At 54.8% G+C, this 59,397-nt stretch overlaps 21 protein-coding genes across 21 annotated transcripts; 10 read left to right on the top strand and 11 right to left on the bottom strand.

Moving 5' to 3' along the window:
- Window positions 1-406: 406 nt before the first annotated feature.
- On the bottom strand, window positions 407-1,126 carry JN550_013545 (uncharacterized protein; the record flags this gene model as incomplete). The annotated part of the gene is made up of 2 exons (XM_049312144.1): window positions 407-621; window positions 745-1,126. 2 exons carry the CDS (start codon window positions 1,124-1,126, stop codon window positions 407-409), a joined length of 597 nt encoding a protein of 198 aa, XP_049164506.1.
- A 673-nt stretch (window positions 1,127-1,799) lies between these two features.
- Window positions 1,800-3,585, top strand: JN550_013544 (uncharacterized protein; the record flags this gene model as incomplete). The annotated part of the gene is made up of 3 exons (XM_049312143.1): window positions 1,800-2,327; window positions 2,435-2,624; window positions 2,798-3,585. 3 exons carry the CDS (start codon window positions 1,800-1,802, stop codon window positions 3,583-3,585), a joined length of 1,506 nt encoding a protein of 501 aa, XP_049164505.1.
- A 725-nt stretch (window positions 3,586-4,310) lies between these two features.
- Window positions 4,311-6,521, top strand: JN550_013543 (uncharacterized protein; the record flags this gene model as incomplete). The annotated part of the gene is made up of 1 exon (XM_049312142.1): window positions 4,311-6,521. One exon carries the CDS (start codon window positions 4,311-4,313, stop codon window positions 6,519-6,521), a length of 2,211 nt encoding a protein of 736 aa, XP_049164504.1.
- An 864-nt stretch (window positions 6,522-7,385) lies between these two features.
- Window positions 7,386-9,317, bottom strand: JN550_013542 (uncharacterized protein; the record flags this gene model as incomplete). Its single annotated transcript, XM_049312141.1, has 1 exon — window positions 7,386-9,317. One exon carries the CDS (start codon window positions 9,315-9,317, stop codon window positions 7,386-7,388), a length of 1,932 nt encoding a protein of 643 aa, XP_049164503.1.
- Window positions 9,318-10,674: 1,357 nt separating this feature from the next.
- JN550_013541 (uncharacterized protein) lies at window positions 10,675-11,583 on the bottom strand (the record flags this gene model as incomplete). Its single annotated transcript, XM_049312140.1, has 2 exons — window positions 10,675-11,161; window positions 11,237-11,583. 2 exons carry the CDS (start codon window positions 11,581-11,583, stop codon window positions 10,675-10,677), a joined length of 834 nt encoding a protein of 277 aa, XP_049164502.1.
- A 1,665-nt stretch (window positions 11,584-13,248) lies between these two features.
- Window positions 13,249-14,809, bottom strand: JN550_013540 (uncharacterized protein; the record flags this gene model as incomplete). The annotated part of the gene is made up of 3 exons (XM_049312139.1): window positions 13,249-13,595; window positions 13,652-14,632; window positions 14,686-14,809. The coding sequence occupies 3 exons, from the start codon at window positions 14,807-14,809 to the stop codon at window positions 13,249-13,251; spliced, it is 1,452 nt and encodes a 483-aa protein (XP_049164501.1).
- A 7,934-nt stretch (window positions 14,810-22,743) lies between these two features.
- JN550_013539 (uncharacterized protein) lies at window positions 22,744-23,902 on the top strand (the record flags this gene model as incomplete). Its single annotated transcript, XM_049312138.1, has 4 exons — window positions 22,744-22,866; window positions 22,926-23,185; window positions 23,256-23,666; window positions 23,737-23,902. 4 exons carry the CDS (start codon window positions 22,744-22,746, stop codon window positions 23,900-23,902), a joined length of 960 nt encoding a protein of 319 aa, XP_049164500.1.
- Window positions 23,903-24,402: 500 nt separating this feature from the next.
- On the bottom strand, window positions 24,403-25,993 carry JN550_013538 (uncharacterized protein; the record flags this gene model as incomplete). The annotated part of the gene is made up of 4 exons (XM_049312137.1): window positions 24,403-24,741; window positions 24,796-25,339; window positions 25,406-25,596; window positions 25,658-25,993. The coding sequence occupies 4 exons, from the start codon at window positions 25,991-25,993 to the stop codon at window positions 24,403-24,405; spliced, it is 1,410 nt and encodes a 469-aa protein (XP_049164499.1).
- A 1,689-nt stretch (window positions 25,994-27,682) lies between these two features.
- Window positions 27,683-29,352, bottom strand: JN550_013537 (uncharacterized protein; the record flags this gene model as incomplete). The annotated part of the gene is made up of 4 exons (XM_049312135.1): window positions 27,683-27,772; window positions 27,840-27,913; window positions 27,973-29,259; window positions 29,322-29,352. The coding sequence occupies 4 exons, from the start codon at window positions 29,350-29,352 to the stop codon at window positions 27,683-27,685; spliced, it is 1,482 nt and encodes a 493-aa protein (XP_049164498.1).
- Window positions 29,353-30,145: 793 nt separating this feature from the next.
- JN550_013536 (uncharacterized protein) lies at window positions 30,146-32,860 on the bottom strand (the record flags this gene model as incomplete). The annotated part of the gene is made up of 2 exons (XM_049312134.1): window positions 30,146-32,755; window positions 32,813-32,860. The coding sequence occupies 2 exons, from the start codon at window positions 32,858-32,860 to the stop codon at window positions 30,146-30,148; spliced, it is 2,658 nt and encodes an 885-aa protein (XP_049164497.1).
- An 819-nt stretch (window positions 32,861-33,679) lies between these two features.
- Window positions 33,680-34,722, top strand: JN550_013535 (uncharacterized protein; the record flags this gene model as incomplete). The annotated part of the gene is made up of 3 exons (XM_049312133.1): window positions 33,680-33,799; window positions 33,852-33,900; window positions 33,962-34,722. 3 exons carry the CDS (start codon window positions 33,680-33,682, stop codon window positions 34,720-34,722), a joined length of 930 nt encoding a protein of 309 aa, XP_049164496.1.
- Window positions 34,723-35,023: 301 nt separating this feature from the next.
- Window positions 35,024-36,867, top strand: JN550_013534 (uncharacterized protein; the record flags this gene model as incomplete). The annotated part of the gene is made up of 4 exons (XM_049312132.1): window positions 35,024-35,192; window positions 35,243-35,624; window positions 35,682-36,348; window positions 36,532-36,867. 4 exons carry the CDS (start codon window positions 35,024-35,026, stop codon window positions 36,865-36,867), a joined length of 1,554 nt encoding a protein of 517 aa, XP_049164495.1.
- A 592-nt stretch (window positions 36,868-37,459) lies between these two features.
- Window positions 37,460-39,256, top strand: JN550_013533 (uncharacterized protein; the record flags this gene model as incomplete). The annotated part of the gene is made up of 1 exon (XM_049312131.1): window positions 37,460-39,256. The coding sequence occupies one exon, from the start codon at window positions 37,460-37,462 to the stop codon at window positions 39,254-39,256; it is 1,797 nt and encodes a 598-aa protein (XP_049164494.1).
- A 402-nt stretch (window positions 39,257-39,658) lies between these two features.
- On the bottom strand, window positions 39,659-40,588 carry JN550_013532 (uncharacterized protein; the record flags this gene model as incomplete). The annotated part of the gene is made up of 2 exons (XM_049312130.1): window positions 39,659-39,979; window positions 40,061-40,588. 2 exons carry the CDS (start codon window positions 40,586-40,588, stop codon window positions 39,659-39,661), a joined length of 849 nt encoding a protein of 282 aa, XP_049164493.1.
- A 1,206-nt stretch (window positions 40,589-41,794) lies between these two features.
- Window positions 41,795-42,979, top strand: JN550_013531 (uncharacterized protein; the record flags this gene model as incomplete). The annotated part of the gene is made up of 1 exon (XM_049312129.1): window positions 41,795-42,979. The coding sequence occupies one exon, from the start codon at window positions 41,795-41,797 to the stop codon at window positions 42,977-42,979; it is 1,185 nt and encodes a 394-aa protein (XP_049164492.1).
- Window positions 42,980-44,420: 1,441 nt separating this feature from the next.
- JN550_013530 (uncharacterized protein) lies at window positions 44,421-45,145 on the top strand (the record flags this gene model as incomplete). Its single annotated transcript, XM_049312128.1, has 3 exons — window positions 44,421-44,589; window positions 44,742-44,942; window positions 45,024-45,145. The coding sequence occupies 3 exons, from the start codon at window positions 44,421-44,423 to the stop codon at window positions 45,143-45,145; spliced, it is 492 nt and encodes a 163-aa protein (XP_049164491.1).
- Window positions 45,146-46,214: 1,069 nt separating this feature from the next.
- JN550_013529 (uncharacterized protein) lies at window positions 46,215-46,947 on the bottom strand (the record flags this gene model as incomplete). The annotated part of the gene is made up of 3 exons (XM_049312127.1): window positions 46,215-46,345; window positions 46,402-46,695; window positions 46,749-46,947. 3 exons carry the CDS (start codon window positions 46,945-46,947, stop codon window positions 46,215-46,217), a joined length of 624 nt encoding a protein of 207 aa, XP_049164490.1.
- Window positions 46,948-49,333: 2,386 nt separating this feature from the next.
- On the bottom strand, window positions 49,334-51,866 carry JN550_013528 (uncharacterized protein; the record flags this gene model as incomplete). Its single annotated transcript, XM_049312126.1, has 6 exons — window positions 49,334-49,767; window positions 49,818-50,220; window positions 50,278-50,507; window positions 50,565-50,722; window positions 50,772-51,389; window positions 51,739-51,866. The coding sequence occupies 6 exons, from the start codon at window positions 51,864-51,866 to the stop codon at window positions 49,334-49,336; spliced, it is 1,971 nt and encodes a 656-aa protein (XP_049164489.1).
- Window positions 51,867-52,335: 469 nt separating this feature from the next.
- JN550_013527 (uncharacterized protein) lies at window positions 52,336-53,484 on the top strand (the record flags this gene model as incomplete). Its single annotated transcript, XM_049312123.1, has 2 exons — window positions 52,336-52,788; window positions 52,852-53,484. The coding sequence occupies 2 exons, from the start codon at window positions 52,336-52,338 to the stop codon at window positions 53,482-53,484; spliced, it is 1,086 nt and encodes a 361-aa protein (XP_049164488.1).
- A 545-nt stretch (window positions 53,485-54,029) lies between these two features.
- Window positions 54,030-56,321, top strand: JN550_013526 (uncharacterized protein; the record flags this gene model as incomplete). The annotated part of the gene is made up of 1 exon (XM_049312122.1): window positions 54,030-56,321. The coding sequence occupies one exon, from the start codon at window positions 54,030-54,032 to the stop codon at window positions 56,319-56,321; it is 2,292 nt and encodes a 763-aa protein (XP_049164487.1).
- Window positions 56,322-56,711: 390 nt separating this feature from the next.
- JN550_013525 (uncharacterized protein) lies at window positions 56,712-59,104 on the bottom strand (the record flags this gene model as incomplete). Its single annotated transcript, XM_049312121.1, has 7 exons — window positions 56,712-56,788; window positions 56,925-57,024; window positions 57,112-57,330; window positions 57,398-57,487; window positions 57,550-57,575; window positions 57,720-57,768; window positions 57,818-59,104. The coding sequence occupies 7 exons, from the start codon at window positions 59,102-59,104 to the stop codon at window positions 56,712-56,714; spliced, it is 1,848 nt and encodes a 615-aa protein (XP_049164486.1).
- Window positions 59,105-59,397: the final 293 nt, after the last annotated feature.

Raw genomic sequence — 59,397 nt, 5'->3', positions numbered from 1 at the left:
GGGGGTGTTTGATTTGGATACGGTGATGTTTGGGTTTGGTATTTGAATAGCGCTGCGAACCTAGGTCGGCGTTCTTTTCCAGGCCCCGCAGGTATTGAACGTGAATCTATTACCTACCTACCAGGCATCCACATTTCCTTCATAGCTGCACTAGATCTGCGACACAGGTTTCGAGGGCGAATTTGCGCTGCGGATTGCGAAACTAAGGAGCAAGTTGTGTTTTCACTTAGAGGCAGGGTGAATTCTAACTTTGTACAAAGCAGGTCTAAGCTTCTCAGTAGCGTTGGTTACTCAATGTCAGTCTCATCCTCAAGAGGCAGCCAATCTGCAATGTATGTGTATCAGACAGGCAATGAGAGCGGTCTCTACGGTATATGACTTCCCATTCGAGACTCTCACGATCAGTCTACTTCTGCTCGGGTTTCCAGTCCATGGCCCAAGTTTTGTGAGTTTCTGTAGCACCCCATTTACTCATATCGACCTCGTGCAGCTCGACGTCTTTGAAACCACACCCAGTGTATAAAGAGTGGCCAGCCTCAGACGATTCCAGGTAGGCCATCAAGTTTCGTCTCTGTGCTTCCTCCAAGACCTGCTTGATCAATAGTGTCCCGGCACCCCGACCTTTGTGGTCTGGATCAGTATGCAGCATATGTAGGTCTGAGCTCGTATCAGTCTCCTTGGTAGCAGCCATCTACCACCACCAATCTTGTTTCCTGCATTCGCAAGACAAGGGGTGCAACTTACAAACATATGGCCTGTCCCCCAGAATTCTGAATCTCTGCTGTTGTATTCCCCCAAAGAGCTTCTGGCAAGCCTCGACGTTGCACTCTGGCCCAAACTCCCGTGGCGTAAGTTGAGGTTTCTCAGTGTAGACGTGCCATTTCGAGAATGCGATCATTTGCTCATCCTGCGGCAGGTCCGTATCGATGACCTTGGACCAACGCGTAGTGGCATCCCCTTTGCGCTGCATGGTGAGGTACTCAGCCCTGGTCCCAATCGTATCGCCATCAGGCTTAGGACCAGGGAACAAGATTGCACTGAACGGGTTTGGGCCGTAGGCCTTGAATTCAAGTTCCACAGCCCGACGAATGTCGGCTTCGGTTGCCGGCTGAATTTCCAATGGCATAGCTTTAGGTGGTGGCCGGAGGTGAGTCAATCGAGCTTGATGATCTATACCAGCAAAGCTCCTGCAAACGTGTCTCCGCGTTGTATTCATATCCATGGGCGGATGCTCAACCTTGCCGCGCGCCTACGTGCCACACGCCGTGGTGAGTCACCGGCCTCGAGGCAGCACTGTTTTGGGCATACCCCGCCTACTATAATCAACTGTAATGGCCTGTGTTCCTGTGCCCGGTCTCAGCTATACCGACATGGCTAGGACACTACCGGAAAAGGCAGGTGGGATAGAGAAGGATTTCACGGAGCCCCAAGCCACTGGGGCTTGGTACTGAGAAGAGGCTACTGACATCCGTAAGTTGCGACCGCCTCCGGCTTGTGCATAGCACATCGCCGGTAATTATATACTTAGGACGATAAGACCTTGCAAAGATCAGCCAGCTCTTGATTATATGCGTGTATGTCTCCTTCGCTTGACAGATCGTATTGTTGTGTTGCCACTAAACAGCGATCTAAATCTGCCCTTGCAGTTCCCCGTTGCGCATTAGGCCACCCAAAAAAAAATCATAGCAGCCATGCTTTTCATCTTCGCCATAATCAACGTCCGCCCGGGAAAGACGAAAATTTCTTCTCCGTTGTATATGGCTTTGATGACATCGAATAGTTGAGAACCAATCGCAATCATGAAATTACCACCTGGACTTATGCTGGCTGGCTCAGCTAGCACTCCGCGGGGCCGCTCGCTCACCACACAGCGCGCGATTGGCCCCGGCGGGGTGATAGCCGTCTTTGACGAGCCCAGCATCACGATTCCGAGTTCGCCATGCCTCCATCTGACATGCAACTACTGTTTGGCCGGACCCGAAGTCCCCGTTCGTGCCTGCACTGGCTGCCGCACGGCGACTTATTGTAGCCCGGTATGCCAGAAAGCAGACTGGAAACTCGTGCACAAGGGTGAATGCAAGGTCTTCAAGCGCGTAAAGGCAGAGGGCCACGACTTTCTTCCCACTGGAGTACGAGCTCTGGTACACATGCTCTTGAGGACAGATATGGCGGCTGCAGTTCAGGAGATGGAGGCACACACTGAAGGGTTTCGCGCCCAGAAAGAGGAGTGGCGGGACATGGAACTCCAAGCCCTGGCGGCGATGCACTACCTCGGACGGGAAGCGAGCCCACAGAGCGTCAACGAGGCAATAGATTTGCTTTGCAAGGTATGTCTGTTTGATACCTGGCGCATTGATTCAGATGGTGGACGAGTGAAGAGTGTGGGTGTTGTTGAAAGATTGAAAGATAGCCACTGACTGAGAAGCGGGAATAGCTCCAAGTCAACTCGTTCAACAGAGAAGACGAAGACACTGGGGATTCAGGGATCTTCGTCAACCCGGCGCTAGCTATGGTGAACCACTCATGTGTACCGAACGCTTTCGTTAAGTTCGCAGGCAGAAAAGCTTCTCTTCATGCCTACAGAGCTATCAAGGAGGGCGAAGAGGTCGAAATCTCTTATATAGGTAAGCTCCCAATATAAACCTAACTCAACTTACTCATATATGGTATCCAGACTGTAACTTGCATAGATCACACAGACATTTCACTCTCGGGGAGCGGTGGCACTTTGATTGTGCATGCCCGAGATGTAAGGATGATCTGGATGTCTATCAAGTGTGTCGGTCTTACCCTGTAGAACTCAACCTCTGCAGTCTTAACTCGGATCTAAGCACACTTCGCAACAACCCTAGTCAAGGACTACTCTCATCCAACAAGGATTTGGCAAGGCTTCTCGAGGAGATCTACCCCCTCTGTTCTACACGCCTCAGCAGCTCAGAAACTTCCGAAAACCCGACTGCAGTCATCCGGAAAAAGTGGCAACTTTGCGAACCGCTCCGCGCTGCGCAGCTTTTCGCGATAGAACCTCTGCCCCAAGTCATGGGAGAAGCGAGCATAGTTCTCGGCGAGCGCGAAGATCACCCCTTTGCATTGGCTATCTGTTGCTTCTTGGCTATAACCAGCGATGCGTTCAAATACCCATTGCCCTTCAGCCCCTCAAGGCTAACGGGGCTGCTCATGATAGCCAACCTTTTGAGCAACACAGCACCGATTTCTGGCTCGAAAGTGCCAGCCGCGACCGGCTCACTGAGGGAAAGAATCGTGCAGGCTCTCAGTGAGATGGATCAGGCCACCATGACACAGGCTATCCTGGCCATTTTCGTGCGATGGGCGCCAATGTTTCACACGGAGGATTCGCAGGCCTTCCAAGAAGGCAGCTTTCAGCTCAGGGATATAGAAAGCCTTCGTGGACGTCAGAAAGAGAGGGAGCTCATCAGACGATGGGCGCGTGATCATAATGATGCGGAGGCGCAGATGTTCTTCGAGTATGCTGTTCAGAAGCCAGTCGACAAGTTGGCCAGCTTCGCTCTAGAGATCATGGACGCGGAGTTTGGGCCCGGACAGGCCCTTCTGACGAGCAGATAAATGCAATAGATTGAGAGAAATCTCGGCGGGTCGGACTTGCGTGCAGATTTGTTGAGGCGGATCAAATGATGCGGTTGAATCTCTTGTGTACAGCACCATAGCCGTTGTTTTACAGTTCCCATGGCTTTAGGTGAGAGCTGGCACATCGTCAAAGAGACATATCACCGCATGCCATGAACTTTGTAAAGTAGTCTCGCGACGATGCATGACAGTGCTCTTCTGCAATCCGGAGTGGGTGAAAGGGCTGGACGTTGATAGAGTATAGAGTGTTAGTTTGGCGGTACTACTTATCAGAACCAGGCGTAAATAACATTCGTCGATGCCGGTCCATAATCACAATCCTGCCCGTGTATCTCGATTAGGTCACTGTAGAAAAATACATGTCTATGTATCTACTTATGTAGGGATGTAGACCGCAGTGCGGTCACCACGCCAACTGATGGCGGCCGCTGGTGTATGGATTGAAGGAAACTCGCGGCACTGGGCGTCTTGGTTGTTCGGTTGAGCCTCAGCGTGCACCCCCCAGCCTTCCCCCACATAAGGTTGCGGCTCGCAGTGGGGGGTTCCCTACGGTTGCCAGCCAGCCAGCCAGCCAGCCAACCCGCTAACTTACAGTAGACGTGATCTGCTGGAGCTAATCCCTGTCACGTAAATCTTTACTTCGCAGCCGATTTTCTTTGCATTCGTCGTCGCGTGCTCCAGCTCTCAACTACGACAGGCCCGCGATGGACGAACCCACCGCCGCCAGCATTGCCAATGCGCTCGCTGCTGTCCAGGAAGCGGTCGCGAGCAACCCAGAGGCTGCCATCCCCAAGAGCTACCATCTCAACCCCGAACTGTCCGCCGAGCCGTCCGTGGCCGTCCAGCCAGATCTTCTCGTCGGCGCAATAGCGACGACGGCCAATCCAGCAGCCGGCGCAGACGACATCGGCAACAACAACCTCAAGCGTGCCAGGCCCCATGATGAAGAAGAAGCAGGCAATGACGAAGGTTGGCAGAAGGTGGAAACCCGGAGGTCCAAGAAGAAGGCCAAGAAGATCCCCAAGAGCGACTCGTCCAACTACCCCTCCATCACCTTCAACTACAATGCAAAGCTTCAGGCCAAGGTCTCCCTGGACCAGCTGCGAAACCTGATCCTCTATATCTTCGCAGAGGGGACCGCGCCGAACTGGGTCTCCATCAGCCATCGCCCGCAGTTCAGGAAGATCGTCACGCTCATGGTCCCCGGCCTGGAGGAGGCCATGTTCAAGCCCGATGCCGACTTTGCCACCTACGACGACCAGCCGAGAGATTCGGGAAAGCCCCGCGTCATGACTTCTCCAGATGACTACTACCCGCGCCTGTTGAAGAGCGAAGAGCTGCCAGAAGTTTTGAAGCCCTTCGCCGACATGTTCCCCCACCTATGGCCCATCAAGACCCCCGGCAACGAGAAATTCGGCAACATGCGCTCCCCTCTGGGAACCATGCTTACGGCACCCCAGGACAAGTCTCCAGACGAGAAGAACCGCAAGGGTCATGGTGTTCAGCCAGCAAGGGAGCCCAATGGCTGGAAGGACCAGCGCACCAGGATTACCGAGTATCTGGCCCAGCCCGAGGATTTTGTGCCAAACGGCTATAAGCTGCACCCCGCCCTCATAGACTCTGCGGAGCGCCGCGCCGAGTTCCAAGATGACGAGGGCTGGGTGCATACCAACGTCCAGGACTTGTCCGAGGGTGACGTACCCGAGTCTGAGATTGAGCAAGGCGCGATAACGGCTGGCCGTGAAGTGATTGCCCTCGACTGTGAGATGTGCATGACCGGGCCTGCACAATTCTCTCTCACCAGAGTTAGTCTGCTGAGTTGGGATGGAACCGTTGTCCTAGATGAGCTGGTCAAGCCTGACAAGCCCATCACCGACTATGTCACTCAATTTTCGGGCATCACTAAACAAATGCTCGATCCCGTCACCACCACCTTGAAGGACATACAGAAGAAGCTTCTGGAGATTTTGCACCCCCGCACAATATTAGCTGGCCACTCGTTAGACTCGGATCTGAAAGCATTGCAGCTTACACACCCTTTTATTGTTGATACAGCACTGCTCTATCCTCACGTTCGCGGACCGCCTCTGAAGAACAGTTTGAAGTTCCTGTCTCAGCGCTTCCTCAAGCGTGAGATCCAGAAAGGCTCACAAGGACACAGCCCGATCGAGGACGCCAAGGCATGCCTGGATTTGGTCAAGCAGAAGTGCGACAAAGGCAAGTCGTGGGGAAACCATGAGCAACAAGGAGAGAACTTGTTTCGTCGGTTGAACCGTCAAGGCACTTCGTATCGTGCCAACGGAGGCGCTGAGGCGACTGGTGGCGTGGTCCTGGGCAAGTCAAGTGTCATGGTCGATTGGGGTGACCCCATGAAGGGGGCAGGAGCAGCAGCGACCTGGAGAATAGGCTGCAAATCGGACGATGACGTGGTTGAGGGTGTGCTGCGTGCCGTCAAGGGCGACCCGGTCGCGGAAGAGATCCCGTACGGCGGGGCCGACTTTGTCTTTGCGCGCTTCCGCGAGCTGGAAGCTCTCCAAGGCTGGTGGAATAGGAATCGATCAGGGCCCGACGGAGACTTCTTGGCACCACCCGACATCTCGAACCCCGCGGGCTCTAGTGGCACTGAGTCAACAGTGTCGCCTCTGGAGGCCTGCCTGCAACGGCTGATTGCCCGGATCAAGCGCATACACGAAGGATTGCCGCCTTGCACTGCCCTTGTAATATTCAGCGGCAGTGGAGACCCTCGAGAGATGAGCCGGCTCCAGGCCCAGCAGGCCCAGTTCAAGCGCGAGTATAACACGCCTGGCAGCAAATGGGACGAGCTGAGCGTCAAATGGACGGATGCAGAGGACCAGGCCTTGAAGAAGGCCGTTGGCATCGCGCGCAACGGTATCGGCTTCATCGGCGTCAAATGAGCGATGCTGAGAAGAAGACTTGCGCCTCGGAATTGCAGCTCAGACGGGGGTATAAATCCGCAGTGGACGGCCAGCCTCGCTTCACACTGATGAAGAGAAATATGAATAGCGAAGACTTGGGGTGCATTTCATTGGCATGAGACCTCATCACCAGGCTGACCCGGCCAGGTTTCGATTTAGGCAAGCCTTGAGGTGGTCAGGGCATAGAGTAAGAATAGCTGGCAATGAGCCCAAGTGACGCGGCATGTATAGGAGTCACCATATGTAATCTAAAGTCACGAGTCACGAGGGAGGATCGATCGTGGTCATGGAGACATCATGATACCCAATCAACTTTATTGTCAAGAGAACACCACGTTCGTTCTGCAAGTTTTGTTAGTTATGCATGCGTATGGACCATTGCCAGGGCGTACCTGAGGAATTGCAGCCCTGCGTCTAACATGGCCTCCCCCTGCTGCAAGCCAAGACCACTGGACGGTCGACACCTTTCGGCCAAGTGATTCGTTGGCAATGTCTTGTTAGCCTCAACAAAGGTATTCTCGGTCTGGATATTGCCCCATCGTCCAAGCCGTCTCGGGGTTGACAGGAGATAGGATAACGAGCAATAGTAAAGGGAGAGGGGTTTGATTTGACCCGGACGTCCCATTGCTCTTTTCTGATCGATAACTCACCACAACCGCCACATGGGGAAGCATCATGTCACAAGGTTCTCGTTCCCGCGAGGTATATCATGGCGAAACACATGCGGCACAAGGACAAGATGATACAAATACAGCCGGTCATCATGTTTATTTCATATCAATTCGTGTTGCGCTATGTACCCGGGAAGTGGGTGCCGTGCTGTACATGGCCTTGGAAGCTCAATCAAAACTCAATGTCCCCCCTGAACACGCTGGGGTCGACGCCGGCGACGACCTTCTCGGCCAGGTCGCGGCGGCCCATCTGGGTGAAGACGCGGCGGAGGGTGTCGTACAGGTTGGTGCTGCGGTTCTGGGTCGTCATGGCGTCGAGCTCGGCGTCCGAGATGTCCTGACCGCCGAGGATCTCGCGGGCCTTCTCGCGGCCCTCGTGCTCGACGTTCTTGTGCATCTCGAGGGCGGCAAGCAGGTGGCCGGCGGCCTCGGCGTGACAGCCCATGTTGATGCAGCTGACGCCGAGGTTGTAGCGCGCGCGGACAAAGTTGGGCCGCAGCGTCAGGGCCTTTTCGTAGGCGGCGATGGCGTCCTCGCTCTTGCCGCTGTTGGCCAGGGTGGCGCCCAGGCGGTTCCAGAGGAGGTGGACCTGGGAGCTCTGGTTGGAGGAGCCCTGCTCCGAGGAGGCAAGCGCCGCGCTGAAGCAGTCGACGGCCTTGTCGTACTCTTCTGCGCCATAGAATAGGACTCCGAGGCCGACTTGTACGTCGGGGTCCATGTGCTCGCCGCCGGGACTCAGGTTGGCTGCCTTGATGAAGAGCTCGGTCACCTTGTCGTGGAGGATTTGGCGATCAGTGAAGCCCAGGTCTGTTGCCGGTGAGAGGTCGGCCGGGGAGATTATGGATGAGTACTTGACGGAGAGCCAGCGCTCCAACGTCCGGTATGCCGTGCTATCATACCCCTCGTTCGTGTAGGAAACCGCCAGCGTCATCAGGGCCGGCGCGTTGTTGGGGTCAAGCTTCTTGGCCTGCTCCAAGGCGCGAATGGCCGCCGTCTCCTTCTCGTTCTGCGCTTGTGCGGCTCCCAGCTGGACCCAGGCTTCCACATGGGTGGGATTCCTCTGCACGGCTGCTTCGAACGCCAGGGCCGCCAGAGATAGGTTGCCGCCCTCCTCCATGATGCGCAAGCCCTCCTCGAAGGGGTTGCCTGTCTCTTTGAACAGGTTGTCCTCCTCGAAGAGGTAATTCTCCACCTGGGGATCTGCGAACAACCTGCCGTTCGAGTCGCCCCAGTTCATGCTGTTCCAGCTCTCGTCGTTGAACTTGCTGACCCACTCGTCCTCGTCGAGAGCTTCCTGGTTGGCCTCCTTCTCGGCCTGGATGCCCTTCCATATCGACTCAAAGTCGCCGAATTCGTTTGTTTCCGACTCCAAGATCTGCTCGTCCAGCTTGTTCAGTTCCGGCTCGAGGGCCGCGTTCTGCTCGGCCTCTTCGCGGGCCCTCTGATCCTCGATCTCGAGCTGCTTGAACTGCTCCTCCCACGTCGAGTCATCGAGCTCGACCAGCTTGCCCTTGCCCTTGGGGTCCATCTGCTGTTGCGGCTGCTGTGTCGGAGGCCGGTACATGGAGCCGCCGTACATGCCGCCCATGCCGTAGCCCATGCCCATGCCGCTCATCATGCCGGAGCCCATCATGGGCTGGTAGGCGCCGCCCATGGACTGGGGCATGGAACTCGACCGGTGCGACGAGCTGTTGGCCTGCTGCATCTGGTGGAACTTTGCAAAGTCGTCGGGGCCGAACTGGGTGCCCTGCGGCACCTTGAAAGCGGCCTCCATGGCGGCCTGGGGGTTCTGCTGGAACTCGGCGGCCCAGGCAGGCGAGGCGGAGCTGGCGCGCAGGTGGACGCCCTGTGCGGGGTGGTCGAGGTGGACGTGGCCGGCGTGCTGGGGCATGTCGGGCAGGCGGCCGTTCTGCTGCATGAAGCCGTTGAGCATCTCGTCCTGGGCAGCGTGGTCGGCGGCGGACCGGAAGCCGCCCATGCTGCCTTGGGGCCCGCCATTGACGATGCGGTCGCGCTGGAGGCTGCGGTCGTCTTGGGTGTGCTTGGCGAACTGGCTGAGCGGGTTGCCCGCCGTCGAGCACTCGGCGCCGCCCATGAAGGACATGGCGACAATGGGCGTCGGGGTTGGCGAGGCGAGGTGATGGGTTGGACGGTCGGTGGACCGCTTAGTGAGACCTGAGAGAGGGATGGACCTCCCCGCCCCGGTCGCTCTGCGCTTTGCGGGATCGGGTCTGCTTGCTGAGCTACTACAGGACGAACGCCGAGATGGTGCTTGGTGCTTGGTGCTTGGTCCTTGTGCAACAGAAGGAAAGAGGTTGACAGATCCAAGTACAGTCCTGCGTGAGTTGGTTCTTCAGATGCCAAAGGTCCAGGCAGGCGGCGCCCGCTTGACAAATGCAAACTGGGGACGTTGGCGGGGCCGCCGCCGTGCCGAGGGTGAACATTGCCGCTAGCGGACTTGGCCAACGGGTGGCAGCGACAAGGAGAGAGAGAGACTCGAGTCCCTTTTTTTGTTTCTTGTCCCCCTTTGCCCCCAGACCCTGCCAGACTCCAGTCTCCCCAGACTCCATTTATCGTTAGTCTCATAACTACCTGCCTAGGTACCTAGCTCGGTAACCTTCTCAATAGAATCCAGAGCCTCGCGACGAGGAACCGAACAGATGCGAAACAGAGCACCCACACACAGCATCCACTGGCTAACCTGCAGGTAGGTGGCTAATACTAATGAAAGAAGATATGCACTGGTGGTGCAGAGGACCACCCGTGCCTGGCTACCTTTAGTCAGGCACAGCATATGCATAATATCACCGGATGCCTCCCCAACCGATCTTCAACTGCTGATCTGATGGATGGAACCACCCACATGTCACATGCGCAGCCCCCAGACTTCACCATGCCGCCCGGCTCAGGCCTACAACCTTCAACAGGTCTAGAACACAAAGAAAGAAAGAAAGAAAGAAAGAAAGAAAGAAAGAAAGAAAGAAAGAAAGAAAGAAAGAAAGAAAGAAAGAAAGAAAGAAAGAAAGAAAGAAAGAAAGAAAGAAAGAAGGACAAGCTCGACTGCTGCATGCGCGGGAAACAGGCTTTGCTCACAATCGTCAGACTGGCAAGCGAGGAATGCCCGTCACGGACGCGAGGCATAGTTGGATCGGTCAGTTGGGAAATTTAGAAAGGAGTCGTCTTCTTGTTGAACCGCCGCCGATGCCAACGCCAGAACCTGATTAGATGGATGATGCTATTCTACACTTTTATGCATGTTGCTACATTTGCTACATATACACAGTCGTTCCCTCGTCTCTCCTCCAGCCCAGTTTTGCTTGCCACCGCCCCATGGAGGCGCAACACTCCAGTCGTGAACGCCGGCTTCCAGCCCCAAGCCTCCAAACCAAGAATACTAGGTTGACCAGGCTGAACCGGGCCGAACCACCTCAACTACACCCCTCATCCTCTGCGTTTGGGATTTACTGCTCCCTGGGGGTCTGCGAGCGGCGGTATGGCCGACGTCCCTCACGGTTCTCACGACCTTCACGTGGAGGAGAACGGGGTTGGGAGTAGTCGACACGCAGCACGCGGCCACCCAGTGTGGCTCCCGTGATCTTCTCGTACCCCTTGATGGCACTCTCGACGTCGGCAAAGTCGGCGTGGGCAAAGCCGCGCGGCCAGCCCGTGTTGCGGTCCACGGCGACGCGGACATCGACCACCTTGTCGAGGTCGCGGAACATGTTGTTCAGGTCTGCGTCCGAAGTCTCGTAGGGGATGTTGCCAATGTAGAGCGACGACGAGGGCTCGTTCTTGGTGCGCGAGCCCTCGGGCGCACGCTCATAGGAGCGCTTTGTTTCCGGCCTTGCATGGTCAACGTTGATGCGACGGCCGTGCCAGAACGACCTGTGGCATTCGGTGACGGCCTGATCAGCTGCCGCCTTGTCGCCAAAGGTGACGAAAGCGAAACTGCCACAAAGCGTCAGCAACGACAAGATGTACGTGACAAAAAAGGGGGGAGGAGGCTGGCAGTGGCTTGCTTACCCTTTGCTCAGGCCGCGCCCATCCCGCCCGATATTGACTGCCAAGATCTCGCCATACTTGCTAAAGGCCTCGCGCAGGTGCATGTCGGTGGCGTCAAAGGCGATGTTGCTGACGAAGATCTTGACGGGGTCGGCGGACAGGACCTTGCCCTCGAGCGGGCTGGAGGTGAGGGAGCCCTCCTCGGCGGGGGCGGTCGAGCCCAGGCGCTCGGCCGACTCGACGGCGTCGGCGGCGATGGCCTGCTCGAAGGCCTGCTCATGGGGGTCGCGGGAATCTTGCGCCATGGCGCGCACCGTCTGGGTGAAGAAGCGCGCCGAGGGGCGGGCGGCGGCCTTGGGGAACTGCATGGCGAAGGAGCCCAGCTGCTGTCTGGCGACGGCAGTGCCCAGGGGCGAGGCAGAGCTTGCAGCTCGGAGAGCCGCACGGCGAATGGAATGCCTGAGCACAAGGGGTGTCAGCTCCGGGCTTTCTTCGCGAGCGGATCAAACAGGCATATGGGTGCAGGCTTACATCGTGATGTTGAGGATTGCGACTGGCGAATCCAAGAGTCAGACAGGGATGGGATGGGATGGGATGGGATCAACGGCGAACGGCGGTGGTGAGGTTTGGAATGTGAGGTTCGCAAGATCCGAAATAGGTGACAACAGCAGCTGCTCAATGCATGGAGCGCCTTTGAAATTTTTGGCCCCGTCGAACGCTGCGCGCGCCGCTACTGTAATCGATTGCCATCCGGACCCCTGGTCCAATCACACAACCTGATTGGTGCCAGCCGCGCCCGGAATAGTGGGGATCCTATCCAGTCTCTCTATACCTGGGTACCGTGTGTGCTATGTAAGTTGGATGGGTATTTCCGAGGTTCCCTGGACCCCGGCGGCTGCTGAGTACCTGCTGGACAAGGAAAAGTATCGAATTCCATATCTGAGGGCTTACTGTGGGTAGAAAGTCAACCATGGCAATTGATGCTAGCTTGCTTGCTGGCTTGCTGCTCCGTGGTGTCCAAACAACTTGCGGGTCAGATAGCCAGGCACATGATATTCTGGTCTCCAACTAATGAATGTCCTCGCATCAGGGGGCGGAATCCCCTGCTTGGTCATGCTTGGCAACCCCGTCAAGAATCATAACAACCCAACATAACCCATCAAGACACGACAAAGCTATCCCTCTGAGGATTTTGGTCTGTGGCTTGCGAACCGCCCATCACTTTGCGAGGCATCCTAGTTCAAGAAGGCCAACCCATCCGAGCACATTCATGGTAACAATAGAACGAGTAGGCAGGCATCAAAACTTTGTCATTCAGACTTGTAACAAGATACCAGACGCCTCGACGTGCCATCAAGCACGAGCAAACCATCCCTCGCTGCATGACACAGACGAGAAACACCTACCCTATATCCTCCGTACTCCATCACTATTGCCGGGACATTACCCCGTCCCACCGAATTGTACATGTTTTTTTGATAGCCCATCCAGATTCCACAGCCCAGGAGCCCTCTAATGTAAGGGTCCAGTAGGGGTATATATACCAGCACACCATGTAAAAGTCCTGCGCCCCAAAAGAAAAGAAAGAAGAAGGGAAGAAACAAGAGAGCGTAGCCCACCGACCACGCTCGAGGCCGTGTCCGCCTCTCGTAAAGCCAGCCCTCCACCGGCTTGTAGACCGACTGAGCCGTTCATCCCCTTCTATATCACACATTAGAATTGAACATTGGTGGACCGCACCGGTGCATCCTGCACATGTTGAAAGACGTCGTCCTCAGGAAACGCACCCTTCCTTGTTGCGTCGCCGTGCAAACCGGGCTTTTTCGTCGGAGCACTTATAAGTTTGACCATAACCAGCTCTCCGATGCATGCATGGCCGATTGACTAGTATAACGTGCCTCTGATCAAAAGCCAGGCTGGAAAGAAAAAGAAAAGAATTTTCTCCTGAGGGGTATCGGACGAAAGATGCTCCCCAACTTCCCGAATGATGGGTAAAACACGGAGAGTCAAACAATGTCGTGCGCCAAGTCCACCTAGAATCGGCCTTGTTGAAACCCGTTCGACTGCTGCCCTTCGTACTGAACTCCGGTCATCGAGTCCGGCCCATTGGGAAGGTTGCCACTCAGAGAGCGAAGAGGCGGAAGCTCTGGTCGCGACGGCCCCCTGCCGTACGGGTCGGCCGCGGGTTGGACCTGGGCCGGATAGCTCGCCTGGGGATGTGGTGGGGCCCCATTCGGCGTGCTTGTCCCTCGTAATGTCGCGTTCTCCATGCGCAGCTTCTCCAGCTCTCGGCGCATATGGTCGGTCTCCTGCTGGGCATTGGCAAAGTGCCCTGAGAGCTGCTTGATATAATCCTGCTGCTTCTGATGCTCCGCAATCGCTAATAGGGGGTCGGTTAGTATGGTGGACAGAGAGAGGGGGTCGCGCCTGGCCTACCTTTGGTGAGAATTTCCCATTTGGAGGCTTTCGATCCACGTTCCTGGGGCATCAAGTCTCGGAGTTGCTCGAAGAGTTCCTTCATCTCAGTGCGGCGCTTGCGCTCGGCCAATTTGTGGCTCACACGCAGTTCAGGTGTCCGGCTATACGGCTGAGAACCAGAGTGAGGACTCGACTCTTCACTGTGGATATCCGACAATTGCTTATGCTGCAGGGTGTGGTGGTGCACAGCTGGGAAATCGGCCGAGGCGGTCGACAGACGTTGAAAGTCTGTGCCCAGCGCGTCGTCCAGCCGCCTTTGACCAGGGGGTAGTCTGGATTCGGTCGTGAACTGGCTACTGGCAATGGACTCGGTGATGCTGCTCCTTCTTGAGTCGTAATAATGATTGCCGGCCGCCGACGGCATCCTGGGGATTTCCTCTTCGGGGAATGCCCATGCCTGGCCTTTGACGGGTTCGGCAGCTCGCGCAATAGTACTCGTGGCAGGTCCGGTAATGGCAGGGGCGGTTCGTACGGCCTTCTGGTTGACCTCGGGGTTGCGTTCTGCACTTGGTTGGTAGCCATTGGATATACGATGTACAGATAGGTTTTCCAAGCCAGACGTTCGCGGGTTTCGCTGCTGCGCCAGAGTCCCTTGAATCGACGTCGTGGATTGGTTGTGGCTCATGTACGGAGAGTTCCCCCCCAGCTTCATGTCTCCAAATCCTTGGTTGATTCTGCTGTCGACACTCTCCCGCCGCGAGTCAAAGCCGCCGTTGACTACGACGCCAGATTCGTATGACAACGGACGGTCGAAGCGGCCGCTGCCCGGTGTCGTTGGTGACACCATCGAGTGGATGCTCATGTTGCTCGACGGAGAGATCAACGGCTGAGGGAGCATGTTCGTACTGATTGGTGACGGAGTCTTGTCGTGCGTCGAAGTATAGCCCGTGGGAGGCGGGCCAACGACATGGATCCCAATGCCCGAGGCTGCGGATGTGTCTATACTCCAATGATAAGCTACCAATTATCCGCTCCAAAGGCGGCAGACCTACGCTTGCTCGAGGCATCCGTACTCGAGAAGTATGCCGAATCGCGGTTCTCCTCAGGATTCAAGACGCCTGCCAACCCAGCGGGTGGCTTCTGAGACGCGGGTCGTTGTTGCTCTGCCGTCGCCATTGTGACAAGGTTTTCTGCTGCAAGCCAAGGAGACCGTGTTGGAAGAGACGATCTTGCTGTTGCAAGTCGAGGGCTGCCGCTCGAGACCCGTTTTGGTTGGGTTTTCTTGCGCGGGCTCAGCAAAATTGCGTCGTCCGCTTCGCTGTTTTTGAAGCACACAAAATATGAACAAGTCCAGGGGCCCAGCTAGAGGACTAGACGGAGGGCTTCACCATGGGTGTCCCGCTCCCGATTGCAACTAGGCGCAATGGGAAACCAAAGCCCGGGAGGGTAGCGAGCAAGACGGGGGACAATGCTTCTTCGATCTGGGCTCCAAGACGCCGGTTGGCCGGGCGCGCAACACAACAAGATGGGTTGGAGATGGCTGGAAGGCTCGAGGCAGATGGTAGGAACGGGACGTGAGCAAGTCGTTACAAGAGGTTCGACGTGGATTGGATTGGCAGAGCCCAGCAGAACGATGGCCCCAGTTGACCTGTCCACTTTTGAGCAGAACCATTGAAGTGGCTAAGGGTAGGGCGGCGGCGGCGGCGGGGGGGTTCGAGAGGGTCTATCGAGAGCAGAGGCCAGAGGGAGGAGCCTGGGAGCGTTGGAATCGAGGCGAGGGACCCCAGAGGGCGCTGGCCCACTGGCAGGCAACCCCAGACAAGCAGCCAGAGCGGACCGCGCAGAACGGCAGGTGTGAGAAGACCACCTGGGCACCAAACCACGAGTACAGGAACACCGGCTCGCGGCGCTGGGGCTGCAGCCACATGCGACTTGCCCTATCACACGCAGCACCGGGCTGGTCCTGGGGGGGGCCATGCGATGGGCCTGGGATGGCAAATGGGCCGAAAGCTACCTGACGGCTGGGTATGGAGTACGCCCGAGACAGGGAGGATGCCCTAGTGCGACTCGCCCGCGCCCGCGAGATTGCCGCGCTGCCTGCCCTCCTCCTCGTGGCAGCGCATGTACCGTGCACTTCAGATCCAGGTTAGAAGATGGCGATCCCTGCCGGCGTGTGCAGCTGTGGAGCTCATCGAGCGGCAGCGTGGCTAGGTAGCGGTACCTCCGCCCCCCAGCCCGCCAGCCCGCCAGCACGCCCACTGCCCACCGACTGACAAGGTTGCAGGCTTTTGCTGAGCCAACCCAGGCCTTGTCGGCGCGTGGCAGGCGTGGCTCATCACTGCCAGTGCTTGGAGATCCCCCAAGGGCATCCATCCATTGCGAACTTATCGCCCGGTGGGTGCCCCAAGAGTCAAGAAAGGGAAAAGGGCTGCACGCAAAACGGGTAGCCTAGCAGTAGGGAACCTAGATAGCCAGCCAGCCCACTGAATGCCAAAGTCCCTGTTTGAAAGGGGGGTGCGTCCGTTCGGCTGCATTTCCTTGCCGCAACAGGCGGATTAGACGAGTGACTCTCGTCGGACGCAAGGACCTCTACAGCAAGAGGGCCAGGGAACTGGCGAACCGAACCCGTTCACTTGCTTTGCGCAGAAGTTGGTTGCACACGTGGGAAGCTCCTTGATAGGTCGGATATCACAATCAATCTTGGGAAGCAAGTGCCCTTGGGCCCAGTCGAGTTACCTCTGTCCGAGTGTGCAGCAGTGGTCCGGTGGCTTGTGCAAGCCCGGACGTCTTACCCTACGGCGGGTCATGGGAAGCGGTGCGACGAGACGAGGAGGATTGGATCGACGGACAGCCACACGCACAGCGCGCTGTCGCCGAGAACGTGTTTCTGGACGACAGGATAGGCCGACGAGACAGACAACTTACGGATCTATGTTCATACCACAGTACCTCTGGGCGACTTCCCGATCTCGATTGCGAACCGGGTCCGCACGTACATACGTTTGGTGCTGCTTTTTGCTGATGAACTTACTGCAAGGGCTCGCTCGAGGCCCCCCCTGGTCCCTAGTCTTCAGCATGTGCTTTTTTGGGGCTCCTGGCAAGGCCCCGAAGGAGCACGCTTGTACCCGGGCGACTCGCGTCTGCGCGGTCTGGTTCTCTTTGGGTACTGGAGTTAGGGGCATGGGGCCACGGGGAAACGTTCCAATCCCTGGGAGAGAGCCGTCATTGTCGATCATGCGGCCTAGACAGTGCAAGGCAAGAGAGCGTTCCAGTTGTCCATGTGGCAGTAGCAGCCAGCTACAACGTAACAAACTTGGCCGCGACGGCTTGGGACGATCGACCCGCTACCATGGTGTACTGCGGTACTCTGTACGTGCTGATTGCGTTCGAGTTCAGGTTCTTGGACTTGCAGATTTGGGGCCTGCCCGAGTCGATCTTCCCGCCCGCCACGTGAGATGGGCCATGATTGGACACCCCAAGCCACTTGCTGCCATGTGCTTTTCGATACACCCATGCCAACCTAGATGCGGCCTAAGCTGTTCCGGGCAGCCACCCAGCATCAAGATTCGGCGCTATACTCCTTCGGCTTGTCGGTGCGGGTGAATCTCCCCTGTTTGCCCCCTCCTCCCCCCCTCCCCAATAACCCACCCCCCATAACTACACAATACATAGTACAGCACGAGCAATGAGCGGCGGACCACGACTTTGGTTTGGGCCTGGGTGAGCAGACTTCCTGCCGTGTTTGGGATCGAGGAACTATGGAGCTACTGACTATACATAGTTGCTCGATAATCCTATTCAAACTACACCATCCTTGACCCGGACTGAACGCTTTCCCTCGCGCTCAAACTCCATTGTCAAGCCGTAGGACTTTCTCCGCGTTGTCAACGCCCAGTCCTGAGTCAGTCATTTGGTTGTTTGCCTACACGAGTGCCACACCATCTCCGTACGCAGACGGCATCTTACATGATCCGGCGAAAGTCCCCAACCAACCCATCGAGCCTATTGTTTGCTTTTCTTCTGCTAATTGGCCCGCTCCTGGTCTGGACGCGTTCGATAAATCTCGACTGTGCCGTCAGATGCGTACATAATCTGCGTGGTTCTCCCATGGTGGTCAGGACTCGAGCACAGCGCCAAACTCAGCGCCAAACTCAGCGCCTGGACATAGTAGGCAAGACAGACAAGTCATGAAGAAATGAGGGGTGTTGTTTCCCCGTTGAGAGGATCCTGGCGGCAAAGACCATCCGTCATATGCATCCGCGCTGCACGTAAGATCGGGGCACACCTACTGCACCATAGTACGTGCGAGCCGGGAACCCTGCCACGCTACTGGGTTACAGTTCACTGCCAGTGCCCGGCAGGGCTCGGTCCCTCGAAAGACATGGCCGTCCTAATTCCAGCTCAGTCCATCAATGGGAGTGCATCTTCCAGAAGTGAGACACAGCCGCAATACGACGGTAGCGAAAAAGTCGATTTTCCCAAGGTAGCCACCGGAGAGGGGGAGGGGAGCAGGACCACGGTATCACCAGAATTCGCTAACGATTCCACGTTGACATAAGAATAATCACATGGGCTCTTAGTACTGCCGCTATTCGAGGCACCTAGGTGCTCCTTAAGCCAAGCACCTGCTGGCGTGCCCTCAAGCTTTCATCGAATGGGGGGAGGCATCAAGATTCTTCAAGCCACGAGTTGTGCTGGCCCCCAAAAATAACATACGTTGCCTGGCACGGATATCCCGTAGAGGATCCGATCCTCTTGGAGTGAAGTGTACCCACACCTGCAGAATGACAATGCCGCAGAATGTGGAGGGTTTACATAGTAAGCTCAGCTTCCTCGGTCATCGAATACTACGTCGTTACGATACCTGCATGACAGCCAGCCAGACGTGCTCAGAAATAGCTCGGTGATACCACAATAGAATCACTGTACCGTAGTAGGCTCTCAAACATACAGCAGAGGACTGCTTTGAGAAATCTCCAACATCCCTGGATGACTACTTTAACAAAGTGTTACAGTCCCTGGTCGTCAGACAGCTGTGAAGGAAAGCATCAAGTGGCGCACGTGGAATGTGGGCGCGCCCGACTGGGATCGAATGGCACAGCATAACTTATGGTGCGTAGGTTGCCACAGCATCTCGCAGTAACCGGTCAAGTGCTTTGCAGGTCCTCGGTCGCACTCTCAAGGTGGCAGTTCAGACCAAGTCGTACAACGGCTCGTAGCTGGTCTGCCATCCGCATTTCTGACGTGATGCGGAGGAAGAGAGCATGCCATTCGAGTGCAGCAATATGGAGTGCAGGAAGCGAGGTTCTTCCTTCTTGCATCACGTCGTATGGTTCCTAATCCTGTCGGTCTTGATCTCGGTATGATATGTACGTGACTGCGAATCCTTCCCGAGGTGATGATGACTGTGTGCTCGGCAATGGATTTCTCCATGGACTTTTGGCCGGCCCCCCCAGAAAATGGGATGGGCCCCTTGTCGAAGCGCGTGCCACGTTCTCTTGACTAGCGCACCCGGCTTCCCCCCCTGCACTGTTCATTTCGGGTGAAGGACAAACCCAAAAACGACATCAGGGCTCGCGTCAATCATTGCCCCAAATCCCCAAAGCCGCTAGTCAAAGGGCGGCGCGGTCCATGGATTCTGGGACCGGAGGCTGTCTTGGGCTTCGGCCTGGGGCCCAAGGGGCCTTGCCAGTTGCTGCCCTCTCGGCGCAATATAGCTTTCGGGAACGTACCCAGACCGAAACTGGAATGCCAATCCGACGAGGAGCGAGCGGACTGGAGGCTGACAGCAGGCCTGCCTGTGGAATCATCAGAGCGAACCATTTTGGATACCACATTGGATGTACGACATAGGGCAGCGCTTGGGCTCTGCGTCCGACTTCTTGAGTTGGTATGGTTATGTGCCGCATTGTCATCCCACCCAGCCCTCGGGGCCTGGTAACATATGTGGGGGGAGGAGCATGAGAGTCCAGATAGATCATTGTTTGGATATCCACCATATGGAGCCGTAACTTTTTCCCAGCATCCATTCGGTTCTCTCCCGTCCAGTGGTGAATCGGTGCTCGCCCCGTCGTCTCCACGGAAGCACACCCGGATTGGGCCTTATGCAAAGCGACCCTGGCCACATGTTGGAGCCCCATTGACCGCATCCCCGGTAGATCGCGAAACCCGGCGACGAGTTTTAACGTTTCACACAGCTATGCTCCAGTAACGTTGATTGATCATTTAAATCCAGTTCGTTGGGGGCGTTTCATGGGTCCGTTTCCTTAATAAACTCCGTCCTGACTTTGTATCCTAGTCGAATTTGTCAAACTTGAGTTGCTTTTCCTTGGCCTTGGCAGCGATAATGACGAATTCTCTCTGCAAGTTCCTGCATTGCCGGCTCCCGGCCCATCCAGCGAATGAGCTCAGACGTTCTGGGCACTGGTCACAAGAAGCAACGCAAACACCAGCAGGCACTTCACACTTGATATCCTGCGTCACAGATTCACGTAGCGACTTCGATGGTATCCCTTCTGGTGGAATCTCCTTGGACGATGCACCTCAGTCTCGGGATTTTGGCCGGAAAGTGTCGACGAAAGCAATACGCTGCCAGACATCCCATATCTGCAGTTTTTTTTTAGTTTTTTTTTTCTTTTGGGGCTGAAAACGTGGCTTCAATAGCTACTGTCCTATTCAGCGCCTCCCGTTGTTGGATGTCTCATTCCTGCAAAGCTGAGGAATTACGCTTCCAATGTGCAGCTGCTCTAGGTTGCGTATCATGAGACATGGCTTTCTGTGCCCCTTGATGATCACTCTCAGCTGCATCTGGATGGAAATTATATCTGCATCGGCACAGGGCCTTCCATGCTGGTATCTTTTACCTCCTAGTCAAAAGACTGCTCAGTGGGCAACCCGAACAAACACGGCATGACGGCATGAAGCTACCCCAAAAAGGGAGAAAGAAAAGTTTCTAGATCTCAGGAAAGCTAAGTACAACTAACTACCTCTTTGTAGTGACCATGGATTTCGACAATAGATATCCCTCTTAAACTCCGCTCTAGCACAACTCATTAACGATGCAAAAGCAATGGCCGTTCTTGAGCAGCATGTGCACAAAGTTGGACGGGGTCCTTGATGTCGGGCATACCTTGATCACCATCGTAGTTATCAACATACCCTAGCCTCGTTGCTTCAACGTGGCTTAAACCAGTGTCATGTTCAGTAATCGCAGGCCCCGAACAATCAATCGCACTCGACATTGAGACTATTGCTAGTGGTAACTCTTGTAAGGCGACGGTGGGCAATATCTCAACCTGCAGTGCAGCGGAATATAGCTTTTGTCGTACCTGGGGTGGCTTGCATGTTCTATCCATTTCTCTGTATCTTCAACGGGCTACATGCAACTCGGAATCATTCACAATTCCGCCGCATGAGCCATCTAATGTGCCTCAAAGTCGCACACAATTTTGAGTAGTGTCCAGATACGGCAGAACAAGGCGAATTGCCCCCAAAGGACCCCCCATCTGTCCGGCAGGGATGTTTGCCTTTCACAGATCGCACTGTACTGCAAGCAGCCGAGTGTGCCACTTCATTCCCAACATTCGGGACTGCGAGGTGTCCCACAGCGGCCATCTGCATTACACATTTGTTAGGTTTCTAGTCGTCTCGGTCGAGTCACTGGTGTCCTCATCCGTGGCTTTGGTGACGATGGGCACACAGCAGAGCTTCCGTGTCTCGGCACCAGACGAGGTGTTGAAAGAGGCCGGTTGCCGCGTTGCCGCTGGTTCCCGTTCCTTGTTGCTTCGACGGGCCGCTTGCCTGCTGGATCTTGATCCAAACGGAAAGAATTCGCGACTTGGTGCCGTGCCGACTCTGGTATTCGCTCGCTCAGTGTTATAGCAGGCGTAGGTTGAGCTTCATGATAAAGTTATACCACGATGTATCCGGCTTTAGCGAGACTCCATAGTACGAGCGTTTCGACACTCAGTAATTGAGCTAGTGCAAACAGTGATATAGCCTCAGAGCAACTGGACTCTCGATGAAAAAAAGAGCAAACCCGCAAGGGCTCGGACATAAGATGTTTTTTTCCATCTCCTGTCCCGCCGGAGCCATAATGGCGGCCGTAGCTATTCCGAGATCCGTACCTCCATAACACAACTCCGCAAGTCCGCTCCGCCGCGCTGACTGTTGCGGAACTTGAAGTCCGCAGCGGTCGAACGGCACCCGGAGTCGCTGCCAGGATTGAAGCTGCACTCATATGCATATTTGAGTAGCTTTCATTGTACCTTCCTTAGCCGACAGTAGCTCTGGAAGTGACGAGTATTGCAAGTTTACCACCGTAGCTTCATGTATGATCTAGCAGCTGACACGTATCAAGAACCTTGGCAGCTTGCGGATTTCTCTACAACTTCATTTGGACAATGCAGGTTTGCTAGATTATAGTCTGCGATCTATGGTCACTAGAGTTATTTGAAACGCCGACTTAAGCGCCAGATCCCGTAATTTGCTTGTAGAAGCCGCAGCCCTTCCTTACACTATAATATTCATCCACAACATACTAGACTCTTTCTATTGTATATATATACAAATATACATATTACTTCGGCAGAAGCCGTGCCATCATCCTGGAGGCGTACTTATTGAGTATTATGGAGCTTAAGACATCAGCTACAGCTGCGAGTCTCCATCACGCCCCCTCCTCCTCCTCCTTCTTCTTAAAAAGATTTGTCAAGAATACTCTGAAAATAGATGTCGGCATGAATGAGGCCAAAACGCGGTCTTGGGAGGCCGCCCAAAAGGTCCCATCTTACTCAACTCGAAGTCTCGGAGTTTGATAAGCTTGCGGATTGCGGGCTTCTTACGCCCACACACAAAGTCCGCCGGCACCGATGGCCTACCTTGTCAGCAGTGGAAATGGTGTCCTGAAGATCAGAGGTCCGTGATATATAAGACGGTGTTGAGTGCTTGCTGCGAAGGGAATATCTTCCGCCTCAGCTTCAACCGTCCTCCTCTCGACTTTGATCAGTAGCACCTCACTCTATCCAACCAGCTTGCTTGCAATGTTGCCGATTCCACGACGTCAACTTGGTAAAGATGGACCAATGGTCCCTCGCATAGGGTTCGGAACAATGGGTCTTTCCATCGAACCTCCCTTGTCATACGGGCCTCGTCTAGCCGACGAAGAACGACTAGCTGTATTCGACCGCGCCCACGAAATTGGGGAAACCTTTTGGGACAGTAGTGATTTCTATGTATGAAACCCAACCAGCCTACTCCATGACCGTCCCTTGTTTTGGGCTCACACTTACAGGGTGACTCCGAGGACCTTCTCGGCAAGTGGTTTGCCACGTCCGGCAAGCGTTCTGACATATTCCTCGCGACCAAGTTTGGAGCCATTCCCAACGGACCAGCCGAGTGGACTTTTCGTGGAGATGCTGCGTATGTCCAAGAAGCCTGCCAGAAAAGCCTGAAGCGGCTCGGCACCGACTACATTGACCTCTACTATCCACATCGTCTAGATGGTTCCACACCGGTGGAGCACATTGTCGCGGAGATGGTCAAGCTCAAAGAGTATGTCCTACAGGGACCTGCAACCCTTGAAGCCGACTCGCGATCCTTTGGGGCTAACTCTACGTGCCAGACAAGGCAAGATCCGTCATTTGGGTCTCTCTGAAGTCTCCGCAGATACTCTCCGCCGAGCACACAAGATCCACCCGATCGCGGCGGTTCAGATAGAATACAGCCCCTTCACAACCGACATAGAAGACCCAAATATCGGGCTTCTAGCCGCGTGTCGCGAGTTGGGCGTCGCCGTGGTGGCCTATTCGCCGCTTTCCCGTGGTTTACTGACTGGTCAAATCAAGAGCCGTGCGGACTTTGACAAGAACGACCTTCGCCTCAGCTTCCCGCGCTTCTCAGAAGAGAATTTCCCCAGGAACCTTGAAATCGTTTCTGCCTTGCAGGATATTGCAAAGACAAAATCGTGCACCACAGGGCAGCTGGCCCTGGCCTGGCTACTGCATCAGGGGGATGGTATTTTTCCTATCCCGGGGTAAGTCACACACTCTCCCTAATTTCCGGCGTCTATCCAAGAGTGAAGGGGATTATTAACTTCTGCGCAGAACAACTAAGATCAAGTATCTGGAGGAGAACTTCGCCGCAGCAAACATTGAGCTTAGTTCTGAAGAGGTGAGCCGCATCCGCTTGCTGGTCGACAACGCTGCGTCAGGGGCAAAATGGCCCGAGGGTCTGGCTGTGGCTCCCTTTGCAGACACGCCGTTACCATAAAAAGTAGGGCATGTGTTCTTTAGCCCACAAAGTTTTCTACTTGACCAAGATAGGTGTTTCCGAGTGATTTTTATAGTACTTGTCAGACCATAGCTGTACCGGTTACTGGGTAGCAACTTGTTCTCCAATACAGCAACCAAAAGTGTTTTTTTTAAATCAAGTTTTGAAGGTTTGAATGGAAACTTGTGGGGCATCCCTCTGGGAACTTGATGTGCTGGTTAGCCATGCTGCTCGAAAGAGAATGCGCAAGCTCCTAGTGTGATGGCAGCAGCTACAATGTGATATTTACAATGAACGAACTTGGTCTTTCACAGGATAAATCATGAGTCGATCGTAATTTGGTCTCACATATCTTTTCTAGTAACGCCCCCCAGACTACTTTATACATGTTCAAGCATTGTCCCAGCCTATTAAATGATACCCGGCCGGTTTATACCTCCGCTGAAACAGGCTGCGCGGGCTTTTTGATACACATGCACCAAGTCAAATGATGCTGTCACTTAAGACGTAGTATTGCTGCTGCGGCATGAAACCTGAACACCAAGAGGTTTGACAGCACTGCCAATGTCGATGGTAACACTCTGATTCGAGGCAGCCAAGGCGTCGGCGAGCCACGGAATAGGCTGGCCATTGTTCACGACTGTGTGTCCCGATATCTGAAAGGGGAGGATGCCCCCATTTTCACAGTATGGCTTCCCTTCAAGAGCCTTGAGCACGGGAAGCTGCTGAATGTCTCCCTGAATTGGGAAGACGTTATCGCCTGGATATAGGACCATGTTGGTGATGTTAGAGTTGCCAATGTTAGCACCATTGAAGAAGGTATAGAATGATGCATTGCCCTGCCATCTTCTGTTAGGACAAGGTTATCTAATGGCTCCTCTCCGTCAACTTACAACATCAATTGTCCAGATTGTGGGATTTGGAATCGTTGCAGTGGCATTGAAGTTTTTCGTTGTAGAGAGCGAAACGGACGTATTATCAACCTTCATGCCTGCAAAGTTATTGAAGCCGACGATCTCGACGTCCTTGGAGAAGGTAATTGGGTAATCTCGGGCGATGCCGGATACTCGGATAGTCGTGTCTCCCTGAACCCTGACGTTGACTGTTTCCTTGGCGAGGAGATACTGGTTGAATAGCGTGAGCTCCTCCATATGCTCGATAGGTAGGTGCTGACTGGTGTTGACCGTGACCAGAGCATCCGAGGACACCTCCGGAAAGTCGACAGTGGCGAAGGCCAAGGGCGGATCGTGGTCCAGGAGCCACATCGTACCACTGAAGGCTGCTATCTTTGCGTGGGCACTCCCATCAGTCGTGATGGTCGAGTTGATGGCCATGTTGAGTGAGTTTGTCTCGCTTTGGGAAATGGTGATGCCCTCGATGGACAGATGGGCGGCGTCCACCTTCTGCTGCGCCATCTTGGGAACGGCAACCAGAATTCTGCGCAGAGCGAGCAGTATTAGCCGCAGGCGGAATATAGAGGACTCCCCGTAGGCTTTGACTTACATGCATGGCACGACAATAACGATGATGACAATCAGGACCAAGAGGTAGACCCACCAGAACCTCTTGCAATGGCCACCTCTGGCCTTGGACTTGGGCGCGGAGCCATATGTGGTTTCCGACATGCTGCTGCTGTGAACGTGAGGTCTTTGGGATCGCCGTGGTCGAGTGAGGCGTTGTTGAGACTCGATTATCTGCAGACTGGGTGTCCACGACGTGTGAATACGACGTCACAACCAGGTCTCAGAGAGGTACAGTCCCGGTGACGCGGTAGAGGAGGTCAGGACTACTTTGTACCGGCGAGCAGACTGCAGTTCTGGCATGTGCAATCCGGAGGGGGACCATCATCCATCCCATGACCCGAAGGGCCGGTGGCTCAATCCGTATAAGCACCTGTGCCATGGTGCCACCACCCAGAGACCCAGAGGCCCAGAGGCCCAGAGGGCGAGAGATCCAGGCGAAGTTGATCTGGAGGCAAGGCATGCCGACCAGGCACCACACACACACCCAACCCGCCCTGTCAACAGATCTCTGCCGCAGCGTCGAATCAGTCGCCGTGGTCTCTCGACACTTTGCCCCATCGAGCTGCATAGTCGAAATTCGACCACTCCAAGCTCGACGGACTGGCGAGCAGGCGACCGGATGCAGTTCCCTTTTCGGCTGGGCCGAGCGAATCCCCGCAACGATGGGCCGGACGGGCCAGGGGACCTTGCCAATTTCCCCAGGATCAGGATCCAATCTCAACGCTCCCTCGGCTTCCGCAGAAGCACATGCTTACATGCAGGTCGTTGTTAAATGAGGATCCAGGGTCCAGGCAGGCCAGCTGTATGTCTGATCCAAGCCGTTTGGCCCTCAGCAACTTGGCCAGGTCTACATGCAATATGTAACCTGCCGATCCTGCGTAAAAGAGGTTTCACCATCGCGAGGAATATCACACGTCGTCGAGGACGGACAGGCAGTCCTCATTTCTGGAATAAGCCTCACAACTACTGTTGACAGCCTCCCGCCGACTTGGTATAGATATAAAAGCGCCATCTACTTGCTTCACCGTTGGCTAAGTTATCGCTCCCGGAAAGGGAAGTGAGAAGCCGGGCTTACCGGGCATGATCAAGCTTTTGGCCATTGCGGAGTGAGTGGGATCTGGTGTGTGTGTGCTTCTCCACACCGGGGAAGCCAAGTCCTATTTCCCCATGATCTGGATTTAAGCTGCTGATCCTCCGCTAACAGGACGCCAAAGTGGGACGTCTTGGCTTCAATGGGGTGCTATCCCGAGGTTGTCATTTTAACACTTTAAACTTTCCTCGCCATTGTGACCACAGCCCAAGGAGACTCAACCGAAGATCTCGGGGTCTAGTTTCATTCTGCAAAACACTCTGTGAGCATGAAAATTACAGAATGAAGCGGTCGTATATGCAAAGACGTTCTCTGAAATCCTCTGGCAGGTAGGTAATGATACATTGTCTGCCGGTGCTGCTTTGGCATGCTCGGTCCGAACCCGCGTACGAGGATTCGATAGGGCCCCTCGGAGATTTGAGTAGATTCGATTGTGATTCGCTGCGACCTTGGATGCCCTGGACTGCGCTATGTTCCACGCAGTCTGGGCCGCTCAGTCAGTGGTCTCATGGCCGTATGGAAACCGCCACGACATTTAATATTCAGTCAATTATTCTGTAACATGGCATTCCAAATAGGCCAGTCAAAATATCAACCCAAATCTTCCGACCTATCGTATACCACCCGAAATCTGTAACCCCCAATGCATACTATGTACACTCAAGAAACTAGAGGACCGCGCGTCCATTTGTACCAACCTGCCAAGACCCGCTCCAACCAAAGTGGCACCACATGGTCGTATCCGGATCTTTTTCATAGTGTGAGGGTGGTAGGCTGTTTCAAACAGCCACACAGTCATAATCAATAGAATCCTAGTAGGCTTGAAGGAGGCGTCTCCGGGTTCATAATAGCCTTGCGAAGTCGTACGCGCCTGTCCCCGTGAAGCGCATGTGACGCTGGGCTCGGCTCGCTCATTAGGGCCAAGAGCCTCAATGTATCTATTGGGCAGGTGGTCCTTTGACAGCATTCATTCTTTACATAAGAGAGTGCAACGAGTGGCTTGATGACCATTGACCAAAGTATTGAGTTGACGCTATTCAAAGGGGTGCATCGCCGTAGCTCGTCGATCTCATCTCATCCCAGTGTATATCCTCTTTCCTCTCTCTCTCTCTCTCTCTCACTCTCTCTCTCTCTCTCTCTCTCAGAGCGTTGTCCTACCCCACGGGTTTACAACTTCGCTTTCGGTTCCCACAAGCCATCCCTATCCAATCCCGCTTCTCCATCATATATGTCTCTCTCCACCATCCGAGTGTTAATCTGCAAGACGATCGTTAGTTCGCCTAGCTGCGTGCCACGGGGGGCTCTTTTTCACAAAAGCACTTACATTGCGTGGGCCAAGCGCACTGACATCTGGTGCGCCGAGAAGCCTCATGCAGGTTTCCATCTCGCCCTTCAGGACTGTCGCATATTGTTAGCACCCAAGACTTGACTGGCGCGCATTTTGACATGTGACTTACTTTCGAACGTCCGCTCGACTCCTTGCTGGCCTCCAGCGCCTAATCCGAAGAGAGCAGCCCTGCCGACGCCTACGCCTTTGGCGCCTAGGCACAGCGCTTTCACTATGTCTGTGCCGCGCTTAATACCGCCGTCCACCCATACCTCAATCTTATCCAGGACCTCGGGACAGTACTTCCTGATCTCAAGGAGGGTGTGAATCGCTGGCGGCGCTGTATCAAGGGCTCGACCGCCGTGGTTAGACAGAATGACTGCCTTGACTTGAGGAGCATACTTCGCAGCGATATACGCATCCTCATGAGTCTGCAGGCCCTTCAGGACAATGGGCAATTTGGTGTGTTTCGCTAACCACGGCAACGTGATCTTCCATGTCAGGTCGGCCGCCGTGCCCCAGAATAGTTGCTGGCCGACTCCTCCTCCGCCAGGTCGACTCGGCTCGTCCGCGGTCTTCGCCGCCGCCGCGACGGGTGTCGCGTTGAGGAAATTCTGTTTTTCGTCGAGCTCGCGTTTTCCTGGAACTGGGGCGTCCAGAGTCAGGCAGATGAACTTGAACTTGTCTGACATCTTGTTGATTCGTGCCAACATCGCCTCGCTCTTCTTGCGATCGTTCTGCACGTAAAGCTGCCAACCAAACACCTGTCCTGGTTGTGCGTCCGCCACAATCTGCTCCGGGGTCATTGATGCATTGTTTGATATGATTTGCATTGCCCCAAATTTGCTGGCTGCTCGCGCGATACCTGCTTCACCGTCGGGATGTCCTAACCTCGCCATTGCAGCTGGCGCCACGAACAATGGCAAGCCGACCTTATGGCCAAGCAGTGTTGTGGACGAATCGCATTTCGTGCAGTCCAGGAAGACCCTTGGCCTCAGCAAGATATTCCGGTAGACTTGGTTGTTGTAGCCCTTAGAGAACTTATCGTCACTGGATGAATAGTAGTAGGCCCAGGCCTTCTGTGGAATTTTCTTGTGGGCCAATTCCTCAATCTCGTCGAGGTTCAGGAGACTCTCCAGTGGAGGTTCCTCTTCTGGCTTTCTCTCCTCCTTCGCTGCTGGCTTGGTGGTGTTGACAAGAGTCTGAGGATCTATCTTCCCAAGCTTCGCTTCTGGCTTAAGGTTCTCCTCCAGGGTCCCCGGGGGGTGAATAGGATCATACTCCTCGGTGGCATCTCTACCTGCTAGCTGCAAAATAACCTTCGAGCCTCCAGGATGGGAGGACAGAAAATCCGTCACGTCGTATACATGGCCGTACAGCACCACCCAGCAGCTATCTGGGGTGTTGTGCTTCACAACTGCAACTTGGTTAGCGCAATGGGCCTCGAAAGCGCCGGGCAACACGATGTCGACTACCAACCTTCCTCTGCGCTTATTAACTTGTCCGCCATCTTCGCTCACGCCGGCTAGATTCCTTGATGAGATATGAGGATGATCTCATTGGCAAATCATGAGACTTTTTATTTGGACCTGAGTGGGCCTTCGGCGGCTTTTACCCCGCGGAATCAGCGAGCCGTGACTGGGGGCACAGCAAGTCCACAGCGACATTCGGGCTTAGTGTGGACGAGTCAGATAGGGATATCATCGGCGAGATGTACCCGAAGGGTGTGGAACCACGATACTTGCTCCGTCATCGGTCTCTTCGAACCTACCTACCTCTGATATGGCTGCAAATGCAAGTGTCTGATTATGCTGTCATTCTTGTTACTCGCTTTGACAATACTTGTAGTTATAAGTCTCAGTCAAAGATGCGAAACCATTTTTGTCAAAATGCGAAGGTTTTCCGTAACGCCACGACTTATTTCGGGCTAGCACGTGGGACGAAGCACCCCAACCTCGCTGCAATTGATCGCGACGTCGCTTGAGAAGTCACAGATACGAATCTGTATTTGCACTTTTACTGTACAGTCTAATATACTCATGGCCGCAATCAATGGATCCATGCCGCTCCTGACTTCCTCAACGCCTCAGAAAGAAGCACGTGAACCTGACGAGCAGCAGCCACAACGAAAGCAACAGTAGGTAGAGTGGCATCCGTATCGACCTCAACTGATGTAGAGATTACATCCGATACTGTGTATGTCCAAAGCCTGACAAGCACATAATAGCAAAAGCATCTTGCTATAGGACATATGAGTCTTGCCAAGACTTCAGCCCTGGATATCTTGCTATACGCAGAGCCTCCTACAAGTTCAGCATGTTCCTCCATCGCTTTGCCTCACTTTCAAGAGCCTTGCGGTCCTCGTCAGTCAGACCACTATGACTTCCAGATTGAGCCAATTCAACCAAATTGGCAGCGGCAACAATAGTAGGCTTCTTGCCATTGGACAACTTTTCTAGGCTTTTCCTTTCCTTCTTCTTCCTCTTCTTTGACACATCCGTCATTGGTCCAGGGGGAGAGAGATGCAACGGTACAGACGTCGTCACTGGTGGAGGCGCCGATAAGGTGGTTTGTCCTGAGTTCTCAGGCAAGAGATGGCTTCGAGGGATCTCGGGAGGTGGGATGGGTGTCGTGCTCCGGCCAATCCATGGTGAAGCTGGACGAGATTGAGAAGCCTGTTTCTCGGAAGTGGTTCTGCTTGAGCCCCTGGAATATCCTTGGGGCCTTTCTGCATCATTCGGTGGGTTTAGACAGTTGTATAACTGAACAGGTCCGTTGATTCTTATGGATCTCGATCCCGGTGGTCTTGGTCCTTCAATGGGTGTTGGATGAACAAGACCCATCAACTTTGGTGTTAGTTGAGTCTTGTTGAGAGGCGTCGACTGCTTCATACGAATGAGACGTTTGGCCTTGGATGTTTTCAGTGTAGGGGAGTCCTGATTTCCCAATGGACGGCCTGAGCAGTTCTTGTTGTTGCCCGGGAGAGAACATGCCGACTTCCTGGTAATTGCTCTGGCGCTGTCTGAGGATTGAGCATTCATGGGGAGATCGTGACAGTGTATCCCAAAGGATGGTGATAATGACGATTCCTCCGAGGGACGATTTTTCGGAAACTTTTCCTCCTTAGGCCTTGCAGTTGCCACAGTGTCTCCTGCACCGCTTATATCGACTTCAGCTGTTCTTACCGGGGACGAAGAGGCCATTAGCATTAGAAGGGGGACCGTCAAAATGCCTCCACTCATGAGGTAATCACATTCAGAGGCTCCCTTTGCACCTGGACGATCGTATACGACTGTGGCATCGTCGAGATGAGGAGCGACGAGATGACCAAGCCTAAGACGGTCCTCCGATGTCTCCTCTGACGGCGGAGTTCGAACCTCAACTGGAACTCGGGAAGAAAACTCTAGCTTGCCTTCATCATCCATCGGCTGGCTGTTTGATGCTGTATCGCCTCTTCCAGATACATGGAACAAATCATCGACCTGTAGTCTTTTCACCGACTTTCCATCAGAAGAGGTAGCCTTTCGTTTTCTTCCCGACGGTTCGGAGCCAGACTCCAGCCTAGACAGTTGTTTCGTATCTGCATCATCGACTTCCGGGCTAGATTCGAGATACTGTTCGTCAGGCTCGTTGAACTTCCAGTACGGACCTAGATGTGCCTTAAATAGAGTGAGTGCTCTCCGAAGTCGGTATTCATCTCTGATATCAATGAGACGATTGTACTTGGCTATTCGACGTCGAGCCCGGCGGTGCTTCGAGGATAAGTGTGTCAGATGCTTCTGTTCGCATTTCCACAGGTGATCCCGAAGTCGAAGAATGTTGTCGCGTAGGTCATAAGTGGGCTGATCGATGGTCTCCTTCTGAGCTGCTTCCAGTAACTGCTCATCGAGTTTATCGCGTCTTTTCATCAACTTCCATGTCTTTGTTACGATTAACTTTCTGGTGGCCAAGAGGGGCAATGCTTGGCTCTCCTCGCCTCGTAAGCCTTCCTGAGTTGGAACGCTGGTGCCTCTAGTGTCGACGTAGTAGGTGGATGGCGCAGACTCGCTCTGGTCTGAAAGCGCAGAGCCATCTGTCTCACCGAACGGTCTTCTATGCGCCTTATCGAGATGTGTCTTGAAACGTCCGAGAAGTCTTTCCGCCTTGTTGAAATGACGTATGGTATCTTTGGTAGGGAATGCGCCGAGACAGTCCTTGGCGTCCTCGTACTTTCTAGTGATCTGTTCCAGATGCTGTGCTTCGCGCGTTTTGAGGCCCTCATCCCTTCTCAAAAGGCGCCCTTCCAACTGCAAGCTCTCGATACTCACATCTCGGCGCATTGCTTCCTCTAGCAAATCCCTACTCAGTGTATTGCGTGCTTCAATCAGCTTGTGGCATTTGCGCTTGAGTTGAAGAAGCCTAGTAGACGGTTTGGGAGATAACCCAGGACATTTCAGCCTCTTGTTGGGTTGAGGGCTGCTTTTGGTTGCAGCATCACGACGATTGTCTGCGACTGCGCCTGGACCTTGAGTAGACTCAACATTGAGTTTGTTATGAGCGCGTAAATGAGCCTTGAATGCTGCAAGATGCTGCTTGGCAAAGTCGATGTCACCAGCATCAGAATCGCGAAGGCCAGCAAGAGATTGAGAGACCAGCTGGTTGAGCCTGCCATCTAAGCTGCGAAGGTGCCGTTGCTCTTCCGCTGAGACTCTCTCATCTCTTGCTAGAAATTCTTCCTTCAAGTGCGGCGCTTTTCCATCCCTCCTTTGCTCAGCATCTGCCAGTCCACGGTCCACATTCAGTCTCCGTTTGACCAACTTGGTGGTGCGGTCAGAAATGCTCTTCCAGGATTTCCCAGGATCCTGCGGCCCAAGGTGAATGTAGGCATCTGGGCGGCTGTCTGGAGAACCGTCCTGGGGATCAATGTCTTTCCCCTGCGAGCCCGCTTGAGCCAACGGCTGTGCCGCTCCGTAATCAACACCCTATGTGACCTCGGGCGGCACACCATGCTTGGTGGATGGCTCTTCGATTCCTTTCATCGCTGTGGGTGAGGGGTAAAAGACGAGACCCTCGTGCAGGGTTTCGAGAAACGAGAGGCTCGGAACCCAGAAAATTATGGATGGTAGGTTGCGTGGAGAGGTTCTTATCGGTGCTTGTATGAAGGTGAGTTAAAATGGTAGAGCCGCCTAGCACCACATCTCAGTCCCAGGCAACTGCCGATGATGTGCCGTCAATGCTGTAAATACTTCGGCAGGCACTGAGGATAACGCGTTGCCCGGCCTACAATGGATTTTCCAGAGGTACAATTTCATCCAGACCGGATTGCAGGCCGTCGAGCAACCAACATCAAGGCGGGATACTGGGGATTGCACTCCAGCTTTCACAAGATGCCCCAGGTTGGGATATATACCTGCGGGAAGCACCAAATACGAATTATAAGGACAGCGAGCTGGTAAGATCGCTATTTCAATATTCAACTTTCTACACTCACCAACAAACAACTCCTGGTCTAAACATCAAGATTTTGTATCAAACACAGGCTGTTTCTTTACTTCGTGATGGTGGTGGATATCGATTGACCAACGTCAGTCTAGCTACCCCGTCGACTAGGGTCGTATATGACAGGGGTCCGCGATGCATCTGGGGAAGCTGGTGAGGGACAGACAGCTCTTCTCCACATTCGAACCTCGGCAGAGGGGCGCAGTAGAAAAGCGGTTGTCATCCGCGGTTCTTGTAGCCAGCCTCTGTTGCGCTTGCACAATATAAATCTCCCAATCCTGTACCCTATAAGCTCTGTAACTGCTGTGTAGTCCTCGCCCAACAGCCCTTAAGCTATCTCATTGTGAAACTCATTCAACATGGCTGGCCCTGGAGTTGGTTTTGAATATCCCGCCAGGGAGGTGACCTGGCTGAAGCGTGATGCTCTCCTCTTCGCCAACAGCATTGGCTGCACTGCGGACGAGCTTCACTTTCTCTACGTGTGTCAAACTCTCTGGGAACCCACGAGCACAGACGCTGACAGTCAAACAGGAGCTGGATCCTAACTTCGCCGTCTTTCCGACATATCCCATCATTCTCCGTAAGCCACCCCAAGTCCTTAGCTTGCCCTTGTCACGGGGTTCTCGATTAACCCATACCAGCGTTCAAGAACGACTCTCAAGAGGTCATTGACTTCTATGCCGCCCAGAAGGCAGTCAAGATCCCTGGTGTGCCTGACTTCGATTCCCGCAGAGTTGTGGACGGCCAGCGACTAGTCCAATTTCTGAAGCCCCTCCCCCCGACCTCAGCCGGCAAGAAGTTCGAGATCCGTACCAAGGTCGTTGGTGTCTATGACAAGGGCCGGCCAGGCTCTGTGGTCGAGACACAGACCGACCTGGTGGATGTGGGCAGTGGCGAGATCTACTCGAGGGCAATTGGCAGCGCGTTCTTCGTTGCGCAGGGCAACTGGGGAGGTCCCAAGGGCCCTGCGACCGAAAACTTTCCTCCGCCAAAGGGCAAGCAACCCGATGTCGTTTTTGAGGACCAGACCACGCAGGAGACTGCTCTGTTGTACAGACTGAATGGCGACTACAACCCGCTGCACGCCCACCCAGAGCCCGGCAAGAAGATGGGCTTCGGAGGCACTATCATCCACGGTCTTTACTCATTCAACTCCACTGCTCATGGTTTGTTGCAAAAGCTTGGTGGAAGCGACCCCAAGAACATCAAGGAATTCCAGGCGCGGTTCGCAAGCCCTGTAAAGCCTGGCGACAAGCTTGTAACACAAGTTTGGAAGACGGGCGAGATCAAGGACGGCTGGGAAGAGATCAGGTTCGCTACCAGCGTTGAGGGTGGTAAGGTGTGTCTGAGCAATGGGCGGGCATTGATGAAGGTTGTCGGTGAAGCCAAGTCCAAGTTGTGAGCCATGATCGCGATTACGTAGCAAGCGTTGCCTAGTTCTGTAAATTACGCCCTTCATTCAATGCGAAGCTATGTGCGTTGTTTTTCAAACCGCTCTGTCAAAAACCGTGCGTTTTGGGAGAGCCTGGCCTGCTGTGTCACCAAACGATCCACGCTCAATGTAAAGCCTGTCCCCGAAATTTCGGGTGCCTGATGCACGTAGTGCGCCGAAAACCTCTTTACCACCAAACGTCCTCAAAACAGGACCAAGCACGCCGTCAAAAAACGTGGCATGGACCCGAATCTTGCAAGATAGCGACACCATGACGGACATAGAGATCGGCGAACGTCGGTCCTACGATGGGGCCATCTGCACCGTCCGCTATGTCGGAGAGGTTGCCGGCACTTCGGGGTCGTGGATCGGCGTGGAATGGGACGACGCGACACGAGGGAAACATGATGGCTCTCACAAAGGGACGCGCTACTTTTCATGTGAGTGAACAGTAAACCGCCCCGACGCGTTTGTAATTGACAAGCAGCAGGTAAATCGAAATCACCCACCGCTGCGTCGTTCGTGAGGCCTAGCCGCACCGCGGAGCCCGCGCGGAGCTTCATCGCAGCTCTGCGGGACAAGTACACCGGCGACGTATCGGCAGCCAGCGCCCACATCAGGTTTTCTGGCAAGATCGCAGAGGAGGTTGGGTTTGAAAAGATCCGGCGCAAGCAGGCGGAATTGGCGGAGCTGAAGTTCGTCATCCTGGACGGCTCCCGCGTCGCTTTTCCTTACGCCGAGGGCGATGAGCCAATTGCTCAAACCTGCCCCAAGGTCATCCAGCTCGAGCTCAGTCGAAACCTGTTCACAAAACTCGGAATTGTTGTGCAGATATGTTCCGAACTGCCGGAGCTGCGTAACTTACGGCTGAAGTAAGATAATCCCCAAGGTCAGGCAATAATCCTTCTTAGGGAGCTAACATAACATAGTGGAAACCGTTTCCAGCGCATCCTTCAAGATGATGGGCTTGAGAACGCCCCATCAGTTTTCAAGGACGTCCGCGATCTCGGACTTGAAGAAACCCTTCTGAGCTGGGAAGAATTATGCCATGTGGCATCCAAATTTCCCGCATTGGCAACATTGTCCGCTGATGCCAATCAGTTGTCGTCCTTGCCTGTAACGCCATTGCTCTCTCTGTCGTCAACACTGCTGTCTTTAAACCTCGAATTCAATGAGTTCATAGCGTTCTCGGACATTAGAAGCCTCTCGGGGTTGAAGGCACTACGGAATTTACATCTGAAAGGAAATAATATCTGCTCCATAACTTCTGACAGCTCGGGAAACCCACCAGTCTTTCCCTCGAGCTTACAGTACCTGGACATATCATACAACAAGGTTTCATCTTGGTCTTTCGTCGATGGTCTGCCGGACTCTTTTCCGGGCCTCACGCATTTGCGATTCACACACAACCCTGTTTACGATAACCCAGATCCGGACCACTCCGCACAGTCCAAGACAATCACAGAGGAAGCATACATGATAACTGTTGGGCGTCTGGCCGGGCTCAAAGTTCTGAATTTTGGCACCATCACAAACAACGACCGGCAAGATGCAGAGATGTTTTACCTGGCACGGATTGGAAAGCATTTGGCGGCAGTACCTAAGAGTGAGGAGGCCGAGGTGATCCAAAACCACAAGCGTTATGAAGAATTGGTTGAACTATATGGGCCACCAGTGGTAAACCGCACGAAGGAAATCAACCCGGCATTCCTGGAGGCCAGATTGGTGGCTGTTCAGTTTGCGTTTCATCCCACGGACGGTGGAGAATTACTCGAAAAGACGGCGAGAATCCCCAAAAGCTTTGATATCTACAGAGTCAAAGGTATAGCTGGCAAGCTGTTCGCGCAAGACCCACTCAGTTTGCGCTTGATATGGGAAACCGGCGAATGGGACCCAGTAGCAGGATTTGACGACGAGGTGGAAGACAGCAGCGACGAGGAGGACCTGCGAGAACCCGACACTGACACACCAGATGCAACCTCGCAGTCCGGGAAAAGGGCTGGAAGATGGGTCAAGCGGGAGGCTGAGCTGCAGGACGGGCCACGGCAGCTAGGCTTCTGCGTCGATGGGCTAGAAGCCAAAGTTCGTGTGGAGATACGAAAGGACGCATTATAGAATACCTGTGCTTGCCACTTACAAACCTCACGGGCCTGACCACTTCCTCTCTCCATCCGGAGTCGACATCATCGATCCGACTTGCTTTGCTGCCTGAAGAACAAAAACGACCAGCGAGAAAGCAGGCCTCACTAGTGTGTTTCTTCGTTAGTCCACCGCCATTTGACAAATCCAATCGACAAGCAGTGGTTGCAAACGGGATAGTAGCACTTCATTTGCTAGGCAAGCGGCTTCAGTGCCAATAATGCGAGACATGCAAACTGAAGAGGTCACGAGAGTGGAGCAGGGGTGCAGAGCACCCAAACGATCACAAAACGCAATGGGCTAGAGAAGAGACGTACATAGATTTGACGAGGTCCCCGTGCCGAGCTTTGCGGAGACTGGATACACTTTCCCAACGGTGGAATCCCATGATATTTTTGTTGCCTTGATCACGAAACTCTGGAGTCACTGCGCCATTCGACTCGAATACTGGGTAATAGTCACTTCTCTGTCCTGATTCTGAGGATTTTCCAATTCTTCTGCTTGCCCTTTGATCCCACGGATATTCGAGGGCTGAGAGCAGCAGGCGGCTTGCCCCCCAGCCGTCATAATGCCCAGCTACAGCTACACCAGAGCAGGCCGAGAGCGCAATGTCTCCAAGCCGGATTCACCAGCCTCTTTCCCGTTCGAGGAGTCTCTACCGCAGTACTTCATCGTGCGCCCAGATATCACGAAGCACACGGCGTCGGGTACCGTAACCATCAAAGGTCCCATGGTGCCCCTTATTCCTGTGGATCAGCTACCAACTTGGCTCGAGGTGGTGTCGGTGCCGCGTGAGCTGGGCGTGGACCAGATGCGTGGCCTGCGGAACCTGGGCGAGTACCACAAGGACTTTGATTGCTATGAAGTTCATATCACCCGGGAAATCATGACCTCTATTGCCACCGCTGCCCCAACCATGTCTACTATCGGGAGCTCGTCGGGCGTCCAGCACCAGGGGCGGCGTGAGTGCCAGCATCCCGGCTCAACTTCGAGTACCATTACGACGCACGGGGATTTCAATCTGCAGCGTACTTCTACCACCAAGGCTACGAGCACAAAGTCGAACAATACTCTGGACCCGAGCAGCAGCAAAGTCGGTCGACACCGCAAGAATAGGGACTGTACGCCGCCCAGTGTGCCCAGCACCCCCAGCAGCAACGGCAGTGGTGACGACAGCGGCCGACCCTTCCGCCCGCCCTCGTCCTCGTCTTCCAAGGCATCAGGGGACAGCATCGAAGAAAAGGCGAACCAAATGGATCCTCCTGTACGAGGCAAGACCACCAGCACCACCAAGAGAAGCCAGAATGGCAATGCCGTCACCTCCGGGAAGGAGACGACGTCTTCTCCCCTCGATGGCCGCGACAGCAGCCAGCATCTGACCACCACTCGTTCTCGCTTTCCCTCTTCGCCTCGCCCTGGTCCCTCAACCCCTGCACATCTCTATGCTGCTCCTCATCATCATTACGGCGTCCCCAGTGGCCCTATTTCCCCGCCCTCGCACCCGGCCTCGAGACTGTTGTCGAGCTTCCCAGCCCACACTGACGAGGCCGCCACAATGGCGCCTTCGTACCGTTCTGGCCAGCATCGCTACTGTGGCAGTGCAGGCGCGATCGACACCAGAAACGCCGCTGCAGCCGCCCCCTCCTCCGGTCCGGGCGGCAAGGGCACCCACAACAACGGCACGTCGAGCATATTCTGCCGGCACTGGTGCCACCACGGCAAGTGCAAGTGGGGTCCCGTGTGCAAGTACCAGCACGAGATGCCGGCGTCGCGCGCGGGTCTGCGCGAGGTTGGCCTCGCCGACTTCCCCGTCTGGTACAAGGCCGGCGTCGAGTTCTCGCTCGCGGGCAGCGGCTACTGGCCCCCCGGCGCCGGTGCCACCACCGTGATCAACACCACAAGCAACCCCGGGCTAGCCCTGGGCACTGGCCACGGCCGCTTCCACGGCATGTCGGTCACGGAGGAGGACCTGATCGAGATCCGCGAGCGGCTGGAGATGCTGTTCGAGGCGCGGGTCAAGGCCGCGCGACAGGGCGAGCTACGGGACCGGGACCGGGACCGGGACGGAGAAAGGGGCGGAGAAGAGCAGCAGAGGGCGAAGGGGAAGGACAAGGACCGTGGCCGCCTGAAGCGCGAGAAGCACGTGGCGCAAGCGGAGCCGGAGCCCGAGGGGGCGAGTGACGACGGATCCGAGTACTACGTCGGCGAGCAGACGCTGGAGAGACGGCTGCAGGAGGCGGAGCTCGAGGACCAGCGGGCCTTGGAGGTCGTACAGGCGCAGCTCGACCGGCACACGAAAGAGAAGGAGAAGCAGGCGCATCAGGCCTTGGAGGTCGAGGAGGTTGAAAAGCTGGTGGATATTTGAGTAAAGATCAAAAAGTCAAATCGTCGTGGTCGACAAGAAAGGGGTTTCCACTGGATTTGGGGGGTTTCTGTGCTTTGATCGCCGAAAGCAGACCGGCCGATGTTCGCTCTTTCACTTGCTCATCAACACACACACACTCTCAGCAGATCACATGTACCGAAATTGAAGCCCTCAACTTGGAATAGTTCTTACTTAATTGTGACATAGAACTCCAACCATGCTCAAACAAAGGAACACGGCGACTGACGTACAGCCATCCTGGACATAATTCCAGGGGCAAACCGTAACTCGTAGAAATTTGTACAGTTGGTCTCTCTTCTGACTCCCTCCCATCCGACCCGCATCACCCCACGCCTAATCTCACCCATTTTCCTGCTGCTCACCACCAAGTATTAACCCTGCTTAGAAGGCCATCTCCTTCTTGATCTCGGCAATGGCCAGACCAGGGTTCAGACCCTTGGGGCAGGTCCTCGTGCAGTTCAGGATGGTGTGGCATCGGTACAGGCTCATGGAGTTGTCAAGGGCAGCCTTGCGCTCGGACTTGCGCTCGTCACGCGAGTCGATCAGCCAGCGGTAGGACTGGAGGAGGATGGCAGGGCCGAGGTACTCCTCCGAGTTCCACCAGTACGAGGGGCACGAGGTCGAGCAGCAGGCGCACAGGATACATTCGTAGAGACCGTCGAGCTTCTTGCGGTCTGCCTTGCTCTGGCGGTATTCCTTGCCCTGCGAGGGAAGTTAGTATACCGGTGCGACTACGCCAATATAGAAGCCGAAGGGCAGGGAAGAGAAAAAAACATAACATACGTCGGGCGCGGGAGTGTCCCTCTGCAGGTAGGGCTTGATGGACTTGTACTGCTTGTAGAACTGGGTCAAGTCGGGCACGAGGTCCTTGACGACGTAGGTGTGCGGCAGAGGATAGATCTTCATCTCCTTGTCGGTCTCGGTGGGGATGCGGCAGAGGCAGGCGAGGGTGTTGGTGCCGTTGATGTTCATGGCGCAGCTGCCGCAGATGCCCTCACGGCAGCTTCGGCGGAAGGTCAGGGTGGGGTCGATCTCGTTCTTGATGCGGACGAGGGCGTCGAGCACCATGGGGCCGGTCTTGTTGAGGTCGAGGGTGTAGGTCTGCATCCGGGGCTTCTCGGTGGGCGCGTCGGGGTTCCAGCGGTAGATCTGGAAGGACTTCATGCGGGAGTCGGAGGCGCCCTTGGGGTTGGCGTTGACGGTGGCATCGCCGACCGAGGCCATGGAGCGCGCGAAGACGGCCTGGGGCTTGAAGGCCGGGCGGGCGGCGGCGGCGAGGAGCCGCGACGAGGAAGAGCGGAGAGCTGCCATTGCGGGCGATCAAGCGTCTATTATCGACGAGCCTCTTTTTTTCCCGGGGACGCTGGGCAGAGGGTGTTGCAGGCGAGGGAACCGGAGAGATGTATCAGGATGAGAGCGAGTCCAGCAGCTCAGGCAAGCAGAACCAGATGCCCCGATAAGGTTCGTTCTAGGCCGACTCCTGAGGGTGGTGGCAATTGGGAGTGAGGATGTTCAGATGTCGAAATCATCATCGACTCTGGAGGCGTCTGTCCGCCCAGGATCCGACCCGAACGGCACCAAGGCGCACGGGGGTTGTGCTGGTCCTCGGTAATGCGGCCGGCCAATCAGCGCCCGCCTCTTCCTAAGCAGCCCATACCCGGTCCACTAATGCACGCGACCAGTTGCCGCTCAGCTGGCGGGCGGTCGGCCGCCCTCAGTGTGCTACTTGGCCCCGATCCACGCAGGCCACCCCCCCAGTGGGCGCCCCCGTCCCCAGCCACTACGAGGTGCACCTCGCCCGGGAACTGGACGAAATGGGTCCCTGTCGGAAAGCACCGGGTCCAGTCCAGTGTAAGTCGGGTACCATAGGTAGGTCGCGGGAAAATTGGACACGACCGCGACAAGCCAGAAGGCCCAGAAATCGGGGGAGGCAGCCATGTCAAATGTGCTATGGTAACCAACCATGCCCAGTAAAAACAGGGAAAAAAAAAAGAGGAATCCAAAGGGCTATTACGTACAGTACATGGTCCCGTACAGCCACTGACTGCAGTTGCTAGTGGGTGCGATAAGATAGCGCGCTCCCCTGTTGTATGGACCTGGTGCTGAGAGCTGTGCTGCACTGCAACTCTCACCAGGTACCGACTGTGCGGTACTGACTCTACCGTACTGCGCAGTTCTGCAAGTACAGCTTAGCTCTACGTAACTTTTTTTTTCTGTCCCTTTTCCATCCCTGAGTACATACACATCACCCTTCTGCGTCGACACATCTGCCAATTGATCCTTAGCTGGCCAGGAGATCCTTTGCGCAAAGCTACCGCATCGTCTCGCACCAGCCTCTCTCCCCTAACGCGCCGTCTCCTGCAATATGCCTAGATGATCAGTCCTTGGGGTCTCCGTTATCCCCATCCGAACATCGTCGTCCCCAGCAATGGCCACAACACTCCCGCGGCTTGTACTGCCCCGGAAGAGGCTGTCTGACCAGCGTACGTATTGCCTCCTGCCCACCGGGCGTCTGCCATGCTGACTGGCCCTGATCCAGTAGTCTCGTACCGCCCGTTCCTGGCCCTGTTCCGTCCCGCCGCGCCGCCATCATCATCATTACATCACACCCGGGCATTCTCAGCAGCGCACGCTGATATGCCGTCGCAAGACACACAACCACCGCCCGCGCGCAAGTTCACCTATCATGCCGCTGCCTCCTATGCGAGCAAGCACAAGCGCCTCAACCCGAACTCCGACCTGTTCCACTTCAACCCGTATAACCGCATCCAGCCACAGATCAAGCGCCCCAAGTCGAAACGGCCCGCCAGCGGTCAGGATGCCTTCTTCATAGCTCGCGTCGGCGACACCAACGCCGTTGCCCTCGGCGTGGCAGATGGTGTTGGCGGATGGGAGGAGAGTGGCGTCGATCCTGCCGACTTCTCCCACAGCTTCTGCGACTACATGGCCCTGGCCGCCTACGAGCACAAGCCCGGCGTCAGCCCCCTGCTGAAGGCCAGGGCGCTGATGCAGAAGGGTTACGACGATGTTTGCAGCGACAAGAGCATACCTGCCGGGGGGAGCACCGCCTGTGTGGCCATTGCGTCTGAGGATGGCAAACTCGAGATCGCAAACTTGGGCGATTCCGGCTTCATCCAGCTGCGCCTGAACGCCGTCAACAGTTACACCGAACCACAGACCCACGCCTTCAACACGCCCTATCAACTCTCCGTCGTCCCGGAGAGCATGCTGGCCCGCGCCGCAGCTTTCGGCGGCGCTCAACTATGCGACTATCCCAAGGACGCCGATGTTACCACACACAACCTCAAGCATGGCGATATTCTGGTCTTTGCCAGCGATGGGCTGTGGGACAACGTTTTCAACCAAGATATCTTGAAGATTGCGAGCCGCATCATGACCAGTTGTGGTGCCTGGAAATCGTCAGACGGAGGAATTCGTGTCATCGACAACCTGGCACCGTTCACACAGGCCGACGACTCGGCCCAGCGTCCCATGACTCTCCAGGGCGCAATTGCCCTCGAGATTGCACTGACTGCCAAGGCCTTGAGTCTCAACCAGAGGATCGACGGGCCCTTTGCCAAGGAGGTACAAAAGTACTACCCACAGGAGGACTGGCATGGTGGCAAGGTAGACGACATCTGTGTCGTGGTTGTGGTCGTGTCCGAGGAGGGAAAGCCACAGGCTGTTAAAGCCAAACTTTAATAATCTAGGGACGGTGCATTGGATTAGATACCCGGACCATCATTTGCATTGCTCGGCGTCGGGGGTCGTCATACATAGGGGTGTCAGCATACGAGGGGGTCATTTTGTACGAGCGGATGTGGCGAGTTCACTGTATAGCATATCATACCATAGTAGAGGTTATCTGCCCACGCATAGATCGAGGGGGCCTTCAAAATTCCAACAAGTGTATATTTATTCCTCCTTTTCGGTTCTAGGCGTGAACAAGTCGCCTAACACAACCATCAAAGAGCCAGCAAACGTGGGTAAACAGTTGTCCAGGGCTACCCAGGTGGGCAAGCGTGGTGTCTGTTGTAAGGAAATCAGTCAGTCGTCAGCTCTTGCCGTTCGGGTCGGACTTGGCAACGTAGAGAAGAGTGCTTTCAATGGTCTGACATCGACCGTGAATGCTTGATTGGCGTGTGAATTACGGCTGCAGATGCCACACATTTAACTGGGTCCCTGTTCTACCAACTACTACAAAGTTGCGTAATCAACTATGCACTATTCAACAACGTGTGAACAGGGCATGACCAGGCGTGACTTGCCATAACCCTAGACTTGATTCCAACAGTTGATGAATACAAGTTCCGTGGTTTCGATAGACATGTAGTGATTGGAAACGACACGCACAGAATCAACTCTAGTTTACGCTTTCACAGTAACTTCCGACTCACAAGTTACCACGACAGGCTGTGAACGAAACTGATGAATCTCTCACAAAGTACATATACATAGAAATCCGATTTCGGAGAGTAGCATGTCCTTCTTTGCTTGGTAAATACTTGAAAGCGAAGATAGCAACACTCTGAAAAGGTCCGGTACCGGGAATCATATACTACCTCCCCCTTTCCCATCCACAGGGCGGTTCTGTTGGGCCGCGATTCTCACAAAGCCTATGCTCCGCCGCTGGCACTTCCAACCTCTTTCCCATCTTCTCACGAATTCACGTGGCTAATTGAGATCAGGTAAATATCTCAGGGCACAAATAACCACCAAAGCGAAAACATGAGGAGCCTTGCAATCACTTAATGTGCCTCGATGCTTTTGGATGTGCCGCTCTACCCTCTGGCGATAGAGGCTTTTAAATATTACGACACCGAACGCTGCATACCCAACATCACCATGCTTGTGGCCGGGCAGTCTATCGTTCACGAATATACTGATTAATGAATAGGTAGCAAGCAAACATCCTTAAGCAAATAGCTCACATCACAAGTACGGTCCCACTATCTACGTCCTACTTCTAACATAAACCTCCCAGCATGACTAGGCCTTTGTTATAAGATACTGAAGCCTGCCCCTACCTCCTTTTTCTTCCATCAGCGCTTCTCACAGGCGCCAGTCTCGTTAGGTGCTTTCATGCATGGAAACGGGCTGACAAGAGCCATCCCACAGGGGACGAGCACGTAGTACGCGAACCATGCCTTTCACACAAAGCGAGCAGGACTCGATCCTCGAGCAGCACAAGGCCGCAGCCCTGGCTGACCTCGAGGCGCTGCTGCGACCCGAGGCCGACACATGCGAGGCGGCGCTGCGCGAGCTCGCCAACAAGTGGTGGGCCGTGTTCCAAGAACGTGGGGAGAACTACTGTGCGTGCCCCCTTTTTCTTTCCTTCTTCTTTTTTTTTTTTTCTATTTTTTTTTTCTCCCGCTGTTATATCCATGATCGTCGTGCACCGCACAACGCATCTCCCTCGATTGATGGAAGAAACAAAGCTGACGCCCGGCGCCCGAACATCCAGCGCGCTTCCGCGCCCACGCCGGCGCCGTATACCGCTGCGTGCTCGACCGCATGGTGCAGATCGTCGATGCGGGCGAGGGGGGCGACCTCGCGCGCGAGCACTTCCGCCGGTTCGCCCGGGTCCTCATGCGCAACGTGCCGCGGCGGTACTGGGCCATGTTCTTCCTGGGATGGCATGATTTCCAGGCTGGCTATCTCAAGGGTGAGCATATCTTGTCCTCTTCTATGCTGTGCACCGCTCCCTGCGATCGAGGAAGAGGAGAACGAGCTAACCTGAGGACAGCCGAGCTTGAGTGCGACGCGGAAGGCGGCACGGCACAGGAGGATAGGGCAGGTAGGTTGACGGCTTTGCGAAGGGCGCTCGAGCTCGAGGGAGACGCGGCTGTGTCCACAGACTGGCTATGATCCAAGGCGTCGTAGGTGCCGGAGGGCACGTCGTCATAGAAGCACGTAAAAGTTGTACAATACCATAACGACTGTGTGTACCATGTCCGCAGCTTGCACGGCTTTGAGGTACAGCAGACTAGTGAAATGATTCTCATTTATACGGCGCGCTATTGCTGCTAGATTGTAATGGACGTCGGCGGGATTGCGTATGCCAACCCCTTGACGGCTCGCGCTCCGCTGAATAACCTCCTTTCGAGTATGAGGACCGGCAAGGACCAGCCCGAGGTGTAGATCTCTAACTTGTTATACTGGCACCAACCGCCATCAGACGCATGAAATCCCCAGCCTTTCCTACCGTGGACAATGCTTACGCATCATGCCCGAATTTGATAAGTTACCAAATCGATCTGCAGCTCGGTCTTGAAACGGGCAAGCTGCCGTCCGGGTAGTGTGGCTGGAGAGCTTGTGTACTGTGATAAGCGAAGTTCGTCGGCTCTTCATGTAAGCAGCTATGGCAGGCCTACAAGGCCGGTTGATGTTCTGCAGCTACCCGTCAAACCCAGAGTGACTGCACGACTGGATAAGTCAGCTGACAATGGTCGCGCATCATGACACGAATGGAGCCGGGAATAACTTTGCCAGGCGCGAGCTACTGCTGGTAGCCGTGAGGGGGGAATACTCCTCTTGGCGCAGTCTATACCACCTCGATTCGTGCTCGTCTCTTGGAGTATAGTGCGATGGGCAGAGATCATCGTTCGAACGACGACGACACAGGGACATTTGCACCATCCGTAGAGCCCTGGTCACGCGTCCGGAAGCCGGCTATGCCTATGCAGTAAGACCGTTGTATTGATGTTTATATACATGCATCAGTGTTGCGCACGCCTACGCGACACGATTCCAGCAACACAATTCGAATCTTCCAAGTTTTGCCTGTTCGACCACCGCTGGTCATTCCGCTCCACCCCAGCGAACTCGTGCGACGCGATTAACACATTAGTCAGGATACGAGATTATCAAAACGTATTTACTCAGAAACTACCAAAATGTCCAGCAGCTGGTCCTCCTCCTTTCACTCTTTTCAGAATTAGAAAGCGAGGGCAAGACCGGCGGCGGCAAGCACCAGGGGGGCAGCGAAGCTCTGAGCACCGTTGGTGTTAGGAGCAGTGCTGGAAGAAGCAGAAGCCGAGGTAGTCTTGCTGGCGTTGCTGGAGGTGGCTGGTGCGTAGTTAGAACGGGGTCTGCCCTTCGCGATCGGCAAGGGGACCACTTACTGGAGCTGGCCTTGGTCGAAGAGGACGACGAGTCCTCGGTGCTGCTGGCAGAGGCGGACGAGGAGCCACTGGTGGTGGTGGTGGTCAGGGTGGATGAGGCCTTGGTGCTGGTGGCGGCGGTGGAAGAAGCCTTGGAGCTGCTCGCGGCGGTAGAGCTGGAGCCAGTTCCAACAATAGGGAACTGGGAGCTGTAGTTGGTGGTGTCATCAGACGAGTCAACGATCTCGAAGGCATAGTTGCCGCTGACGAGGGACGAGGAAAGGGTGACGGTCAGAGAATCGTCGGTGGTGCCGGCTGTCAGGACGTTAGCATCAATGAGGGGCCTGGGAACACAGCGAAAGACGTACTGGCGAGGGCCTGGACGGTCTTGAGGTCGTCCGAGGGGCCGTCCTTCAGGTTGATGGTGTAAGGACCCTTGCCGCCATCCCACTCCAGGGTGAAGGGCTTGCCAGCCTCAACGTTGTAGTTGCTGTTGGTGAAGGCAACTTTGGCGCTGGCCAGTCCGGCAAGGACGGCGAAGGCAATCGAGGCGATAGCAGACTTCATTGTGATTGATTTGGTTTGGAAATGGGGTGAATGAGAGACGAGAAGAAGCTAAACCCAGGTTGCGCGGTCAGTGATCGGTACGGACGGAACACACAGTTGGGACGGGCAGAGGCTTCGTTCAAAGCGTAGGCAGGGCGCCATGGCGAGGGAGTCCGCGACTTATAATTAGAGAAGCCGGATCGCCATGGTGCGACGTGGACCAGAAGCCTGATCTGATCGGGCCAGCCCAGAGCAGCCGGGAGCAGCCAGTACGAGAAGCAGGACTGCGGCAAAGCCGCCATTGGGGATCCCGCAGGCAGCAGACCCAGGGCCAAGCATCGTGACTTTGTGCCTGCTGGTGGCAGGCTCGGGAAGGGAAACTCGGTCGACTTACCAGCTGTGGGGTATTGTATTAGAAGGATGTAGAGAACAGTGAAGCCGTGGAGACTGATGAAGGACCGTGGGGAGCAGTTGGGCAACGTGGTGAAGAAAAGAGGAAGAAGGACTCAAGAGATGCCGTGCCGGCGCCAGGGCGCTCATAAGAGACGATTCAGGAAATGAGCCCTCTGCATTGGTGCCTTCGCGCATGGGGACATCACAACAAGCCGCCTCCCATCGCCCAGGATGTACCCTCACATACCTCCCACGCCGCCGAGGTACCCGCCTGCCCGCTCGTATGGAAGTCCCTGTGCTGTGTACGGTACGTACCGCACCAGCTCCCTCTCCACTAGGCAAGGTTTAAATTTCTGGCTATTTGATCTAGTCCGGTTAGACCTTGGCTCACCTGCTGGGCCACGGGCCTTGGTGGGTGCTCCCAAGAGACGGGGGGGCTGCCCTTTTCTCTCCTGAAATCTTGCAATTAACCAGCATTGCCCACCAGCTTCGGGCCTAGATTGGCTGACTTGACCACCCGCCCGTTGGCTCTCTTGTCAAGGCCCAGGGTTCGAAATTGCTTGGCAATCTACCTGCCAGGGCCGCCCGGCCGCCTTGCCCAGCTGGGACGTCTCTGTCACCCTCTGCGCTCCGTCCTGGATGTCACTCTCGCGCCCAGGATGGGTTTGCAGTACATTCCCTTACACGGCCCAAGGGTTGGTGTCGCACCTCGCATCTCGCATCATGCGTTCTGCTGGCCTCCCAGAGTCTCGGGGCTCTGACGTCTGCAGCTTCGAATCTCCAGCGTCGCGCCCACGTTGAACCAGCTGAGAAAAAGGAATCTAGGGCTAGAACGGGCTCGAAAGGCCCTCACGTCAATTGCTCGGCGACAACCAATCATACGTGAATCGCCGGTGAGATGGTGTGCTCCCTGCAGCGCATGCGCCTCTTACTGCCTCGTGTTGGCATTGTTCGACTAGGCCTCGACCCCCATCTGGATCTCGCAGGCTGGGGAACCCATGAGCTGAATATCGACTGGAGCTGACTCTGTTGTCTGGCTTGGGCATGGAGATGCCAATGACAAATGCGATTCGTCCGAAGTAGCCTTGGGAGAAGTGCCATACGACTGTTGAACCCCTTCCTACGCCGCCTCTCGAGAGTCAAGACTCCTCGGGCGCAACGCCCTGCTCTCTCTCTTTTTCTCCCCTGCCGCGTGTCGTCCGTTTAATGAGTGTCTGTAGGATCGCTCCCAAGGGCGACGACGTTGGCGGCTGGGCTGCAACTTAATGCAACCTGGCGGGGCTGTCGCAATTTCGTAGAAGCCAGTTCCTGCATTGGACGCGTCCGGACATTGCGACAGGCGTCTGAGTGGTCAATCGGCCCTGTGCGGCTACTGCACACATGTTGCTTACCCCAGATATTCTTGTATGCGATCTTTGACCAGGGCCTCCCATGATGTCGCGGAAAAGCAGTGCTTCCCCCCAGCGCATATGTGTTACACCTACGTCACGCAGCGACTCAAGCTACTCGATGTGTATCCACGGTTGACTCATGTGTTGGTGCGCTCACTTTGGTGAGATCCAGCGGCGAACTACAAACGGTGAGTCTTTGGTACATGATAAACCCGTAGTTAACTGACTTATTAAACTTCGGACTGCTCAAGACAGGATTTCGTTCTTGACGGTGCAGCGCCGCCACCAACCAATAAGCCCTGGCTAATTGATACGGCAATGACTAGCAGAAGCCAATCCAATGTCGTCAGACTGTTTCACAATAGAAGGCCTAGTATGCCTCCCGTGATCTCAGCTCAGGCCTGGCAAAGCTGGATAGCCAGATTTGGCGTAGGCACATCGCTTACAGTACTCGCATGGTACCGAACTGGGCCGGAGACTATTATTGCGCCTTTATGGCGTCGAAAAGCGTATTGTTCCATGATGACTATTGCTCTAAGGACTAGAAGATCCAAACCTGTGACTGCTGGACCGCCCAACGCCATTCGCCTCGTGAGACCTTATTACATACCGGTGCAGTTCTATCACAATTTGCATGCCGCGTCGTCGAGGTACCAAGTTGAGTCAAAAGTAGGATCCAGTTCCTTGGTCGAGAACCCGTTCCCTAGGTAGGCGAAACGGTTCTGAGAAGCCTGTTCGTATGTGTAATCCCAGTCCTCGCCCCTGAAGTGCTCGAGCATGTGGAAGAAGTGTATACGGCTGCCAGGGTGCAGTGCAGTGACAGGCCCGTCCTCCTTCCCGCCCTTGAACCAGGAACGGCCCGACGAGCCCCATGCGGTCCGTGGCATGAAGGTATTGATGTGCTCGCTGTAGTCGTTCACGGCAGCCTCTGACGGTGCGATGGCTCTGATTCCCTCCGTCTGGCATTTGCGGATGATGCTAGCGATATACCTCGCAATATGCTCACTCAGTGTGAAGACACTGCCGTGGCCAATGGGCGCGTTGGGCCCGAGAAAGGCTTCACGATGGTCAATTGTCTGCCTTGCAGATCGCATTTGGAGAACTCACTGAAATAGTTTGGTACGCCGGGCAACGCACACGACATGTAGCTTTTCGGCGTCTCGAACTTCATCCTGTCCTGGACATTGCCGTTTCTGCCGACTATCGGAAAACGCGGACAGAAAGAGTTGTCAAACCCTGTGGCACATATGATGACATCTAGCAGGATGATCTCGCCGGATTCCAGCTGGATGCCTTCGGGCACGAATCTCGCAATTTGTCCCGTGATAACCTCGACATTGCCCGTCCGAAGACACTCAAGATATCCCGGTGCCGGGGTCATTCTTCGTGTGCCTAGGGGGAACGTGGGTATCAAGGCTTTGCATAGCTTCTCATCTCCGCCGAGCATTGCTGTCATATACTGGACAACCTTCTGTTGTGCAAACGCTTGTACAGGACTGCCATTGAGAACCTGTAAAGGATATTAGTCATCGACATCTATCGGATGATACAGTCGTCTTGCACCTACGACGGGAAAGGCGCCGTTGATGTCCTTCTCTACAGCCTTGACGAACGTATTGTAGAGATCTGGATCCGCCTTGAACTTCTCGATCTGTGGTGCACTGAAATCTTCGTTCGCGTCCATCTCTATTCCTTTCAGTATCTCCCAGGCTGGGCTTCCCATCAACTTCATGGACATCAGTCTTGGAGGGACAACCCAGGTGGGCGTGCGGAATATGTGGTAGAGCTTTTTTGCGCCTGTCCCCCTGTCAGAGCAACGCACTTCAAATATTGAAGGGGCAACACGGTCCTTACCTGGCTGTATTGCCGGCACGATTTGGACGCCGGTGGCACCATTGCCAATAACCGCCACACGTTTGCCAGAGCAGTCGAACCCCTTTGGCCAGCTGGCAGTATGGATTAGGTTTCCCCGAAACGCCTGGATATCTTTCACGGCAGGCCATTTCCAGTTACTGTAGGTTCAGTCAGTATGTTGCTCATATCGAGTTGGCAAATCCGTACTTGAGTATTCCGGAGGCGTCCACGATAAAATTTGCGTCATCGTGAAACTCTGAGCCGGTTGCGAGATCCTTGACATTCAAGTCCCAGAGTCCTCGAGCCTCGTCCCACCAAGCGCCAGTGACTTGATGTCGAGTCTTGATTGTATCCCACATATTCTCATCGTCGCAGATTTGGCAAAGATAAGATTTGATTTCTTCGGCAGGCGCATGGAAGTTGGACCATTCGAGGTTCGGTCGCCAAGAGAACTGGTAGTTGTGGCTTGGGACGTCGCATCGGCAACCAGGGTACTGGTTCTCGTGCCATGTCCCTCCAACTCCATCATTTTTCTCGTAGATTACCAACTCGAAATTTGTAAGAGTCTTCCGGAGCGTTCTGATCATATTGATCCCGCTGGCGCCAGCACCAATCCCCACAATTCTGACATGCCTTGCCGAGCCGATAGGCTTCTCCTCGACAGAGTACGGTGTCTTGAGACTTGAGCCATTTGTAGCTTGCCCTCTGCTTGCTGGGCTTGTTGAGATTTGGGATGGCCTCAGGCGGGTCATCTTGTTGGCAGAAGGAGGTAGAGGATTTTGGCAGTGTGTATCGGAAGTCATGTTCGAGGTCAGGAAGGAGGTGCTTTATACGACGGTTAAGTCAAACAGTGGCGATCGATAGTCAGGAATGGTCGGGTTCATGCAACGGGAGCGGCTGAGCTGAAGCTCTGTCAAGGTGAGCCACCAACCACAGCGTTGGTGCAAAGGTGTGAATATGCCGCCTTGCGTTGGTGAACGTATCTCAGCCTACCACAAAGGAGTTTGAATAGGGCCGTGAATAGTCGAAGGATGCGGTGAAACCAACGAGCCTAGACTTGATAGGAATTGTCTCCTCAATTAGGGGATGTTTAGGACAACCCCAGCGCCTTTGTCACCCGCCGATTTGAGGGCAGCCGAAACCGAATCACGGAATCCGGACCACCTGCACGTACCGCATGCTTTCTCGCACGTGTCGCACTTCTTTCCATCTGAATAGGACTCTGCTCATCATCCCGGTAGCGAATACCTCCCGAGCAGCCAACTCGAGGTCTTGGCCAATCAGAGGTTGCAGTGTGAGCATTTTAGGCCGGTAGCAAGTACTTTTAGAGAGCCGTCAGTCGTATTCCGTCCAACCACACCAGCTCTGACCCCACATAATGCTAATTCCTTCAGCGCTCCAGACAGCTGTCGTCCCACCGTGGCGCAGGAGATAGGCCTCTCTGCAAGCGCTGACCTGCCATCTGTTATCGCCGAAGACGCTGCCAAGGCCCTGTCGGTGGAAGAACCTGGTGGGAGCGAGTGGTTCGCGATGCTGGAAGCCCTGGCCGGGCATCTAGAGTATTCCAAGGTTTTGGATCCCGACCGTTTGGAAGCTTTGGATAAAGATCCGAGGATCGGCCGTAGTATAATCAATCCTTTTTACTCGGCTCCACCTGCGAATCAATCCCTGAACATAGCAGCATTCCCTCGCGTGGACTCCGCATTGGCCAGAGCAACTCGGACACTGACCTATCAGGAGACTTTGGGTTGATTCGCAATCATTGGCCGCCATGTCATTCGCCTTCTCGTTCAGCGGGGATGATATAGACGAGGAGCTCCAGGCGGATAACAACATTCCGAGCAAACCAACCCAGGCACCGGCAGCGCCAAGCAGCGCCTTCCCGGTCGCTGGCAAGCCTTTGCTGCCAACAGTTCGCCATGATTTCAAGCAGATGCTCTCGCTACTTCCTTCAAAGATTGCGTTTGGTCTACTGGGTGTCGAGTTAGATGGTGGCGAGACGATTCAGCTCCCGCGGCGCGAGCTCTGGGACGTGAGAGTCCAACTCATGGCCGAGGATGACGACGGTGGCGAGGCTGAGCCCGGCTTGGGCAGTCACGATGTCAAGACTGGAGTGTACGAGGGCGGCTTCAAAAGCTGGGAGAGCAGTGTGGATCTCGTCAAGGTTTTGGAACAGTCGAAACCATTCCTGTCCTCGCAGGACGAGGCTCCCTGCGTAGTCGAGGTAAGACTTTGCCTGGTAGACCGCCAGCTAGCCAGCGAATGCTTTTCTAACACCATGTCCCAGCTCGGTTGCGGCACTGCACTGCCCTCTTTGGCAATGTTTCAATGGGCCGCTTCCACCAACAGAGGAGAGGATGCCAAACCCTTGACTATCATCCTGGCAGACTACAACTCCACTGTGCTGCAGCTCGTAACACTGCCCAACTTCATACTATCATGGGCTCTCCAGCAACGAACAGAATTGCCACTTGTGGACGCAGCTCTATCCTCCGAGGATGGGGAACTGGATCTGACCCCTGAGGTCATCCAGGCATTCCAAGAGTTCCTCTCTCAGCGGAAAGTCAACATTGAATTTATTTCTGGCGCATGGTGTCAGGAGTTCGTGGAGCTCGTTGAGAATGCCCTGCCAGCCAACGCGAATGGCTCAAGACAACGAGTGATTGTCTTGGGTGCCGAAACAATCTATTCGCCTTTCGCCCTTCAGTCTTTCACCGACACCGTTTTCTCCCTCTTGAGTCATCAGAAAGCTCAAGGTAACAGCGCCGAAGTCCTTGCAGCAGCGAAGAAACTCTACTTCGGCGTTGGTGGGTCTCTTGATGACTTCGTCACGAAGGCGAGAGAACTTGGCGCTACCGTTGAGACTCTCAGGGAAGAAACAGAGGGTGTTCGTAGAGGTGTCGTTCAATGCCACCTGTAGTCATGAAGGTGTGGCTTGGTACGATGCAGATTGGTCACTGCCCCGACGAAGCTGTGATCCGATTTCCCCCGGAAACAGCCAGTGACTCCTCAGCAATACCGGCTTGAGATGTCGGCTGCGATTCAATGCAGTGTTGGAGTAGGCAAATGAATATCACTGAATGCCTACCTGGACCAAAGCTGTTGCGCTCGTAAAACTTGCGAGAAACACATAAATTCCAGCAGGATTTCTGGTACTTACACGTTGACCACGCATTGGCTTATTGCACACTTTTACAACATACTTTGTTTGAAGCTTTGTGAATATAGCTTCTCAGATGAGTATTGAAGTTTACAAGGAATGTGTGTCGCATCTGTAATCTTGCGAGATGGAAGCCTTGGTTGACTAGGTCTTCTCGATCAGCTCCAATGACAAATTCGCCGGCTGGCCGCCAGCTGTTACTTTGCTCACACCCGAGATTTCTACATTTTTCATGCAACATCTGTCTATCAAGTACGGCATCTCAAAACATCGAGGAAAATTCTGGCTTTGGTCAAACCCTCAAAATGGAGCGCCCGGCTAAGCGAAGGAAGGGCGACATCAAACCCCCGACTAACCCTGATCTCGTAATGGTTGGCGGCAAGCTGGTCGATCTTGGATTTTCACGAGTAAAGCCCCAGCCGAAGGAACCAGCTGAAACGCCGAAGTCTAAGGATAAAGAGGATGGTCAAGATGCTCAGGCTCCTTCAAAGCCGACTTCCAAACCGAAGTCACAGCAGTCTCACCGAAGAAAGGAAATTGATACCCCGCTTCTGAAAGCCCGGAAAGCACTGCCGATATGGGCGCATCGCGACCAAATCACTGCAAACCTGAAGGATAGCGACATCTTACTTGTCGTTGGTGAGACTGGTTCCGGAAAGAGTACCCAGGTGCCACAATTCCTGTACCAGGAACGCTGGTGCCAGCGCAAGAAGGTCACAGTGCCGGGGCAGTCTGATCCCGTCAATGTCGGCGGAGTTATCGCCATCACTCAACCTCGTCGAGTGGCTGCAACAACTCTGGCCAGTCGCGTGGCACGGGAGATGGGTACCCCCTTGGGGTCATCAGGTATAACGCGCGAGGGCTTGGTGGGTTACTCTGTTCGTTTTGACCATAATGTGCCAAAGGGGACGAGAATTAAGTTCTTGACGGAGGGTATGCTGCTTCAGGAGATGATGCGGGATCCAAATCTGCGGCAGTATAGTGCAGTGATCGTCGATGAGATCCACGAGAGAAGCGTGGATGTCGATATGCTCTCTGGGTTCCTCAGACAGATCGTTACTGGTGACAAAGCGGGACGTGGTGGCCTACCGCTGAAGGTTGTTGTCATGAGTGCGACAGCTGACGTCGAGAGGATATCGGAATTTTTCAGCCCAGCAGCAGCTGAGGAGGGCACACTATCGAAACCATCAGTGGAGGTGCTCCGGATAAAGGGTCGCCAGTACCCGGTTGACATAAAGCACACACAAGCACCTGTGCCAGATCTACGAGAAGCATTGTTCAACCAGATCACCAAAATCCACGAGCAGGAAGCTCTCCCAGGGGATATTTTGGCCTTTCTCACCGGCCAGGAGGAGATTGAAGCACTGCAGAAGCGCATCGAGGAGTACGGGGCCTCACTGGCATCAGATGTTCCGAAGATCCTCACATGCCCACTCTACGGACAGCTCGCTGTTCAGGCACAGCAAGCTGCGTTCCAGCCGCCGCCCACCAAGTTCACTCGAAAGGTGATTCTAGCAACAAACATAGCAGAAACGTCCGTCACTGTGCCTGGCGCTCGTTACGTTGTCGACTGTGGCAAAGCCAAGGTCAAGCAGTACAGGTCTCGGCTGGGCATGGAGTCCTTGTTAGCAAAACCAATTTCGAAGTCTTCTGCTCTGCAGAGAGCAGGTCGAGCTGGTCGTGAAGGCCCCGGTCAATGCTTCAGACTTTATACACCAGAGACTTATGACACGCTGAAGGATGTCGACCTCCCCGAGATTCTGCGGACTGATGTCTTGGGCGCAGTATTGACGATGAAGGCCCGTGGGATTAATGACATACTCTCGTTCCCATTGATGGACTTTCCTGATCTCGATTCCATAGAGAAGGCGCTCCTGCAGCTCCACTTCCTGGAGGCACTGGATGACAACGGCACTATTACCAGTATTGGAAAGAGGGTCGCCTTGTTTCCCGTCACCGCGCCTTACGGAAGAGTTCTCCTAGCAGCAGCCGAGCCACAATTCGACTGCCTGCTGGAAGTGATCGATATCATTTCCTGTATAACCGCTGGTGAAAGTATATTTCATCAACTGCAAATGGAGGAACAGCAAGAAGAAACAGAAGAGGCACGTAAGGCTTTGTATCGCCGGGAGGGAGATATCCTCACCTATCTCACGACTATGCAACAGTATACAGCGGAGCATGCCGACAGAGTTGGCTGGTGCAAGAAGCGGAAAGTCAATGTCCGCAACATGAGACAGGCTTTGAATATTCGGAATCAACTTCGGAGCCTGTGTCTGAAGGAGAAGTTGCTGACGGAGAAGCCGGAGCCAGACCCGCAGCCTTTCGTGCCCATTTCTCCAGAGCGGGCCGAGACACTATTGAAGTGCTTCTTGAAGGGCTTTGTCACGAAGTGCGCCTTGCTGGCACCTGACGGCAGCTACGTCACCACTCAGGGGAAACACATTGTTGCCATCCACCCATCCAGCGTTTTGCATGGACAGAAAAAGGAAGCCATCATGTTCCTGGAACATGTGTTTACGCAGAAGAATTATGCAAAGAAAGTAAGCGCTGTCCAGGCGGACTGGATAGTGGAGGCTTTAGGGGGTGGACAATAGAGATATCTTAGCGCGTATACTGGCATAGCGATTGTCCACCGTAGAATTGAACAATAGAAAATTTCCTTTATATGCAATACGTCCTACATCGACTGTGAACACATTATATTTCGATGATGTCCTTCCGTATATACCGACCAGGGCTAATATGATACGCCGGCCTTGGTCTTAATATACACCAGCGTATGATGAGACTGCTATTTATACACTTCCTGCATTGTCTGCTTACAAGGCTACGCTAGATAACACCAGCACGATTCTCGGGAAGCAGGATAGATGTACGGTCTCATAAGAGCCGCACTCCACATTCGCTAATCAGACGACACTGAGCCAACGGCTTGGCTATGCATGCAGTAAACATCATGCGGTTCTCCTCTGGCTACCGAGACGTCACTCTTCACTGCCCCCCTCCTCATGGCGTTTCCGGATGGCCTGCATGAGTTCGTATAGTTGGCCCATCTGCTGGTCTGGATGGGTATCAGTATGTCTGCGACGAAGGGAAAGACAAATAAAATAAAAATAAAAATAAAAAACAGACCCAAAGGGGCCTTCCAATTCGACATGCCACGGCTGTGGTCACGTCGCAAAGGGGTTCAAACTCACCGCTCATCTTCTCGATCTTGGCCGGGTCAAGTTTTTCCCCCTTCCACGCATCGCCCTCGATTTTCTGCGCGTACAGCTGCCACTCGGTCAAGAAACCGATCTGTACGTTCCCGCGGGGGGTTAGTCTCAGCCGTCATTCCGAGAGCAAGCCGTCGCGGACGGGCGCGATGTGACGAGTGTTACTCACGATGTGCGCGGGGTTCTCCGTCTCGCGGTGGGCGCGGAATTCGGCCTTGATGTACTCGTCGCCCAGGAGCCGCATCTCGGACGGGAGGTGCTTCCTGTGAGCACGGAACAGGCGCCGATACAGCGGGATTGGCGGCAGGAGGGCCAGCGCCGGCCGGAGACCGTTGTTTGAAGCGGGCGCTGCCTGGGCTAGTAATCTCGACGACGGCCTCATGGCGGCCTGGTACGATGCAAGTTACAGCGTGGTTGGGCTAACACAGAGATTGTCTTGAGTATCATCTACTTACGCCGTTCAACACGGTCCTCGTGGTGAAATCAAATGTCACGGAATCATAGTGGGTCACACAGTGCCCCCGGCCACTACGAAGGGGTCGACACTGTGATGTCATGGTCTGCGAAGCCTCCGAGTGGTGTTTTCAAGAAGCCAATTGCTACGCACAGGAAGCCAAGCCGAAATCAAAATGTCTGTTATTCAGATCTAGTGGTGTTTCGGCGGTATCAAACAAGAGCCTCCACCCATGAAACGCCCGTGGTGTATGAAAAGTCCAAACCGTCACCAATGCACTGCCTTCTTGGCCCGAAAAGGGTCTCTTGGAACTTAATGAATACGTTTCAGTCTCTCCGTGTTGAGTTTGGCCTGGTCGTTCACGGAATCGCTCTGTGGCCATATTAGCATTGATCGTCGGTGCAGAAAGCGGCGGACATACCTTTTCGCCGAGTCTTCCTATGAGCTGGTCCTGAGAGTCGATTTCCCTCTGCATCAGCCTGGCCACGCTGTTAAGGGTGCCGACATGGTTTGCGGTCCTTGCCATGGCATCGTCAATGCGGTTTTCGGCCTCATCATCCTCCGAGTCGTCCTCGAAGGCGTATTTGCTCTTCTCAGCACCACTAGCCTTCTGCCACTTATCGGTGCTACGGGAGGCCTCGATCTCTTTGAAGCCAGCCTCCATGTGGGCGTTGGCTTGCCACCCAGCCTTGCGAGTTGCCTCGCGCAGGTCTCGGTCGTTGCGGTGCTGTTCAAGGATTTGGTTCTCGAGGTCCCGCGTCTTCTTGCCTGATGTGAAGGGGTTGTTGACGTGGACTGCAAACATGCTGCGGTTCAGGTGCTTCAACTTCTTAGTTTGTCCTTCAGCCTCGCGCGTGGACGTGCTGGCTTTGTCGAGGAGACCTTCGGTGTAGTTCAAACGCTCGTGCTGTGCACCCAACCTGGCGTAGGTACCCAATGCCGTCTCCACAGCCTGAGAGGCGATACGCTCAGAGTTCTCGGCCGAGGTTGCCGATGCAAGCTTTGTCTCTTTAATTTGCCTTCTGATATCGGCGACCTCCTCTTCCTCTTGCTCCTCCGCGGTGAGCTCACGGCGCTCACCATAACCACCGTAGTTGGACCCGGCGCCGGTGCCGGATGCTCCGTATCCCCCACTCTGTGCGGGCTGTTGCTGTCTTTGATCCTGTCGTTCACGGGCGCCGGAGAAGAGAGCGTCGCGGTCGGCATCATCGTCATTGCCGTCGGCTCGGCCGAGTCCACCGTAGCCACCGGGTCCTCGAGAGCCTGCACTAGGTGCCTTTCGATCGGAGCCGTATCCGGATCCGGAGTTGTCGTATCTGTTGCTGCCGTAACCGCCGGACGCGCCGTATCGGTCGGAGCCGTAGCCGGCACCGCCGCTGTACGGGGGAGGGGCTGTCTCGTTGGAGGCGCTGCTCGCGTTGCGGTTCAATGGAGGGGCACCAGGACCGCCGCGGGGTCCTCCCGGAAGACCAGGGCCACCTCCGCGCGGACCGCTGGGCAGCCCTCCGCTGTAGGAAGCTTGCTGATACTGCTTGTAGGTTGCCTGGGCGCCAGTCATGGGCTGGCTCGGGGCGTAGGGATCATTCTGGCCCGACTGTGCATAGGGGTTGCTGGCGGGTGCGGGGGAGCCCTTCTTGCTGCCGAAGAGGGCGGAGCGATTGGAATCGTCGCCGTCGTCGGATTTCTTGCTGAAGCCGAACTTCTTCATGATGCCGGGCTGTCTGCAGACGCTGCGTTGAGTAATGAAAGGCGTCGAATGTGGCTGGAGGTTGAGAATGAGCGTGAGGCAGCAGGATGGCAGAAGGGTTCGTTAAAGAATGTTTTGGATTAAATGGGGGCGACAATGGCTCAGGTGTCTTAAATGTGTTTCGAGCAGTTGGGATTAGCCCACGGATCGACAAAAGGGGAGCCCCTCGCTTTCAGGGTCTTGTCTTGGGAGGAGTGCCAGGCAAGCAGGCAAGCCAGGAGCCAGGAGACAGCGGGAGGCAAGGAGGCGGGGGG

This window comes from Neoarthrinium moseri (genome assembly GCF_022829205.1).
Source record: "Neoarthrinium moseri strain CBS 164.80 chromosome Unknown scaffold120_Wmoseri_CBS_16480, whole genome shotgun sequence".
NCBI classification, from domain to species: Eukaryota; Fungi; Ascomycota; class Sordariomycetes; order Amphisphaeriales; family Apiosporaceae; genus Neoarthrinium; species Neoarthrinium moseri.
Note: the sequence above shows the minus strand (reverse complement) of the source record. Positions and strands in the feature narration are given on the sequence as shown.